The following is a 72,089-nucleotide window of genomic DNA, read 5'->3' as shown; positions in this document are numbered from 1 at the left end:
AGCGCAAAAGGATGTGCACAAGTGACAAACCTGCGTGCGCGCGTTGTCAACGAGCACACGGCAGAGGAAAACGTGCGCGCGCGGCAGCCTCTCTGCGCGCGCGGCAGCCTCTCTGCGCGCTCGGTTTCTGACTCCTGCTCGCTCGGCTGTAAGGGCTTTTGGCACTCTGGAGGCGTGGCCTGTGGCAGATCTTGTCTGTCCTCTGATTGGTTAGTTCACCCCGCACTTTACCCTCTATCTATATAAAAAAGTCTGAAGTAGTAGTTGCTGGCATAGCTCAGCTGGGAGAGCGGGTGACTCTTGCCCCAGAGGATCCAGGTTCGAGTCCGGGCAAGGAAAATGTAGTAGACGTCATGTTAATTTTTCTTAATTTCAGGTATTTTACAGTTGTGACCGTTCAACTGTCACTAAACGTCCGAATGTTTGCTGGGCAGTGTTTTAAAAAGTGCACATACGCTAGATGGTTTTAACCATATAAAATTACATTTTTTGTGATACTGGAAAAATACATACTGAAATAAAACTACTGATTGAAAACTTTATGACTGTGGTTGTACAATATATGACTCACTAATACACTGCAAACTCCCTTAGAGTGGGGCTTCCAGAGAGAAAGAGAGAGAGAGAGAGAGAGAGAGAGAGAGAGAGAGAGAGAGAGAGAGAAGTTCTTGCCTCATTAATGAATTGTTTATTTTTTTCAGTATTTAATTGACAAATTATCCTTTCAAATAATTAATTGATGAGTTACATAATTGTCCATTTAGAATTGTTGAATGGACTGAGTCAAGTTTGGTGCACTTTATATATTTCAAAACATGTTTTTTTTATTTTAATGATGCATATAAATAATTTAAATGTTAATTTAATGAAATATTTCTATTTTTTCATTACCTCACCCTTGTTTTGACAAAAACGGGACCTTGCTGGATAATATCATGGAGAAACTATTTGTTCACAGTACATGGCTCAGTGAGGATCTGTGTAAAGGAGGAGATACTCAGAAATCTGTCTGCAGATTGTTACAACCCAGACTGGAAGTGGTGGGCTGTAATAAGAAAGGAGACCAAACAGAGGAGTGGGGGTTCAACAACTGATTTATTTAACAAAAGTAAGGATTTACTAAAGCAAGTTAGTGAACAGAAAATGGCCATCTCAAGGTTTTACTCGGATGTCCCTCAGCAGGGTGCAGCACTGTTGAAGGTCATCTGAATGAAAGCTTGATATGCAGTTTCTTTATGAAATGGACAATTATGTAACTCATCAATTAATTATTTGAAAGGATAATTTGTCAATTAAATACTGAAAAAAATAAACAATTCATTAATGAGGCAAGAACTTTTCTCTCTCTCTCTCTCTCTGGAAGCCCCACTCTAAGGGAGTTTGCAGTGTATTAGTGAGTCATATATTGTACAACCACAGTCATAAAGTTTTCAATCAGTAGTTTTATTTCAGTATGTATTTTTCCAGTATCACAAAAAATGTAATTTTGTATGGTTAAAACCATCTAGCTTATGTGCACTTTTTAAAACACTGCCCAGCAAACATTCGGACGTTTAATGACAGTTGAACGGTCACAACTGTAAAATACCTGAAATTAAGAAAAATTAACATGACGTCTACTACATTTTCCTTGCCCAGACTCGAACCTGGATCCTCCAGGGCGAGAGTCACCCGCTCTCCCAGCTGAGCTATGCCAGCAACTACTGAACATCAGACTTTTTTATATAGATAGAGGGTAAAGTGCGGGGTGAACTAACCAATCAGAGGACAGACAAGATCTGCCACAGGCCACGCCTCCAGAGTGCCAAAAGCCCTTACAGCCGAGCGAGCAGGAGTCAGAAACCGAGCGCGCAGAGAGGCTGCCGAGCGCGCACAGAGGCTGCCGCGCGCGCCCGTTTTCCTCTGCCGTGTGCTCGTTGACAACGCGCGCACGCAGGTTTGTCACTTGTGCACATCCTTGTGCACTCACAGACACAGTTTGCTCCCTCTCTGTGCACAAATGACCTCTCGCCATGTATATTTTCGCTCGCGAGTCCCGTTCACACGCGCGCGAGTCCCGTTCACACGCGCGCTGTGGACCCAATGCGCGTGCACGGGTTGTGACACGGGTATGACGCGATACACCTGTAGCCCATTTCCTGCACACGCCTGTACACAGTGGCTCTGGATATTTCTACTCCAGACTCAGTCCACTGCATCCGCAGATCCCCCAAGGTCTGGAATCGGTCCTTCGCCACAATCTTCCTCAGGGTCCGGTCACCTCTTCTCGTTGTGCAGCATTTTCTGCCACACTTTTTCCTTCCCACAGACTTTCCACTGAGGTGCCTTGATACAGCACTCTGGGAACAGCCTATCCATTCAGAAATTTCTTTCTGTGTCTTACTCTCTTGCTTGAGGGTGTCAATGATGGCCTTCTGGACAGCAGTCAGGTCGGCAGTCTTACCCATGATTGCGGTGTTGAGTAATGAACCAGGCAGGGAGTTTTTAAAAGCCTCAGGAATCTTTTGCAGGTGTTTAGAGTTAATTAGTTGATTCAGATGATTAGCTTAATAGCTCGTTTAGAGAACCTTTTCATGACATGCTAATTTTTTTAGATAGGAATTTTGGGTTTTCATGAGCTGCATGCCAAAATCATCAATATTAGAAACAATTAAAGGCTTGAACTACTTCAGTTGTGTGTAATGAATCTAATATATATGAAAGTCTAATGTTTATCAGTACATTTCAGAAAATAATAAATTTTTTGAGAAGAACCTGTATATGACATCACCACATAATCTCCTCTCCCCAAAGTAGCTGCTACTTACCAAATGACCAGATTTATGGTGGTTCTTTTCTCCAGTGGGAAGTTTGCAGAATGTACAGCCCTTTTCCCTCAGTTTTCTCCGTGTCTGGCTTGATGACGTCACTTTTGTGAAGCGCATTTGTAGTCCTGGACTTATTTTCACACAAAACCTAAAATACCATTTGAAAATAAAGTGCGTTCTTGGTATCAAAATGTGTCTTTAAAATTCACAGATGTCTTATGTGAAATCCACGGCACAAAACAAATGGAATTAGAAAATAGCATTTTTAGCCCCATTGACCTGCATTAATTTTTTCCTTCTTCTGGGGACCCGTGGTCCGGAAATAGACTTAGGCTCCCTATTCTGCACCCTCCTAGATCTATCATTCCTCGCTCTGGCCAAGCTTAAAGTAAACTAAAATACAAAAACAAATGTTGGTTTTAAAAATGTTTTGTGACTTTGAGATGCTTCTATAGGCGCCCTTAGAGAAGATCCTCTATTTTAGCAACCCTGTTAAACATAAAGGTGAAAATTTTGTTTATTTATTTAATCCATTCAGAAGAAAAGGATAAAATAAAAAACATAATTATCAGCCCCCTTTTATTAAATTAAATCATCATATTTTACATTCGTCTTCAGACTTTCCAACATGATCACTAATGAGTTTTTTAATTCATCACCATCCATACATTCATCTTAGTTTACACTTTCATTCTTCCTTTAAACATTTTTTTAATACTTGATTTGAACTCAAGTGACTCTTTTATTTCCTTAAGGTTGTCCATGTCACCCTATCCAGTGTCCGTTCCATGTCCGGTCTCCCTAGTCCATTCCATGTGTTCTCCCTCCTTCAGGTTTCCTGTTCCTTAGATTCATTCATTCATTCATTCATTCCCAGCCTCAGTCAGCTTTAGCCACTTATCTATCCCAGTCCTGTTAGATTTTTTATTTAGTTGTGTATTTTCTTCAGTCACTCCCTGTTAACGGTTTTGATTATTCTTTCACCTATCTAGTTTAGTTGTAGTTTTTAGTTCTAGTGTCTTATGTTTCTGTATCTTACATGTGTAACCCATGTAGAAAGTCAGGATATAAAACTAATCCACGTAGTCTAACATGTTATGCGCTTACTCACATGACGTCACTTCCTGTCTAGAAGAGCCGAGTGCCAGCAGCACCAGACATGCAGAGAGACAGACACATGGCAGACAGCTACAATGACAGACAAACAACGAACTGTAGTGGATAAAACAATGACCTGACAATTTTAGATGAGAGACGTGATGAATATTACCAGAGTGTGAGACCAGGATGATTTACCTTTTCTTTTAACTGCCTGAAATAATTTTTTTCTCTGTTCCGGATGATCTGAACTGTAGGTGATTTGGAAGATTGAATGGCGAGCCCAGACCTGTGAGCCTGAAGGCAGTTGGCGATGCGGTGTGGCCAGCCGCACGTCCTGCCCGGAAATCCTTGGATTGTTGCAACACTCCACTTATCACAGATAAGACATTCACGTTAGCAACCTTCCCCGGTAGTAGGAGTAGTAATACTGGAGGACAACGTGAACAGCACACACACACACACACACACACGCATACATTTCGGAATCCGAATTATTAACCGGTTGAGCTCAATCGAATGGACTGATTTGTTTTGGTTTTGTTTTTTTACTGCTTCTTGTGGTGCCTTAATCTTTCATTGAGAGTTACAGCAGAGCTGTCAATTTATTTTGTTGTGTAGCAAGAAATGTTAATTGTTGAACCTAGCACCTGCTCCCTTTTTGAGTGTTACTCCCATAGTTGAGTATCTCAAATAAAGTTAGGGTAGAGGTGCTACACAGTTTTATCTGGTTCAGTCCTCTTATATTTTTGCATTGCCTCCCATCCTCTGCTTATCAGTCACACCTGTCGGTCAGCCTCATCAGTAATCAGTGCACCTGCTCCCTTTGTCTTCACTCACCTCCTCAGCAGTATTTAAACCCAGTCATAGTTGTAGTTCCTGGTCGGTTCCTTGTGTTTTTGTTTGCTCTGCATGGTTTTGTCTTCCTGTTCCTGTTCCTTTTCTTTAAATAGTAAACCTTTATTGCTATCAATATTTATATATTTTTTCTTTTAGCAAATGAAGCTTTTAGCAACTGGTAATCAGAAAATAAGATTTAGCTGCTTTGTCTAAAACTGGTTTTATTTCATTATGTATTGCCTGTTATTTGTTTGTCTGAATTTGAATAAAGTGAAATGATTTAACTTGTGCAAAACTGTGGTGTCAAATCAGCATTCCTAGGTTAGGGTCGAGGGCTTGAGATGACCTCCAGGAATGTAATGTTGATAAATAATTGTAGAAATGCACATGAATTACTACAAAGGTTAAAACAATAGTCTTGCATGGATGTGGGTCAGAAAAGAATGACGACTTTTGGTTTCTGTAATTTGTTTATTTTAGGTTTTTAGCAGTGACCAGTAAAGTCTTGTGGGTTTTTCCGTGGCTTGATTTCAGGTTTCTGTCTGAACTGAATTCAGCTTTGCACCAGACTCCCATGTGGAGTTCCTCTCTGATGGAGTCGGAGGATGTGGTTCTTCCCTCAGTCTGCTCACAGGTTTCCTGTCGTCTCCCTGGTCCAGAATTCCTGCTGCCACTGCAAGGACACACCACAATTTCGCTCTCCTCTCACTTCCTGTTACTGATCACATGGATGTCTACAGCCTGAATCATTGTGCTCTAACGCAACATGTCAACCGTGTCCTCTCCTCCCTACATGTCCTTGTCCACTCTCACCTCCTCCCGTCTCCATCTGTGGGTGCACAGAAACATTAATCCTTGCTTTAGGTTCATTCCTGGACAGAAGAGGCCATCAAATTTCCTCATCAACACAACATTCATCTGGAAAGTGTCCAGACGGGGAGACGGCGCCAGCAGATTTATGTCACTCTCACCTACAGCTTCTGGCTTTTGAGCAATCATTTATTACACATTCATTAAATGCATTAATCAGCCTATTAATATTAACGCCATGAATTTAGAAGGGGTGTGTGTTGATGCAGCCATGGCCACAGGCTGTAAAAAAGTAAAGAAACTGAAGTTATCTATATGTCTGAATATTCCATATTTATTTTTATGAGATGATGGTTCATAGATCCTGTTCCAGACCACATCACTACAGTTTTCCACAGATGCTGAGGGAGAAGCTGTATTTCAAGGGATTTGAGGATGACATGATAAACTTTAGAGCCTCAGTGTGTGTGTGTGTGTGTGTGTTTGTTTCAGCCGTGACGTCTGAAACATCTGAAGGTCTGAATTCTCTAGCCACAATCTGTTTGGTTCCTATCCATCTCGTTTACATGAAGGGGTGTGATAAAGAATGTTCTACCACCAAGACAAGTTGGACTCGGGTTATGTTAAACAAAGTGCACATTTTTGTTCCAAGCTAGGGTAGTTCACTGACCATCTCTCTTTAGTCATAGTTTTGTTGTCCCATCAACCCAGGTGGGTGTTAACAGGACCAGCTACAGCCTGATGCAGTTTTCCAGTGGTCCCTAAGATAGACCAAATTCCAGACCTGGGATAAACAAAGTAAAATATTACTTTGTCAACAAAATAAATGAGAATGCTGATCTTTTCGTTGGTTTTTATTTGTTCATTTTTTTTGTAAGTTTATCATGTTTCTTGGGACCTTGGGTTTTGAATAGAGCCCATATTAATTGCATTATTTGGACATGAAAGACGTTTTTATGTTACCAGTTTATGTGTTTTACCATTGAATCTGGTAAACAAATTCTAACTTTAACAATTTTTACTTCAGTGTAAATTGCTGTCAAATTAAAGTGACAAGTACTTTGCTTGTTTTAGTGAAAATCCTTTTATAATGTAGCGTTTCCTGTCTCAGCTGCTTCCTCCCTGCAGCTCTGCAGAACTATTGCAAACAGCTGTTGCATCATCATGCCCTGCTCCTCCACAGCTAGGGAGTTTTGAGTCCAGATCTTCCCTCCTTTTGACTGTAAACACGAACACCCAGTCTCTATGTGTACCTAGCAGGCAGAACAATCTCCACAGTTGTGAAAAAGTGATTTGTTTCTTATCTTGTTTCCACTTTAAATAATGCCTAGAACCCAAAAAAATGATTTTTGTCAGCAAGAGCTAAAGGATCTCTGTCCAGTCTTCCTGAAGAAGAGTTTACTTTGCAGAAATAGTTGGATTTTATTTTCAGGAGCTCCCTGCTAGTACTGTGCTATAGAAATAAAGTTTGATACCGGGGAGAGTTTTCAAACGGATTAGTTCTTCAAACCAGCGCCATTCCGATGTTAAAACCATCCGATGGATAGGCCAGAAAAACCAAATACTAACCATTCACACTAGCTGAATGGTTATTGTTTGGGGGGGGGGGGGGGGGGGGGGGTCCAGGTCTGGACAGGCCGGGAATCAGCCACCTGTTCTCCGTTTGCATCAGGATTATGTGAAGTTTTTGTAAATTATCTTGTGAGCTGGGAATTATTTTATTTGCAAAAGTGCAATTGATTGGATTGTCAGTTTTGAAGGCATTTGAAGTGAGATTTGGAGGGTTTAATTATGACCAATAAGAACACCCCTCGGAAACCACACCTTCCAGATACAAGATGTTCTCGTTCTGTGGATAAAGAATCTTTAAACCTATGTGATATGTGACCTTAACTTAATTTGCATCTAATGAACATTGTGTATGAGTGTAGATAATGATTCACTTGTTAAATCAAACATCACAGATCATAACATATAATGGATCAATGTGAGCAACAATATTCATTTCAACTTCACTGAATTAGGCACATATTATCCAAACATTATTATTATTACTCCGATAACATCTGATTCATTCGACCATATGATTATTTATGATTATTTAACTTATGAGTTGTAAAAGTTCACTTTTCATTCAGAGTGTGGAATCCTGCAGTCTTATCAGAAGAAAGCTTTGTTTGGGGACATAGGCTGACAATCTTGTCTTCATGAAATGTCAACAAGCCCTGCAGAGCAGCATGTTACTGCAGCAGCACATCATAGCTGCTAATAGGAACCGCTGTGGTCAAAAGAACCTTTTCCGTTTTCCTTCCGGTTGCTTTACTTTAAAAAAACGTTATCACCTAGCTAGCGGTCTCCTTTGTTTTTCAATAATGGACGACGAAAAGTTGATTACTGACTGCTTTTTGTTGTGTTTACTGATGAAGTCACATGTGATTTTGCTAATGTCGCATGACTTCGTGCTCTGTCAGTGACAGCTGCTCCCCTGCTGCTTTGCGTCTCGTGGGAAGGGCCAAGCAGCAGCAGCATACGCGAGCAAGACGTGTTGCTGCAGTAACTTGCTGCTGACGGCTCCGGTGGAAAGAAGGGGTAAAAAGATACAGTAGCAGCTCCACTCAGATAGTGGAAATGTGTCTGTAGCTGACCGGTCACTATGTGGTCAATATATAGGTGAAAATTTACCCTTTCTGGACGTTGCATATTTTTTTCAAAAGTGACTGGTTGGCAAATGCATAAATAGCACCAGAATTTATTTCTGTTTGATCAACAAATGAACCGGTTCTGAAACTGCCTCCAAGCATGTTTGTTATGGATCCCAATGAGCCTCCAAGAAGCAAACCACCTCGCTCAAGTTCCTCCCACCAGACACCTAGCCAAAGGGCAACGTTTAGCTTCACAGCTTTAAATTTAGTCATGCAGGTTTGTTGGATATCCTGACTCATGTTGCAGAATATTTAAATAATCCTTAAAGGTTTGGAATACTCATTTAATCAATACATTTCAATGGTCTCTAGCAGGGATGCTCTGCACAGGTTTTTTGCTGCCAATGACCGATACCGATTTTCCAAGAGCACCACTCACCGATACCGGTCACATGAATTGGCCATAAATTTTCTATCAAGCTATGGGTGCTACTGACAAGATCTGGGAATAAAGGAACAAAAACACCTAAAATGTTCTGTATTAATTTAGACAAAAACGTTTTTATTTTTTGAAGAGAGAAAAAAAAGACTTGCAGCACAATCAGTGTGTTTGCTTCTGACCACATTTTCTAAGGATGCTGGCAGTTTTGGGGTCACAAAGAAGGGCTGCCTATTGAGTACCGCTGCTCTAAAGTTACAGGAGAGCAAAAAAATAAAAATACCTCGCAACTTTGTCTGTTTCCAGATTTATTATCATTAACTTTATCATCCATCCATCCATTCTCTTCAATCAATCAATCAATCAATCAAAGCTTTATTTATAAAGCGCCTTCCCTGTCGGGAAGCCCAAGTTGCCTAAACTCTTTTGCTTACCCAGAGTCAAGTCGCGGGGCAAAAGCCTAGGTCAAGAGGCCCAGACTTCCTTCTCCCCAGCCACTTGGGTCAGCTCTTCCAGGGGAATTCCAAAGCATTCTCTGGCCTGGGGAGAGACATAGTCCCTCTAGTGTCCTGGGTCTTCCTTTAGGTCTCCTCCCAGTTGGACGTGCCCGACAAACCTCACCAGGGAGGCATCCTAATCATTTGCCTGAGCCACCTCAGCTGGCGCCTCTCGATGTGGTGAAGCAGCAGGTCTACTCCGAGCTCCTCCCAGATGACCAAGCTTCTTACGCTGTCTTTAAGGGAGAGGGCAGCCACTCTGTGGGGAAAACTAATTTCTTGTATCCACGATCTCATTCTTTCGGTCACTACCCAAAGCTCGTGACCATAGGCGAGGGTAGGAACGTAGATCGACAGATAAATAGAGAGATTCACTTTCTGGCTGAGATCACTACAACGCCCACTTCACTGCACACTCCGCACCAATCCGCCTATCGACCTCGCCCTCCAGCTTTCCCACACTCGTGAACAAGACCCCAAGGTACTTAAATTCCTTCACTTTAGGCAGGACCTCGCTCCTGACCCTGAGAAGGCATGCTACCCTTTTCCAATTTAAGACCATGGTCTCAGATTTTGAGGTGCTGATTCTCATCCCAGCTGCTTCACACTCAGCTGTGAACTGCACTAATGAAAGCCAGAGATCACGTTCTGATTAAGCAAACAGGACCACATCATCTGCAAAAAGCAGAGACCTGATCCCCAGGCCACCAAATCAGATCTCCTCAACACCTTGGCTGAGCCTAGAAATCCTGTCCCAAAAAGTTATAAACAGAATCGTTAATAAAGGGCAGCCTGGCGGAGTCCAAATCTCACCGAGAACGAGCCCAACTACTGCCGGCAATGTGAACCAAGCTCTGATTTATTTTCATTAACATTATTATTGTTGTTTTTGTTCTTTTTACTGTAACAGTGTAAAGAGATAATGATATGAGAGTAATGATGTGTTACAGTTTTGAAGGGCAGTTCAGCGAGCGGAAAACGTTTCTGGTTCCAGTCAGCGACTGATATTCTAAAGAAAGCAGGGCTGTCACACGCTGAGATTTTTTCTTTCTGACCATTCTTCTTCTTCTGTAAAGATGGCAGGCTATACGCTCACAAAACACATTGCTGCCTCAGCAACATTGGCACAAAGCTCAAGACCAATCACAGCCTCCCATACACACCAGTCTTGGGGGAGAAAAACCAAAAGAGCCTCCATCTCATGCCGATCATCCACCCCAAACAAGCTCTGCAGACTAAATACAGTCTCACCAACATCCCCTGCGACCATTCTCTGTTAACTGTTGTAACATCCAGAAAGGGTCAGTTTTGAACTATTTATTGACCATAGTGACCAGTCATCTACATACAAAATTCCACTATCTAGATGGATTTTCTATTCTATCTTCTAACACCCAGAAGAGTCTGCAGTGCCTTTTGACATTCCATGAAGACAAGATTGTCAAACTTATCTCAGACTGCTGGATTCCACACTCTGAATGAAAAGTGAACTTTTACAACTCATAAGTTAAATAATCATTTATAATCATGACTGAACCAGATGTTATATGAAATGTTTGAATAATCTGTGCCCAATTCAGTGAAGTTTAAATGAAAATTATTATTACAATGATCCATTTATATATTATGATCAGTACTGTTTGATTTAACAAGTTAATCATTATCTACACTCATACACAATGTTTATTAGATCCAAATTAAGGTTAAGGTCACATATCACATAAAGTTTAAAGATTCTTTATCCACAGAACTAGAACAGGGTGTATCTGGAAGGTGTGGTTTTCTGGGGGATGTTTGGTAAAGCCTACAAACATGTCAAATTCTGATTTGCAGAAATCATAAACTCTAGATTATTAAAACTAGAGTGACTTTGCGAGTTTTCAGTTTCGAGCTGAACTCCAAAGTGGCCAATTTGGAACCAGCCTCCTTGATACAACTTTCTGATTCTGGTTCTGATAAACATCTACTTCACACCATACCACCTCCAACACACATTCCATCACCCCATATACACCCCATCACATACCATCATTCATAACTTGTCATGTATTATAATTAGTATAGAAAAATAAATGTAATTTTTTTTACTATACACTTGGCTCTGCCTGAATTAATACAAAGTGTGTTTATGGTCCCTGAAAGGGCAAAGAATCCTAAACTCTTTAAACATTCAAAGATCAATCAGGTTGATGTTTTATATTTATATGGAATCATCACATCTTATTGGTCATAATCAAACAGTATTGGGCAAGTTACTTCAAAACTGTAATGCATTATTTATTACTTGTTACCCTCATTTTAAAGTAATTCATTACATTACAATATTACTGATTTTAAAATTTAAGGCATTACACTACTTTTACATTACTTAAAGGTACTTTCACCAAAACAACTTCAATATGAATCTGTTAATCTGACGCTCAGTGAGCTCATGACATATATGTGGAAAGTGATGTGGTGTCTGAGCTAGGATTGCTGTTAAAAACAGTCAGATATAATAACAGTGCTTTAAAATGATTGTTTATTAAATAAAAGCAACAACAATCTGTACTCTCAGCACGCTGCCATCTTATATTAACTGAGCAGGGAGTGAGGTGGTGGTGGCTCCAAGCCTATATTTGCCTTGGTCCCCAAATGCCTTGATACGGCCCTGGATGTGGGACTGACTTCTGAGGTGATCTGATTCTATCACATGTATAAATATTAAATGCTTATATATTATTGCTTTTCACTGGTAAAAATGTGTATTGGGGATAAATCTACCTATTTTTTTCTTGATTTAATTTGAAAAATTTCCTGCCCTTTCTCTCTCTAACCTTCCTGCATGCTGCATGTTTTCTCTGTCTTCCAGAAAAACTGTAAACTAGATTTCCTACTTTCTAACTAATCAGCCAAAGGGATCTACCGAACGCAAAAAAAAAAAAAAAAAAAAGTTTAATATGTGCTGCGCTCCAGCAGCAATGAGTTGAAATCACCGGGACACAGATTATAAACTCAACTGAAAAGTACATGAAGTACCAGAGAATATGGGCTGATAGAAACGATCGCAAACGAATGACTTTGTTTTGGTGGAGCGATTTTGTGAATATAACAGCGGCCGCGCGCAGGACGCAGCTGGAGTGTTTGAGCCATCACCGCTGCGTCCTCTCTGCTCATAGAATGCCCGCAAAGCTGAGTCCATAAATGACGTCATATATGTGGATACTGGATCTTTTTTCAGGCTTCCCGCAATTTGATTTTTAGGTAACCCACATCTTGATTCTGGGTTTAAAAATGCATTGTAATTACCGCGTTACTGACAACTGTACCGAGTAAATATTACCATTTTCTTTCCCTGCAATGCCTTACATTACCACATTACAGCAAAAAGCAATGCATTACAGTAATTAATTACTTTTGTACCGCGTTACTCCCAACACTGTAATTAAATATGCAGTCGTTACACCATACAGCCTGACGCTACACTGCAGAGAATGGTGTGGGTGAAAATCCCAGTGGTTCAGAACTCAATGTCATTTACATTCCCCTTTTTCTATTATAATGATGCTCAGTTTGAACTTTAAAACTAGATGTTTAAATACATTGGGTTTCTGTGATTAAAGTGGCTGATTTAAACAGATGTGCCTAATAAAGTGGCCAGTGATTAGAGTTTTTAGATGACATCACTGAGAAGAAATTTAAAAAGAAATCACGCAAGTGACAGAATGATTTTAGACACAGACTCCAATGTGTGAACTAATCTCCATGGTAACAGTTTTAACTGGTTTGAGCAGCAGTGAAGCTAAAATAAATCCAGAGACACAAAAGCAACGACAGCCAGTGTTGGTTTAGTCACTGCTTTATGTAAGATACATAGATGACAACCATCTGTGGAACAGCAGCAGAATCCCCCCGTGGCTGTCCGTCTGCAGACTCAAAACACATTTAGTCATTTTCTTTACTCTCAGTCACATCTCAGAGGGAGGAGACGGCAGATGTCCTGCCGTGTTAAAGCAGGAGGTGTGATGGAGATGCAGATGTGGAACTGCTGCGTTCGCTGCCATAGGAGGAATTATTCCGTTTTATCAGTCAGTCGGAGCACACCGTGAGTTTGTCATCGCCAATTACACTCGGCTCCGTGATGGGAACACACCACCAGGGAAATGCATGGCTGAAAGGCCTGCAGGAAGTGTGTGTCTATGACAGCATGCTGACAATAATGGAGCGAATGTTAACACTGGAGTGTAAGTCAGATGTGAGAATTGTTTTAAACTTTTATTATCATAGCTTCTCAGGCTGCAGCTTGAAAGTTTTTCATGTTATCTTTTTTTGTCTTGAAATGAGATCATCTATCCAACCTGAAAAAGAGAAGAAATCAGCTCAGAAACAGATTTAACTTTATTCTCCGTATGCCTGGCACAGACTAAAACGAAGACTGTCTTGTTTTGTTTGCACAGCCCTGTTCCTGCATTGATCTAAACACCAGGGCCTCTTGTTTCCACCTGCTTGTTTAAGATCAAACCAGCAGAGCAGCTGGATACTTGTGAGGGATTCTTTGGAACAAACCACCTGGTGCTCTGGGACCGGACCCCGTGTGTCCTTGGGTCAGAAAATAACAAAGTCGAGTGATTCAAAGACGAAATCATACGTGTTCTCTCTGCTAAAGGGCTGTGTGTAGATCAGAAACAAAAGCATTCAGCTCCAGCTGAACTCATTAAGAGTTTGGTATCTAAGGTAAAATGTGATGACCACAGATCCTAAATTTAGATAGAATTCTCAACATGAAAGTAAAAATTAATTGACAAGAAATTGGTTCCATAATATGTAGCTATTTGTCCATCCTTCAAAATTTTAACTGGTCAAAAGTGTGGACTCTAGTCACATGACTTGTCTGATTCTGATTACTTTAAATGTATGGTTCCCAAAAATGGGTAGTACTCAGAATAGAGTCAGTCAATCAGTTTCCTGTTTGTAATATTTAAGTAAAACCTTAAAAGCGCATGAAGTAACAATGACATCTTGTGGTCAAATGTTGGTACTGCAGTCCATGTGTTAAAACAAAAGAGTCCAGTCTGCATAACTGTTGCTAGTTATAGATCAGCGCCAGAAGGTTCTAGATGATGAGAGAAGATAATACACAGTAAGTTGATAAGTAAATACGTTTCACTGTAATATTGAGTTGTAGATAATTAAAGAAGTAAGTTGAGTTCCTTTTGAGATGACTACTCTTTCTAATAAAACGTTAGTATTGATGGCCTCTAACCATCTTTTCCCGACTAAAACAAAACAATGTTGCTGCTTTTTAGGCTTACAAGATATTACTTCTGGGCCATTTCTTTTACTGGTTAACAATTTCTCCACTATCCCACTGCTTTTTGCCAGCCTGTGTCAGGTTACAAATGCTGGTGCCCTGTTAGAATAGTTGTTTCCTGTTAGAATAGAAAAGTTAGAATGTGGAACATTTCAATAAAAAGTTATATTTAAAAAAATAATAGTACCTCCACAGGCGTTTTGAGGTGTGCAGAATGAATATTAGGGATGAGCCAGATACTTGTTTCAGACGAGTATCCGGTACGGATAAAGCATTTTTGACGAATACGAGCATGAAACGAGTAAAACTCGTAAATATCTGTAATTGTGCTGAAGGAAAATCCTCATTGGGTAACCGACTGTCTTCACGCTCTGTGATTGGCCAGTCACATAGAGTGCCCTCCCCTCCCTACACACAAAACTCTGCAGTCGGGAGCAGAGCTATAGAGAGAGAGAGTTACGACACTCCAATAGACTTTGATGGAAAGAAAGAACGTGAAGTCACCTGGTTTATGTAGCTTCGAATCGACCCTTTGCACCAACATCACCTAATCACGTGGGTCCATCATGCTGGACGGCAAAAGCATGTAAACAGTGAGTGATATGAGTACTAAAATAAGGGAAAAGTAGAGCCTGAAATTGTTTTTGCGATCAAAACAAAAACAAAACTCATCCAGTATTCCTTAAACTAGTTCATGCTCAGTTCAGTTATCAGAAGTGGCGCATCTAGCTCATAGAGAGCGGAATGTCAACTAGCTTACCAACGTTAACTTACATTCTCTCTGCAGCTGTTCACCGATGTAAACATGTTGCTGACTTTGCCTAAATTCACCCCACTGGATTTATAACATTACATTATAAACAGCGTTTCACGTTACACCAAAGCTGATTTTTAAAAAGTCCAGATCCCTACCAGTTTCTGTTGCTGGTGGTGTTACCGGGTTCTGCTGCTGCTCTCACACCTGAAGATCTCTGAACGGTAGGGCTGTAGCGAAGCCTCGATGATGTTGACAGCTCGATTCTAAAAATTTGTCGACGTCAGATCCGGTAGTCGACGCACCACAAACACTTGTTACATCCCCAGGAGTTTATAAATAGATGTGGAATCTGCCTGTTTTTCCTCTAGTTTGCCCTCTTCTCCGCCTTCACTAACATCTCCGCCAAATACCGAAGACCCGGAACGCGCTTTAATGCTACCAAATCCATCTGATGCGAGCAACAGGCATTCCCAGCAGAATAACCTGTAGCGGTTCTCTGAAGCTGTTTGCCATGGGTACCGTTCATAGTTGCTTGCCTGAAAATGACAAACAAACCCTTTCCCCTGCTGGGACAAGCCAGCTAGCATTGGAGTCAGACGACCTGTTCACACAAGATCCATTTTTTCTTGAAAGGTCCGTCTGGAAAATGGTGTGGCAAGTAAATCTGCAACCAAGTCTGTCTCTTCTCCTCTTTCAGCCATCATGCGTTGAAAAATACACCAATAGCTGCCTATTGATCCAAATCTCCGTATTTAGTTTTGATATTTTGCTTAATGCCGCTAGAAAAGTTCTAACTACTGCTTATCCAATCACAGAATGCATTCATGTCAACTTTTGCGTGAGGCCAGCTAGCTGGCCTGGGCCACGCTGACTCGTGAGCTGATTGGCTATCGCAACTATTGTCTCTGTTCACTTACAGCGGACAGTGGGCTTCTTGATTGATTCTGAAGGCCTAGGGCAGACTTAATCTGCCTGAAAACACAAGCTAGCTTAAATCTGATTGGATAACACCCAACCTTGGTATTTTAACACTGGAAGCAGTGCAGCCAAGTGGGTATAATAGGATATAAAGAAAATAGACCAGTAAACATTATTTTTATTTAAAAATATTTACCAAAGGAAATAAAATACATTTACGCTTTTGAGTACGTTTAGGCCAGCAGAGAAGGCTTTGCTGGCCCTGACTGCCCACCACTGGCTTTAATATTGTTAATAATTATCTCGCTTTACACTACAGTGGATGGTACGCATCCTTCGTGGTGAAATACCCATCCATCAGGATTCAGAGAGGTTGAGGACCAACGGAACTTTAAGACAGAGAGGAAATTATCTCTGTCTGGCCCCAAAACAATTTCTTATCTGAATCTGGTGCCCTTGAGCCTGTGAGGCTGAAACGAATGATCTTTTATCATGGTCTACAGCTGCCCTTGCTGCTTGAGGGTACAGACTCTCCGTTATTTTTCTAGAGTTGCATGACACCTGCATTGATTCAGGAGGGTGTAATGAGTAATATCAGTGTACAGTGTATGCAGTGTAGCATTGTCTGTAATATCGAAACTCTCTCTATATATAGATCTATATATTGGTGTGTGGGCTTATTTTAGATTTTAAAAAAATCGTAAATATATATATATATATATATATATATATATATATATATATATATATATATATATATATATATAGGCTATATATATATATATATATATATATATATATATATATATATATATATATATATAGCCTATGTATATTTTTTTAAAGATAATTGCAATGGAAGGTAAATGTACCATATTGGTGCAGATCTCAAACTTTAATATCTGTCAGACATTTCAGTTTACTTTAGTCAGCAACTCTCATCTTTTTTCATTTTTATCGTTCCAGACAACAGACTCTTCTACACTGGCCCCAGTATGCAGAGCATGCGCCTGGTAGTCATGTCAGAGGAGGAGAAGAAGTCTGTTTTGATGGAATGCCACAATAACCCTGGTACCGGGAACCACAATGGTGTCAGAAGTACCCGAAACAGGGTTGTTGCTGGCTGTTACTGGCCAACATTGAACCAGGACATTCGTGAATGGGTAATGGCCTTATTTGAGTGATGAAGCTAAATCAGGTCATCATATTTTTTTCTAAAACATCTGTAGGCTATATAATTCTATAATTAACTGAATGTGTTTACTTGCATACTTACATTTCAACATTAGTTTCTGTCTTTTTATTTTATTATCAGTTTACATCAACTGGTTTAGGGTTTCCTAGACATATTGTTTGGAATACGCTTTTCAGGTCAGATGTTGTCATTGCTGCCAGATGAATGACCCAAGCAAGAACGTGGCACCAACATTACATCCCATCAAGGTACATCTTAAAGCTGTTTACATTTAATTTTCAAGTTAATAAGCTTGTCTGCTGCAGGTTAGCTTTAAAATTTCACTTGATAAGTTCTGTGACCTGCAGGTAAAAGAACCTTGGGATGTGCTGGGCATGGATTTAATTGGACCATTCCCAGAAACACGTCTAGGGAACTGATATGTCCTGACCATAACCGATCTGTATACTAAGTGAGTGATTGCAGAACCTCTTAAGTCCAAGACTGCTGCTGAGGTCTCTGCAGTCATGACGTCTAAGTTATACATGTTTGGCATGGTCAGGAAAATCATCACTGACCAAGGAAAGGAGTTTGTGAACCAGATAAAATTTGTGAAAGTGTTAGTCGTACCTTGACATATAAGATGATGTATTTAGACCAAGTCTGCTCATGCCAATGCAGCTCAGCGACAGCATTTTCAGCATGCTGAATATTAAACATGCAGTCTCCAGTGCGTACCACCCTCAGACCAATGGGTAGGTTAGCATTTGGATATCTAACCTTTCAGAGTAGCTCATGTGAAATCAGTCATGCTTATTCATCTATTATGCAATACAACTCAAAGGATGAGAGGGCCAACCAGAACATTAAGCGCGCTCTCAGAAAGTACGTGAACCAGAACCATGATGACTGGGGCGTTCACCTTGCTTCTGTGGTGTATGGCATCAACACTGCAAAGCAGGTATTCCTATTTTGACATTTTGTATTACTTTTACGCTGCTTCACAGTGTAGCATCGTCTTAAGAATGTGTTTTTAAACTTAAGCTTATAAAAAAAGAAGTTATTGACAAGTGCAAGAGAAAATGAATTAATGGAGAGATTTTGTGTGATAAGCACTCCACCCGCCACTGTCCCTATTTCCTGCTCTTCCACTGACATCCACGTCTTCCTGCTGTGATGAACACCTGTTCCATGGACGATGACTTTGAGGTTAAAGACCCAGAAGAGGACATCGACACAAGAGTTAAGGAGATGACGGTTCAGAATGAAATGGTCTGCACATTTGAAGAGGGCTGACTGACAGGGAAAGGAGATTTGTTGGGGAAAAAAGGGGAAATGTGGTTAATACAATTCAGAGGATCTTTCATGGATTTACAATCAAAGAGTCGGAGTACCCGGCCCGGAGGGTTACCGGGGTCCCACCCTGGAGCCAGGCCTGGGGTTGGGGCCCGTGAGCCAGCACCTGGTGGCCGGGCTTTTGCCCATGGGGCCCAGCTGGGCCCAGCCCGATCCGGATACATGGGCTCATCCAACTGTGGACCCACCACCCGCAGGAGGAACATGAAGGGTACGGTGCAATGTGGATCGGGTGGCAGACCAAGGCGGGAACCTTGGCGGTCCGATCCCTGGACAAGGAAACTGGTTTTTAGGACATGGAGTGTCACCTCTCTGGCGGGGAAGGAGCAGGAGCTTGTGGCAGAGGTTGAGCGGTACGGTACCGGCTAGATACAGTCGGACTCACCTCAACACATAGCATTGGCTCTGGAACCCAAGCCCTTGAGAGGGGTTGGACACTCTCCTTTGCTGAAGTTGCTCCGGGTGAGAGGCGGAGGGATAGGGTTGGCTTTTTGTTAGCCCCAAGACTCTCTGCCTGTGTGTTGGGGTTTACCCCGTGGGACGAGAGGGTAGCTTCCCTGCGCCTTCGGGTCGGGGAACGGGTCCTGACTGTTGTTTGTGCTTATGGGCCAAATATCAGATCAGAGTACCCACCCTTTTTGGATTCCCTGGGACGAGTGCTAAATAGTACTCCATTAGGGGACTCCATTGTCCTGCTGGGGGACTTCAATGCTCACGTGGGCAATGCTAGCATGACCTGGAGGGGTGTGATTGGGAGGAACGGCCCACCTGATCTGAACTTGAGTGGTGCTTCGTTATTGGACTTCTGTGCAAGCCGCAGTTTGGCCATAACGATCACCATGTTCGAACATAAGAATGCCCATCGGTACACATGGTACCAGGGCAGCCTAGGTCGCAGGTCGATGATAGACTTTGTAGTCGTATCATCTGACCTGCGGCCGTATGTTTTGGACACCCAAGTGAAGAGAGGAGCGGAGCTGTCAACTGATCACCACCTGGTGGTGAGTTGGATCAGATGGCAGGGGAAGATGCCGTGTAGATCTGGCAGACCAAAACGCATAGTGAGGGTCTGCTGGGAACGCCTGGCAGAAGAACCTGTCAAGACGGTCTTCACCTCCCAGCTCCGGCAGAGCTTTGACCGCATCCTGAGAGCAGTGGGGGACATTGACTCCGAGAGGGCCTTGTTTCACTCTGCGATTGTTGAGGCGGCTGTTGCTAGCTGTGGTCCCAAGGTGGCATGTGCCAGTCGTGGTGGTAACCCCCGTACCCGCTGGTGGACACCAGAGGTTCGGGGAGCTGTTAGGCTGAGGAAGGAGGCCTACAGGGCGTGGCTGGTCTGTGGGTCTCCGGAGGCAGCAGACAGATACCGGATAGCCAAGCGGGGTGCAGCAGTGGCAGTTGCCGAGGCAAAATCTCGGGCGTGGGAGGAGTTTGGTGAGGCCATGGAGAAAGATTATCGATCGGCTCCAAAGAGGTTCTGGCAAACTGTCCGGCGCCTCAGGAGAGGAAGGCAGCAACTCGCTCACACTGTTTACAGTGGGCATGGGGAGCTGCTGATGTCAACTGGGGCTATAGTGGGATGGTAGAAGGAATATTTTGAGGAGCTCCTCAATCCCACCTACGCGCATTCCAAGGAGGAACCAGAGCCGGGAGACCTGGGGATGGACTGTCCAATCTCAGGGGCAGAAGTTGCTGAGGCAGTCAAACAACTACACAGCGGCGGAGCCCCGGAGCGGATGAGATTCATCCTGGGTATCTCAAGGCTATGGATGTTGTAGGGCTGTCATGGTTGACACGTCTCTGCAACATTGCGTGACCATCGGGGGCAGTTCCTGTGGAGTGGCAGACCGGGGTGGTGGTCCCCATCTTTAAGAAGGGTGGCCTGAGGGTGTGTTCCAACTATAGGGGGATCACACTCCTCAGCCTCCCTGGAAAGGTCTACTCCAAGGTACTGGAGAGGAGGGTCCGATCGATAGTTGAATCTAAGATCGAGGAGGAGCAATGTGGTTTTCGTCCTGGCCGTGTTACAGTGGACCAGCTCTATACCCTTGCAAGGGTGATGGAGGGGGTATGGGAGTTTGCCCAACCAATCCACGTGTTTTGTGGATTTGGAGAAGGCTTATGACCGTGTCCCCAGGGGCACCCTGTGGGAGACGCTCCAGGAGTATGGGGTGGGTGGCTTTCTGTTAAGGGCCATTCAGTCCCTTTACCAGAGGAGCGTGAGTTTGGTCCGCATAGCCGGTAGTAAGTCGGACCTGTTCCCGGTGAGGGTTGGACTCCGCCAGGACTGCTCTTTGTCACCGGTTCTGTTCATAACCTTTATGGACAGAATTTCTAGGCGCAGCCGTGGTGTGGAGTGTGTCAAGTTTGACCCGGACCCGGAGAAGTTTGACCCGGACCCGGAGAAGTGGAGGAAGACAAAGACAATGACAACTCTCATTTTTTATTGTGTATTCAACATTTTTTCTGCTTTAGTAGCTAACTTTTCTGTATTTCTATATTTCCAGATTGAGGACCATTGGCGACCTGGTGAATACTTCTCTCTCTGCTTTTCATGTAATTTTTTTTTGTTTATGTTTATGTTTATGTTTATGTGCTTAGCAGACGCTTTTACCCAAAGCGACTTACAATTTTTTTTAACCTATAGGGCATGTTGTGATCTGTGGGGGAAACCAGAGCACCCGGAGAAAACCCACGCATGAATGGGGAGAACACGCAACTCCACACAGAAAGGCCGCAGCCGTGTTTCGAGCCTGCGACCTTCGTGTTGCGAGGCAACAGTGCTAACCACTGCGCCACCATGCAGTTGTAGGTTCTTCGCAAAATGGTAAATGGTAAATGGCCTGTATTTTGATATAGCGCCTTCTAGAGTCCTAGAACCCCCCAAGGCGCTTTACAACACAATCAGTCATTCACCCATTCACACACACATTCACACGCTGGTGGGGATGAGCTACGATGTAGCCACAGCTGCCCTGGGGCGCACTGACAGAGGCGAGGCTGCCGAGCACTGGCGCCACCGGTCCCTCCGACCACCACCAGCAGGCAACGTGGGTTAAGTGTCTTGCCCAAGGACACAACAACAGCGACAGACTGAGCGGGACTCGAACCAGCAACCTTCCGATTACGGGGCGAGCACTTAACTCCTGTGCCACTGTCGCCCCAGAGGGCACAGGACACCCATAGGAAGACCTTTGGAACACGGAAAAGGAAGCTAGTAAGACAGTGTGTTGCTCAAGCAGGCAATGACGTTCTTTTGTCAGGAGATCCAAAAAGGACACGCACACGAGATGCATTCTCTAGCCATCACCAAGGACTGTACACTGTGGCCAGCATCACACCAAAGGGGTTGGTCTCTATTGTGAAGGGAGCAACTTGCCAGAAGGTAAACGTGTCCAGGCTGAGGAACTACCAAAGATCAAAAAGTAAGCATATGAGAAGTAATAAGAAATCACAGTTCAATATTGATTTAATGTTAAAAATGGATTTAAGTTGGTATGTCATGACACATATTTGTATATTATCAGATCCACCAACTGATGGAAAGTTTCTCCTAGACCACTTATATGGGACTCCTGAATGGCAGATTGATCATCAGTATGCCAGTCCAGGAGCAAAGTGGCAGAAAGACTTGGACCCTCTTCAGTCCAGTCTGGTACGGCACATTTCTATGCAGTCACGTTAAACCTCAACATGTCAAAGTCGATGATAGTTTTAGAATTGCTGAAGCATGAGAAACAATGCCAGCCTTATTTTGTAGTTGCCCTTTTAATCTTTCTTTATTATTTTCTATATTGTATTGAAGCAAAATCACATGAAATGCTCTTCATTTAGGTGGAATATGTCTTGGACCAAAACCGACCTCCAGGAGAACTCCTAGTGAAGGAAGACAAAATCTGTCTAACTCGGGAAGACTTTTGGAGCCTGGGTTTGGAACAGTCCATGGAATCTACTGTATGTATATCATGTAACTTAGTCTAATGCAATGCAAAGAAAAGATAATGTAATGCAAGATTTTAAGAATAGTGAATGAAACTGCATTCTATTGCTTTTTGCTATTTCTTTCAAATTGGGAATGCTTGTCTGAAGATTGTGGGGGAAGCTGCACAAAGACATGTAATCTGTCATACTGGTACACCTTTTCTTTGGTTATAGCCATGAATGTGTGTTTCCTTTAGGGAAAAGATGTTCACATTGCTGACCTCTATGTTGTGACCACCTGGAAGGATCCACAAGTCAACCTGCTGCGTTGCTTGCCGGTATGTTTTTTGTTGGTTTTACACCTGCATGTGCATGTTTTTTCTTCCTGGCACTCGCGGAGTACAGACACTTCTCTTTTTGCTCCCTTATCTGTTTTTCCCAAGGCTCTTTGTCCTGTCTGCCCACAGAGCGCTTCTCTGCATTTCTTCTGAAAAACACTATTTTTAACCAAGGATTTGATAAATTGGTCATTCAACGCAATTGATAAGATTTTTTCAACACAGAGAACGGAGCAGGGGGCTCCCACATGCCCACAGGGGACACACCCGGCGGGGTATATGCTGGATTCCTGGAAGGAATGGAAGATCATATGCCTCTCCCAGCTGTCCACTGAGGATGTCGAAGACATGTGGATATTCGGCCGATGATCACTGGATTTCCCCTGATTTGAATGGTGAGGATTTCTGGTTTTCTGGAAATTTGGGAAGACGGGAGCGGTTGTAGGGCGACCCGCACCCACGGAAAGCACCGTCCGTGTGGAGACTTCACAGACTTGGATGTTACTCGAGGTGAATCGTAAGCTGGACAATGTTCTAGCTGCGATACCGGTATTGGTGCGCAAAATGGATGTCATCTCGGAGAGGGTCACCGGATGGTATGGACAAGCTTAAAAACCCAAATTGGCTTCACTGAAGGACTGGAATGATCAGCTTAAAGACTGAAGACATAGAGGAAAATTATCTCAGCCTGACCCAAAGTCTCGTTATCCGAAACTGACGCCCTGGTAGCCTTGAGCGGCTACAAACCCCCTCGAAGGAAGGACTGCAGACAGATGCTGTGAACCCCCCCCCCCCCCCCCCCCCCCTCTTAGAAGTGCAGGTAATGCATTCTGGTGCCTATAAATGAAAAATGAATGAAAATTAAATTGGGAGTTTTTACTTCATATTTTAGAAATAAAAATGACGGGGGGAAAAATTTATGACGTCTTTTTAAACGAAATTTTCTAGCGCGACCTGCCTGCTTCACTTAAGTCACTGCTTATTAAGGTCCGTCCAAAATTACCGTGGCCCACACAAAAATGAAAACCTGGCACCACGCCTGTTATAACCCTCTGCAAATTGTTGTTCTTCACTTAATCAAACTCAGAGTTTGTACAGCTAATGTCAAGATGTAAAATTATCAATTCAGTGGAGCTCTTCCCTCTGTAACAGAATGAAATGCCTGGTTTTTTTTCCTCCTCTGCACAAGACTAGTCTGCATGAGATATGGTCTCAAGGTCTCATGCATTCCTTCTAACCTGCTTATTTTCAGCTCAACAGAAGAATGAAGAATGAACTCTTTTCTTTTAATTAATCAAAGAACTCTATCTTAATAAAGCTAATAATCAAAGTGTTAGTCAATAAATAAGATGTGACCGATCTGTGAAATCAAAATATTAATTACTTTATTATAATCCTATAGAATATAAAGGTACGGTGACTTTAAATCTTCCAACAGGACTAATTTCACATAGCATTAAAAGACATAACACATCACTGAGCCAATCAGAATCTTACAGATATGACGGAGGCGTGGTTTTGATGGTGTTTGGTAATTTTTCATTCGACAATAAACCATAACATCCGAAGTATAAAACTATGCCACGTCATCTCTAACGTCAGTTCAAAGTGTTCCAGAGAAAGTGACGGAGTGGCCAATCCTGAACTATACTCTTCAACCAAAAGAACCAACGACAAGCTGAAAAATTTGTTGCTATTCCAACTGTGGCAACAGTTCCTTTCAGAATAAAAGCTGAACCATCAAGACCCAGGCTTGGGTCTCACCAGACGCCAACAAATTGTCTCTACCCGGAAGTATCCCACAGACTGGACTGATCGGCAACCGTTGCTTTTCCTACCAGTTCGGTTCCAGAGAAGGTCAAGCTGGACCTCGATATTCCTGATCTAAAGGGGACTTCCTGAAGAGTAGGTAGACCGGCAAATGGTGTCTCATGTGCTTATGAACATCCTAACCAAAGCTTAACGCGAAGACATCACCTTCAGTTCCCGTCAGAACTAATCGCTTCTTCGGATTTGCTGGTTCTGATCAACATCACACGTCATCCATTCACCCTCTCATCCACCTTAGTTACACCATACATTTAGTTTTAAAGTCAGTCTAGTTTAATTTGTTAGTAATAAAATTCTTAACCTTTAAACGTGACTCTCTTCTGTTGTCTCTGAGTGAATACGAAGCGGTTACCTAATCCCTGCAATAAAAAGTTCCAATCTTCTGGTTTAAATAACCTCACAGATCCGTAAGGTGGATTTCATATTTCCTATGGAATCCTACGCCTTATGGCTCATTAAACAACCTGTAATTTAAATCATTACACCTCCCTCCCTCTCCTGTTTCTCCTTGAAACCTGACAGCCGACGTCAGGTTTAAGGAGAAACAGGAGAGGGAGGGGAAGAAGGAAATGAGGCAAACAGAGTGAGTGCGATGTAGAGAAACCAGACTGGTGTGGCGGTGAGCAAAACGCCTGGAAAAGTGTGGGTGTTGAATTCCCCCACATCCCCCACGAGTGTGGCGCCCATGCCCTTGATCTTCCTTACTCTGTTTTTTCATCTTATAGAACAGGGGTGTCAAACTCAAACTCACACGGGGCCGAAATGAAACTCTGGGACGAAGTTGAGGGCCAAACTTAATATTTTTTGAAAAAGTGACGGCAAATTTGCACATTTTCTTTATCAACATATATGCAGTTTTGAACCTTTAAATTTGGAAACAAACTTATTTCTGCATTAACACTGAATGCGGAATAAATTACACACGAGCAAGTCAGTTTTAAATAAAAGGCATCAGTGGTATTCATTACTTGTGGTATAATCAGCATTTTTAAAATCTATTCAGGATTTGTTTTCTTGTTTATTCATTTTTCTTATTTTTATTCCTTTTTTTCTCCTGTAATAAGTGTCATCGTTGCTGTGACATCTAGCTTTCCCCACTGAGGAACAATAAAGGGATTTTCTATTCTATTCATCTATCTGCAGCCTTTCCACTTCCTGTTTACTGTAGGTTAAATCTTTTCTCACGGGCCAACAACAAAATAAAAATATAATTTTATCTTAAATGAAAATGCAACATCTCACCTGTTAACTTTCATGTTTTGGAGCAGAAAAAGAGCATAAAACCAACATATTTAAAGCTCAGTTTGCTCCACTGGTTTACTGTGATGCTCACCTGTTCCAGCCAGATACCTGCATCGTGGGGCTGATCTGAGCTGAGGAGGAGACTCCTGTTATTTTGTTCATCTTCATCATAATAATGACAACATTAGATGACAACAGGTGCTCACATAGGTTTGTGCTGCTGAACATGTCTGAGCAACTTGACCACGTTGTTGTGTGTCGGGGAGGAAACACAACGACAGAAACCACAGAGTCATGCTGGTTTGAGAGTGTTGCTGCTCGCTGGAGTTATATCAGCTCTGTCTGGAAGTTAGTTGGAAAACTTTCTCTTTCAGTCGTAAACACATTACTGAGCGGCTAGAATCTCCGTTTCTGGGCTTCAACGTCAGAAAGCAGCTGAGTGAACTCGGCGCTGAGTGAGAGGAATGAGGTTTGTCCGAGACAGCGGAACTGCAGACACCCGGCAGCAGACGCTGGAAAAAAACACAAAGGAGGGGGCACGTCAGCTCCGCGCTGACGCCGCAAAGCATTATGGGAGTTGAAGTCTTTGCAGTAAAATCGGCCAGCGGGCCAGTTTTAATATATTTTTGATATTTATCTCGCGGGCCACATAAAAATGCTCCGTGGGCCGCATCTGGCCCGCGGGCCTTGACTCTGACATATGTGTTATAGAAAATAACAGACGTTGACATGTCGTGTTTTCATGGATGATGCTAACATGTCTATTTCAGGCTATATTGGTAGCTGAGAGACAGATATTCTTTCTGGACTCACTTCGCCCTGATGGTTTTGGAGATGATCTCCACCGAACCACATTTAGGTTGACACTAAAATGAAAATTTGTTCTGGCCTTGTTCAATGGCCTATTGTGTTCTTTGGAAAGATCGTCTAAAAGCAGCCTCGTTCTTAGGCGTAAATGTTTGGGAGGGAGTCTCGTTCTAAGGCTACTTCATGATAGGGATGCACCAATACTGATATCCAGGCCAATACTGTTCTAATTAACTTGTATCTGTATAGTTTAGTTAACTGATACCATGAACCGATACTTTAAATGTGGAAACTGCAAAACTTTCACAGAAAATGTTTATTTTTCACTTGAACTTTGAATTTTGTGGTCATTTTAATTAATATTTTTTTATCTAATTCACCATTATTTGTAACAAGCACTGAAGAAAATAAAAACTGCCTTCCGATTCATTCCATTCCATTGTGTGGTAGAATTATTAGCATTGGTACTTGGTATCAACAAGTACTCAGATCCAATTATCTGTATCATATCGGTTTGAAAAAAGTATTGTTGCATCCCTACAACATGATATATTTTTTTAATTTTTATGGCAAACATTTGATTTGTGTGTTATTACATTGTCTACAATGCCAGGAGAGTAGCAGCCTTTATTGACTCTGGATTCTGGATTGAGAAAACAGGAAAAGACCTTGAGGTATGTTTTCAGTGCAAAAGTTTGAAAGCTCATCGGGTACATAATAATGCAGTTAAAAACTAGCAGGGGCATACCAGCTCTCTTCATTTAATGAAACATTTTTCTTTTGACAGTTATTTCCCCAGCTGTTCATGGGAAATTGCGGCAGCATCTTTATGCTGATGGTGAGAGTTTTCTTGCCATTACTTGAATATAACATTTTAACATGTTAAAGATTTATTTTTTACTTTACAGTATGCTCTCTGCATCTGCACCTCATCCCCACCATCTTTCACAGAGGTAAGCTTTTTCAGACAGTACCACCAAAGTATCTTGAAAAACATTATATTATATTTGTCTTCAGGAGGAAATGCCAGCAATTCGCCTGTGGTGGTGTATTCAGCTGATGGAGAGATTTGGTATTGAGGGGTATGGCAGGCACTTTAGACAAACTGGCACCATCATATTTGCAGCTTTGGTTCAGGCAAGACATCAGGTCAAACTAATGTTTGTGAAAGTGGCTTACTGTTGTAACGTGATGAAGGAGCTATTCCACCGAAGGTTATTTACCCTCTCTCCTCAGATGTCTCTGACACGGAACTAATCTGCATGAGACTGCCTCAAGGTCATGCATTTGCTTCTAAAACTGCTCCCTTTCCAGCTCAAGAGAAGAATGAAGACAAACTCTTTCTATTTTTAATAAAGCTAATCAAACAAAGTGTTAGTTCAATAATTAGATGTGAACCAATCTGTGAAATGACAATGTTATGATTAGTAAGTTTTACTAAGTAATATGACTTTAATCTAGCTGCACTAGACATCTTGATTCACGTAATGTAAGCCACATGACACATTGCTTTTACTCATCCAATCGGAACCTTCCTTTCTGAAACGTGGCATAGTCTCTGTGGTGTTTATAAATTTGTCCAACTTTGATTCGACCGTAAATCTAAACATCCAGATTAATAAAACCAGTCCCCACGCCATCTTAGTTCAGTTCACCGCATTCTAAGAGAAGTATCGGACCAGCCATCCGGACTTCCTTTTTAAGCAAAGAACAAGCTGGATAAAATCTGTTGCGCATTACCAAACAAGCAACAGTTCCTTTCAGAATAAAAGCTGAACTCACTGACCCTCAGGGTCCATCTGACGCTGTCAACCAACTGTCACTTTTTACCTAGAGGCAATCCAAAGACTAGTCTGTCATACTGCTGACGCTGTTTCATCGGCTCCGGTACCGAAAGGGGGGTCCGAGGACCTGGCACTCTGGATCTGTACAGAGGTCTCATCCTAAGGGTATGTGTGGAGCGACAAAATGGTGTCTCATGTGTTTATGAAACTCCGATCATATCTTAAGAGCAAAACATCACTTCCCACTCAGACTTGCTTCTCCGGATATGAGAGTTCTGATGACATCACTCACACATAACACCATTCATCTCACGTCTCATTCACACCAAGATCCATTCATCACTTAGAGTTTAGAGTTAGTCTTGTTTAAAATTGTTTAGAAATAAATCTTCTTAAATGTTTTAAAGGTGACTCTCTCTTCTCTTGTCTCTCAGTTAATACGAAGTGTTGCATAATCCCTGCAATAGAAAGTTCCAATCTTCTGGTTAAAAGTGCCCAAAAATCCATGAGATTGATTTCATATTTCCTATGGCATCTTATGTCTTATAGTTCATTAAATAGATGTAAATTAAACCCTTACACTGTAAACCCTGTGACTGAACATACTGAAGAAAGCAGCGGTACATAACCAGAGTCCATTCAGACTGGCTTTGTTTTCTAAAGGCATGGACAAAGATTTTCCTTCTGGACAGAAGAAGCATCCCTTCTCCTTCATGGAACTCTCCAGCCTGTCATCAGGTTACCAAAGGCAACCTCCTCCAAGCCTTCACCAAGTCTAATCAGACTGGTGAGAGAGGTCAACAATCAGATAACTATTTGTAGAATAGAACCACACAATGTTGAGACTATTCATCACAATGCAGGTTTACATACATGGTGGTAATCGTCATTTCAGTCTAATGCGATAATCATGTTTTCTGTTAAAGGCTGAGGCTGACAGGTGCCTTATACTGGAGGTAATTATTTATTTTCCTGTTTCTTTAATTTGCTGATATAACCGAAGAATTAGTAGTTATAGTCACAGGCAGCTCCTTCAGAGGCATTAATCAGTAGTGGAATGAAGTAATAGTTATGAGAACACTACTCAGTGTAATGTGTTTTCAGTCACCATATTTCTGAAACTTTATGGACAAATTTTGTATTTTCATTATTGTCACCTGACATAAATTTGACAGTCACCAGAACATGTCCTCATCGACACATTGGAAGAGGTTGTTCTTCACGAAGGGGATACAGCGATCTTCAAACTGGCTCTGGTGTGCTCCTTGTTCAGAGACCTTGTGTCTACTGAATATTTCAGAAGACGAGCACACTTCAAGTGGCTTCACAGTGAGGACTTCAGTAAATAGTGAAATTATATATACAGTTATTGTTGCTGTTGTCACACGTTTTTCACTGACAGTATGTAAATGTAATCTTGTTTTTATACTTCTGCTTTCCACAGGTGTTTGCACATGGAGCAGGTTCTCAGAAAAATACAGAGAACAGTACTTTAACATGTACTCTATTGAGATCTGCCTTCAATGTGGAGATCAATACAAACACGGCCCCGGAGGTATGCAACACTGTATAATCTTATATTGTTGTCATTACATACAATAAAAATCTCAATGATGCAGTAATGAAAACCATACCACTTGGGGCCTATTCTTCTCTGTTTGATTTTATTAACTTATATTTTATTACAGGAAATGTTGGCAGAGGAAAAAGAGGAGAACTAGGGGCACTTTACTCAGAGGAGATGCTCCCAGGCTACTGCAGCCACTTTTGCAGCCAAATGAACAATTAATGTGTCTGCTCTGTCACCACCCCCATCTCCACACACACACACACACACACACACACACACACACACACACACACACACACACACACACACACACACACACACACACGTCTATCTTTCTATAATAGTGAGGACCCTCCATTGATTTCCATTCATTTTTGTGATTTCACCATGCCTAACCCATACCCCAACCCTAAACATAACCAACGTTGATCTTTTCCTAACCCTAACCTTAACTTAAACTTAATTCGCACCATACTCTGGTATGCTTCTAAAAAAAAGTGAGGACCAAAAAAATGTCCTCACTTTGAAGGGAAAATGGTCAAAATGGTTCTCAGTATATAGTATGAACAAGAACACACACACACACACCACCCTGGTTGTAGTGACAAGGTTCCCCATCAGTGGTTCTCCCACATCTTGGTTTGTATTTTGATGCCTGTTTTTCTTTGTGAGAGTTTTTGATAATTCTTCTTGGAGTACTATAGCAAAAACTGTAATGCTCTGTTTCAGAAAGTTAATCTGTTGGGCTTGTACCTGGTACTCAGAGTACCACACTGCCAGAAAGAACACGCTGAAAATAAAAAGCTTTTTTATTTCCATCAATATGTGTCTCATTCAAATAATCTGGGTTGTAACACATCCTCTCAATCCTTTTTCTGTTGTTCATGCTCGTGTAATCTGTTGTTTGTGTTCCACATTATTACAGTAAACCTGTGAAAATCATAAAGCGGTCCTGTGTTATTTTAAATGGATATAAACATGAGTGTAGTTAAATCTGTATTTAACAAATTGTTTACACCTTGAGAAACTATTTTCAAACATTAATTTGGCAACATTGTGAAAATGAACACTATGGTGTTACAAAGAATTAAAAGTAATTTCAAGACAAAGTGGCAAACTAAGAAAATTAACACAAAAGTAGAAGGTAAACTAATTTTAGGTTAGTAGCCAAATTGGCTTTTGTGCAAGAATATATTACATTTCATATTGGAAAACATTCATAGGATATGTAGTGCAAATTAAGAATATCTGCTGTATCACAATGACACATTTTGAGCTTTTAAATGAAAATATAACCTATTGTGTGGGAAAAAAACAAACATGTTGTCACGCTGAGCTGGGACCCAAAAACGCAGAACACCAGATCACTCGAGACAGGAGCGGATGTAAAGAAACAAATCCTTTATTTAAAGGTGGATGCGCCAAAGTCCCAAGGCACAAGAGATCAGGCTTAATCCAGTGGTCAAAAAACAAACAGAAGCTCACACATGAGCACAGACTCGGGCAAAACTAGGGAGGGAACAGAACAACACAGACACCTACAATGGACCGACAAACACTGAGAGACAAGACAGGCTTTATACACAGAGGGAAGCAATTAGGGAAACAGGTAGTAGGTGTGTGGGGCATGTAAGCTTAAGGGATCAGGAGAGACTAACTAACTAAATGGGGAAGGAACACATTGTATTAAAGGAAGAAACTGACTGGATAATCTAACTATACAGAGAACTTAAGATAAGAGAACTAATAAACCTGAAACTATACACCAGAACACTAAAGCTGTGGGGATACTGAACAAAATGGGATGGGATAACAAAGTATAAAGTGACCAGGGGGAAACAGGAGGAAAACCAGGAGGGAGCTGGGGACTACAAGTAGGGTTAGGCATTGTTTGATTTTGAACATTCCGATTCCGATTCCGATTCCTCGTTTCGATTCCGGTTCCTATCGATTCCCGATTCCGATTCTTTCAAGACATGACATGTTTTACATGAGCCAGCTAACCACAGGTCCTACTTGATGAAATAATCTTAACTTCAACATGAATTTTAATTCTATGAACAATAGCATCACCTTCATTTAGACAAAAACATTATTGGGAGAAAAAAAAAGAAAAAGACTTGCAGCACAACCAGTGTGTTTGTTTCTGACCACAACCAAAGTCTGGAAGAAGCCTCTGGGATGAGAGGCTAAATGTCTCCAACATATCCAGAAACGTCCAGCTGTTTTCAGCTGAAACTCTCAGGATGATCATGTCCAGGATGACTGAGAACTACACCTCCATGCTGCAGCAGCGTTCAGTCAGAACAGAAAGTGAAACTTAAATGTAGCTGCTGTCAGTAACAATCTAACAGATTTTAAACATTAAAACTCTCAACAGAAATAGCTCAGAAAGGAAATTAAAATGTTCACAGCTTTGTGTGTGAATTATTATTATTATTATTATTATTATTATTATTATTATTATTATTTATTGTGAAAGAAACTGGTGTGGTCCACCACAGAGACGCTGCTCTAGCATGATAACTGTAATTATTCTGCAGGTTATTGCTCAGCCTTCTGATGCTCACACACACACATACACACACACACACACACACACACACGAGAGTTGGTGAGCAGCTGCGTCTGACTGCTGATGCTCCGTGTGTGTTTTTATTTCTGCAGTGAGACAAACTCACCTCACACCGTCCAGAGTTTGTTCTTTAAAGCTTCTATTAAATCCACCGTGTTGACGTATTTAACAAGTTTCCTCTACGCTAAAATGTTCATTAAAATGTTAAAATCATCATTAAAATGTTTAAATGTTCATTAAAACGTTAAAATCTTCATTAAAACGTTTAAAAGTCCATTAAAACATGTTCATTTTTAAAAACGTTTAAATGTTCATTTTTAAAAACGTTAAAATGTTCATTAAAACGTTAAAATGTTCATTAAAACATTAAAATGTTCATTAAAACATTTGAATGTTCATTAAAACATTAAAATGCTCATTAAAACGTTAAAATCATCATTAAAATGTTTAAATGCTCATTAAAACGTTAAATTCTTCATTAAAACGGTTAAATGTTCATTTTTTTAAAAACGTTAAAATGTTCATTAAAACATTAAAATGTTCATTACAATGTTAAAATGTTCATTGAAACGTTAAAATCTTCATTAAAATGTTTAAATGTTCATTTTTAAAAACGTTAAAATGTTCATTAAAATGCTTAAATGTTCATTAAAACGTTAAATTTTTCATTACAACGTTTAAATGTTCATTTTTTTAAAACTTTTAAAGGGTCATTAAAAAGTTAAAACGTTCATTTTTTGAAACAAGCAGTCTCATTCTGATATCATGTAGAAACAAGCAGTCTCTTTCTGACATCATAAAGAAACAAGCAGTCTCCTTCTGACATCATAAAGAAACAAGCAGTCTCCTTCTGATATCATGTGGAAAAAAGCAGTCTCTTTCTGATATCATGTAGAAACAAGCAGTCTCCTTCTGATATCATGTAGAAACAAGCAGTCTCCTTCTGACATCATAAAGAAACAAGCAGTCTCCTTCTGACTTCATAAAGAAACAAGCAGTATCTTTCTGACATCATAAAGAAACAAGCAGTCTCCTTCTGATATCATGTAGAAACAAGATATATATGTCTGATATATATATATGCTTGTTGAATATAAATCTTCATTAAAACGTTTAAATGTTCGTTTTTAAAAACATTAAAATCATCATTAAAACATTTAAATCTTCATTAAAACGTTTAAATGTTCGTTTTTAAAAACGTTAAAATCATCATTAAAACGTTAAAATCTTCATTAAAACATGTTCATTTTTAAAAACGTTTAAAGGTTCAATAAAACGTTAAAATCTTCATTTTTAAAAATGTTAAAATGTTCATTACAATGTTAAAATGTTCATTGAAACATTAAAACGTTAAAATGTTCATGAAAATGTTTAAATGATCATTAAAATGTTAAATTTTTCATTACAACATTTAAATGTTCATTTTTAAAAACATTAAAATGTTCATTAAAAAGTTAAAACGTTCATTAAAACAATAAATTCTTCATTGAAACGTTTAAATGTTCATTTTTAAAAACGTTAAAATGTTCATTAAAATGTTAAAATGTTCGTTAAAACATTAAAATGTTCGTTTTTAAAAACGTTAAAATCTACATTTTTAAAACGTTTAAAGGTTCATTAAAACATTGAAATGTTCATTAAAATGTTAAAATCTTCATTAAAACATTAAAATGATCATTAAAATGTTTAATTGTTCATTAAAACGTTAAATTCTTCATTAAAATGTTAAAATGATCATTAAAATGTTAAAATGTTCATTAAAACGTTTAAAGTTTCATTAAAACGTTGAAATGTTCATTGAAACATTTAAATGTTCATTAAAACTTTAAAATGTTCATTAAAACGTTAAAATCTTCATTTTTAAAAACGTTAAAATGTTCATGAAAACGTTAAAATCTACATTTTTAAAATGTTAAAATGTTCATTAAAACGTTAAAATCTTCATTAAAACGTTAAAATGTTCATGAAAACGTTTAAATCTTCATTAAAACGTTAAAATCTACATTTTTAAAATGTTAAAATGTTCATTAAAACGTTAAAATCTTCATTAAAACGTTGAAATGTTCATTAAAATGTTAAAATCTTCATTAAAACATTTTAATGTTTAAAGGTTTAACGTTTTTAAAAATGAACATTTTAACATTTTAATGAACATTTTAACGTTTTAATGAAGAATTTAACATTTTAATGAAGAATATAACGTTTTAATGGACATTTAAACGTTTTAATGAAGATTTTAACGTTTTAATGAACATTTTAACGTTTGAAAAATGAAGATTTTAACATTGTAATGAACATTTAAACGTTTTAATGAAGAATTTAACGTTTTAATGGACATTTAAAAGTTTTCATGAACATTTTAATGTTTTAAAAATGAAGATTTTAACGTTTTAATGAACATTTAAACGTTTTAATGAAAATTTAAACATTTTAATGAACCTTTTAACGTTTTTAAAAATGAACATTTAAACGTTTTAATGAAGAATTTAACGTTTTTATGGACATTTAAACATTTTCATGAACATTTTAACGTTTTTAAAAATGAAAATTTAAACGTTTTAATGAAGATTTAAACGTTTTAATGATGATTTTAACGTTTTTAAAAATTAAAATTTAAACCTTTTATTGAAGATTTATATTCAACAAGCATATATATATTCTGATATATATCAGACATATATATCTTGTTACATGATATCAGAAGGAGACTGCTCGTTTCTTTATGATGTCAGCAGGATACTGCTTGTTTCTTTATGATGTCAGGAGACTGCTTGTTTCTTTATGATGTCAGAGGCAGACTGCTTGTTTCTTTATGATGTCAGAAGCAGACTGCTTGTTTCTTTATATCAGAAGGAGACTGCTTGTTTCTTTATGATGTCAGAGGCAGACTGCTTGTTTCTTTATGATGTCAGAAGGATACTGCTTGTTTCTACATGATATAAGAAAGAGACTGCTTGTTTCTTTATTATGTCAGAAGGAGACTGATTGTTTCTTTATGATGTCAGAAGGATACTGCTTGTTTCTACATGATATCAGAAGGAGACTGCTTGTTTCTTTATGATGTCAGAAGGAGACTGATTGTTTCTTTATGATGTCAGAAAGAGACTGATTGTTTCTTTATGATGTCAGAAGGAGACTGATTGTTTCTTTATGATGTCAGAAGGAGACTGATTGTTTCTTTATGATGTCAGAAGGATACTGCTTGTTTCTACATGATATCAGAAGGAGACTGCTTGTTTCTTTATGATGTCAGAAGGACACTGATTGTTTCTTTATGATGTTAGAAGGAGACTGCTTGTTTCTACATGATATCTGAAAGATACTGCTTGTTTCTACATGATATCAGAAGGAGACTGCTTGTTTCTTTATATCAGAAGGAGACTGCATGTTTCAAAAAATGAACATTTTAACGTTTTAATGAACCTTTAAACGTTTTTAAAAATGAACATTTAAACGTTTTAATGACAAATTTAATGTTTTAATGAACATTTAAACATTTTAATGAACATTTTAACGTTTTTAAAAATGAACATTTAAACGTTTTAATGAAGAATTTAACATTCAAATGAACATTTAAACATTTTAATGTACATTTTAGCGTTTTAAAAAATGAACATTTAACCGTTTTAATGAAGAATTTAACGTTTTAATGAACATTTAAGCATTTCAATGATGATTTTAACATTTTAATGAACATTTCAACGTTTTCAAAAATGAAGGTTTTAACGTTTTTATGAAGATTTTAATGTTTTAATGAACATTTAAACATTTTAATGAACATTTTAACGTTTTAATGAACATTTAAACGTTTTAATGAACATTTTAACATTTTTAAAAATGAAGATTTTAACGTTTTAATGAACATTTTAATGTTTTAATGAACATTTTAATGTTTTAATGAAGATCTTAACCAGGGGCGGCGTTAGGCCCGGCTACTTGGGCTGAAGCCCTGGATTTTTCATAGGAAGCCCCGGATTTAAATCGCGGAAGTAACATGCAGTACGTCTGTTTCTTTCAAAGCTCATTAGACTAACATGCAGTACCAAAGTCCAACAGAGAGGGAGCAGCTGGCAGTAGTTTGCATACAGCCTGCCTGAGCCTCCACCACTGAAGAAGAAGCCCCTCAGCAGCCGGTTTCTTCTACACTCTCTGCCTGAAACGCATGAGTGAAGATGGACATAAGGACGTTTTTTAGACCAAAAGTACCACGACAGAACCCCAGCTTTGATGAGACTGGTGCTGACTCAGGTTTGTGAGTCTTATTTGAAAATATTTGTTGTGCTGCTGGTTTGCCTAAAGTTAGCTTACTATCAGGTAAAGTTGTTGGAGAAGGAACGGGAATATTTACTATCATCTCACACTAAACACTAACAGGAACAATACTCTGCCCTGAAAATGCTTAATATGTAGCTTCAGATTAAAAATTATGTGGTACAAGACAAATATATATGATGTTGACTAGTGAGTGTCACGTGTGCATGTGCGTGTGCGCGCGCGCGTGTGCGCGCGTGTGTTAAGCCCCGGATGTTCTTCAGTCCTTAATCCGCCCCTGATTTTAACGTTTTTAAAAAATGAACATTTAACCGTTTTAATGAAGAATTTAACGTTCTAATGAACATTTAAACATTTTAGTGATGATTTTAACGTTTTAATGAAGATTTTAACGTTTTAATGATGATTTTAACGTTTTTAAAAACGAACATTTAAACGTTTTAATGAAGATTTATATTCAACAAGCATATGTATATATATATATATATATATATATATCTTGTTTCTACATGATATCAGACGGAGACTGCTTGTTTCTTTATGATGTCAGAAAGGTACTGCTTGTTTCTACATGATATCAGAAGGAGACGGCTTGTTTCCTTCGAAGGACCCAGCCCACCCAGCCGACGTGGGCTGTGTCCTCCGTCGGCCGGGTAGACCGGATGTTAACGGCTGTGAATTTGGACAGGCCTAGCCTTCACGAACTCCCTCGCGAACGTTCCGTTGCCTAGCAACTGTGGAACCGCTGGGCAGAAGGGAGAAGGAACTTTAAACGATGGAGCTCGACGTTTTATTTAGCTTTGTAACCCCAGAAACCCAAAATTAGAAAACAACTGCAAAATCTTTTTTTAACCTTTCACATGTTGTTCTAGGAGGCCAGATAAACGGGCCTATTTACACATTTTAACAGCCAATAGTGTTGCAGAACTGAACAATAGGACCTATTAGCAATGTAAATGTGGTTTTAAAAAGAAAAAAAAATGGGGAAGGTTTATTTTTGTAAACTTAAATCTGATGTTGTCATATTACAACCGTGGGTCTCTGGGGGTTAATCATTTTCTTGACTGTTGGAGAGCTAATTCAGAGAAAATACTTTAGACAAGCTGAGCCTGAGCAAAGATGCGATAATAGTTTTTAATACTTTCTAAGGGTCTTAATTTGACCAAAACCGATTTATCACCTTTTAAGACTTTTCAAGACCCAGCGGGATACCCTCTAGTAAACAATTCTCATTTGTAAACAAAAATAAAATTCAAGAGTTTGATGCAGAACTGATTTTATTTAGATATTTCTTTTATATGTACATGTTTAATCCTCCTTAACCATTTTTTCTAGCAAAGTAAAAAGCTGTCAAAGTTCTCCCTTCTCTCCTGTGCCCTCTGCTGCTCTGCCTCCCTCTGCAGCCTCATGTCCTCCCTGATCAGCTCCAGAAGCTGGTCATCGCTGGCACCTTCCCCTGGATGCCCATTTTCTCCAGAATAGTCTTAACAAACATGTAAGAAAAACAACAGGAAAAGAAAAGAGGACAACGGGTTATCCTTTCATGTTTTCGCAGAAAAAAATAAACTCAAACGAGTTTTTTAAAATATGAGATGTTATTGTACCTCCATGCCACAGCCGCCGAATACTTTGCTCCGGTGATCATGTGGTCCATCTCCGCCCTAAGCTTAATAAATTCCCTGGTTTTCTCTTTTGTTCCTAAAATACAAACTTCTATTAAAATCAGGGGGAAACGTAGTGGGAGAAGCACGACACCGAGCGCGGCCGAACATACGAGCCGAGACCGCAATACAAGCACTTTTACTGTAACATTTCTAACTAAAATAACGTTCATGTATCACAAAAAGTCCTTAACCTAACAATTTACAAGTTGATACTGACATTTATGTGAGCAATCCTCTCTGACAGCTCCCGCTTCACTGTCCGCCATTGTCTTTAAGTTTTTCTGCCGGCCAGCCCGCAAGGCATCTTGGGAAATGCTACCTATTGAAGGATACACTGGACCCATCCTTCATTCAGGCGAAAAGAAGGCCGCATTCGTCGACCGCATTTGAAGGAGTCTTCGAATTGGGACAGGCCTAGTCGCGGCGCTGTGACGTAACCGGCCGACGAATCCGGCCGACGTAGGACGCAGACCCTGAATTGAGACACAGCCTACATATCAGAAGGAGACTGCTTGTTTCTACATATCAGAAGGAGACTGCTTGTTTCTTTATGATGTCAGAGGCAGACTGCTTGTTTCTTTATGATATCAGAAGGAGACTGCTTGTTTCTACATGATATCAGAAGGAGACTGCTTGTTTCTTTATGATGTCAGAGGCAGACTGCTTGTTTCTTTATGATATCAGAAAGATACTGCTTGTTTCTACATGATATCAGAAGGAGACTGCTTGTTTCTTTATGATGTCAGAGGCAGACTGCTTGTTTCTTTATGATGTCAGAAGGAGACTGCTTGTTTCTACATGATATCAGAAGGAGACAGCTTGTTTAAAAAAATGAACATTTTAACTTTTTAATGAACCTTTAAACGTTTTTAAAAATGAACATTTAAATGTTTTAATGAAGAATTTAACGTTTTAATGAACATTTAAGCATTTTAATGAACATTTTAACGTTTTTAAAAATGAACATTTAAACATTTTAATGAAGATTTTAACGTTTCAATGAACATTTTAACGTTTTAATGAACATTTTAATGTTTTAATGAACATTTAACCATTTTAATGAAGAATTTAACGTTTTAATGAACATTTAAACATTTTAATGAAGATTTTAACGTTTCAATGAACATTTTAACATTGTAATGAACATTTTAACGTTTTAATGAACATTTAAACATTTTAATGATGATTTTAACGTTTTAATGAACATTTTAATGTTTTAATGAACATTTAAACGTTTTAATGAACATTTTAACGTTTTAATGAACATTTTAACGTTTTAATGAAGATTTTAACGTTTTAATGAACATTTTAACGTTTGTAACAATGAACATTTAAACATTCTAATGAAGATTTTAACATTGTAATGAACATTTGAATGTTTTAATGAACATTTTAACGTTTTAAAAAAATGAACATTTAACAGTTTTAATGAAGAATTTAACGTTTTAATGAACATTTTAATGTTTTAATGAACATTTAAACGTTTTAATGAACATTTTAACGTTTTAATGAACATTTTAACTTTTTTAAAAATGAACATTTTTTTTTATCTTTTATTTTCATTTATTGACATTAAAATAAAAATACAGTCAGAACTAAATTGCTCCAAGCCAAAATGAAAAAGGGGACAGAAAGAAGAAAAACTTATGTTGTCTGCCTCTTTTAACTAAAATAGCATTAATACAAATGAAATAATCATATGATTCTTAAAGAAATTGAACAATATAGTTCCTGGACCTGTTGGCCAACAAAATCTCAACCCATGAATTTGAGAAAAAAAAAAATAGAAAAAGAAAACAATTTACACAGAAAGAAGCATTAGTTATAGATCTATATACATACATATATAAACATACGAATACGCACTAGGTTATTTTTTTTCCTTTCATCCCCCCCACCCCCTCCCCTCACACATTTATGTAACAGATCTATATAAGTTAATCGTTTTATTCTTTATCTCTTTTTTGAAAGTCAATATTGGTTTTGCATTCTTGAGTTCAGTATTCAATTTATTCCACAATTTAACTCCATATATGGAGACACAGTGTTCCTTTACGAGTATCCGATGTCTAGGTATGTTAAATAATTCATGTCCCTTTAAATCATATTTGCTATGCTTTTTGTAAATCGTTTAATTAATCCTGCAGGTACGTTCCTTTTGTTTGCATTATACATAAATTTTAAAATATTGTAGTCCACCAGATCATAGAATTTTTGTGTTTTTAATTTAATAAATAATAGATTGGATGGATCTCTGTAGTTGCTCCTTGTGATTATTCTTATTGCTTTTTTCTGTAAGATGTAAATGGAATTTGTGTAAGTTTTATATGTTGTTCCCCAGATTTCAATGCAGTAGTTCAGGTATGGTATGATCAGTGAGTTATATAACAAATATAATGAATTATTATCAAGCAACCCTTTTGCTCTATGTAACAGTGCAATAGTTTTAGATATTTTAGTTTTGACACTGTTTATATGCAGTTTCCAAGACATTTTTTCATCAATGATGACTCCCAGATACTTGACTTCTTTAACTCTTTTAATATTAATCTCATCTATATTTAATAAAATTTCATCATTTGAATTTGTATTACTAAATATCATAAAACAGGAATTATCACTGTTTAATGATAGTTTGTTCCCATCAAACCATAGTTTAATTTTTTTCATCTCTGTTTGTATCACTTCTATCATCTGCTCAACATTATCTCCTGAATAGTAAAAAGTTTTATCATCTGCAAATAAGGTGCATTTTAATATTTTGGATGCCTCAACAATGTCATTTATATAAATGATAAATAGTTTAGTGCCCAATACCGACCCTTGTGGTACACCACAAGTAATGTTATTTATATGTGATTTTGTGTTGTTTATTTGAACGTACTGCTGCCTATCGGTAAGATAACTTGTTATCCATTTTAGGGCCATCCCTGTGATGCCATATTTACAAAGTTTTTTAATAAGAATTTTTTGATCCACTGTAACGAATGCTTTTTTTAAATCAATAAAGATACTTATGAGATGATTTTTTTTGTCAAGGGCTTCCGATATTTCTTCTGTTAATTCCATTAGTGCCATGGATGTTGAATGATTTGTTCTAAAACCATACTGACTGTCATTTAATATCTCTTCTTTGATCAGGAATCGGTCCAGCCTAGCAACATATAATTTTTCTAATATTTTTGAGAATTGTGACAATAAGATATTGGTCTGTAATTGGAAAAGATATGTTTGTCTCCACTTTTATGAAGTGGTATGACTTTTGCAATTTTCATCCTGTTAGGAAATGTCCCTGTTGCAAAAGATAAATGACATATGTAAGTCAATGGATGAATAATACTTTCTATTATATTTTTTATTAATGTTATGTCTAAACCGTCACAGTCAGTACTTCTTTTGTTGATGCATTTATTGATCTCGTCGTCTCGTCTTCCTCCGCTTATCCGGGTCCGGGTCGCGGGGGCAGCATCCCAACTAGGGAGCTCCAGGCCGTCCTCTCCCCGGCCTTGTCCACCAGCTCCTCCGGCAGGACCCCAAGGCGTTCCCGGACCAGATTGGAGATGTAACTTCTCCAACGTGTCCTGGGTCGACCCGGGGGCCTTCTGCCGGCAGGACATGCCCGAAACACCTCCCCAGGGAGGCGTCCAGGAGGCATCCTGACCAGATGCCCAAACCACCTCAACTGGCTCCTTTCGATCCGGAGGAGCAGCGGTTCTACTCCGAGTCCCTCCCGAATGTCCGAGCTCCTCACCCTATCTCTAAGGCTGAGCCCGGCCACCCTACGGAGGAAACTCATTTCGGCCGCTTGTATCCGCGATCTCGTTCTTTCGGTCATTACCCAAAGCTCATGACCATAGGTGAGGATTGGGACGTAGATCGACCGGTAAATCGAGAGCCTGGCTTTCTGGCTCAGCTCCCTCTTCCCCACGACAGATCGGCTCAGCGTCCGCATCACTGCAGACGCCGAACCAATCCGCCTGTCGATCTCCCGATCCCTCCTACCCTCACTCGTGAACAAGACCCCGAGATACTTAAACTCCTCCACTTGAGGTAGGACCTCTCCCCCGACCCGGAGGTGGCAAGCCACCCTTTTCCGGTCGAGAACCATGGTCTCAGATTTGGAGGTGCTGATCCTCATCCCAGCCGCTTCACATTCGGCCGCGAACCTACCCAGCAAGAGCTGAAGGTCAGAGCTGGATGAAGCTAGGAGGACCACATCATCCGCAAAAAGCAGAGACGAGATTCTCCTGCCACCAAACTCGACACACTCCACACCACGGCTGCGTCTAGAAATTCTGTCCATAAATGTGATGAACAGAACCGGTGACAAAGGGCAGCCCTGGCGGAGTCCAACCCTCACTGGGAACAGGTCCGACTTACTACCGGCTATGCGGACCAAACTCACGCTCCTCTGGTAAAGGGACTGAATGGCCCTTAACAGAAAGCCACCCACCCCATACTCCTGGAGCGTCCCCCACAGGGTGCCCCTGGGGACACGGTCATAAGCCTTCTCCAAATCCACAAAGCACATGTGGATTGGTTGGGCAAACTCCCATGCCCCCTCCATCACCCTTGCAAGGGTATAGAGCTGGTCCACAGTTCCACGGCCAGGACGAAAACCACATTGCTCCTCCTCTATCTGAGATTCAACTATCGATCGGACCCTCCTCTCCAGTACCTTGGAGTAGACCTTTCCAGGGAGGCTGAGGAGTGTGATCCCCCTATAGTTGGAACACACCCTCAGGTCACCCTTCTTAAAGATGGGGACCACCACCCCGGTCTGCCACTCCCTAGGAACTGCCCCCGATGACCACGCAATGTTGTAGAGACGTGTCAACCATGACAGCCCTACAACATCCATAGCCTTGAGATACCCAGGACGAACCTCATCCGCCCCCGGGGCTCCGCCGCTGTGTAGTTGTTTGACTACCTCAGCAACTTCTGCCCCCGAGATCGGACAGTCCATCCCCAGGCCTCCAAGCTCTGGTTCCTCCTCGGAATGCGCATTGGTGGGATTGAGGAGCTCCTCAAAGTATTCCTTCCACCGTCCGACTATAGCCTCAGTTGACGTCAGCAGCTCCCCATCCCCACTGTAAACAGTGTGAGCGAGTTGCTGCCTTCCTCTCCTGAGGCGCCGGACAGTTTGCCAGAACCTCTTTGGAGCCGATCGATAGTCTTTCTCCATGGCCTCACCAAACTCCTCCCACGCCCGAGATTTTGCCTCGGCAACTGCCACTGCTGCACCCCGCTTGGCTATCCGGTACCTGTCTGCTGCCTCCGGAGACCCACAGACCAGCCACGCCCTGTAGGCCTCCTTCTTCAGCCTGACGGCTCCCCGAACCTCTGGTGTCCACCAGCGGGTACGGGGGTTGCCACCACGACTGGCACCGGCCACCTTACGACCACAGCTAGCAACAGCCGCCTCGACAATCGCAGAGTGGAACAAGGCCCACTCGGACTCAATGTCCCCCACTGCTCTCGGGACGTGGTCAAAGCTCTGCCGGAGGTGGGAGTTGAAGACCGTCTTGACAGGTTCTTCTGCCAGGCGTTCCCAGCAGACCCTCACTATGCGTTTGGGTCTGCCAGGTCTACGCGGCATGTTCCCTTGCCATCTGATCCAACTCACCACCAGGTGGTGATCAGTTGACAGCTCCGCCCCTCTCTTCACTCGGGTGTCCAAAACATACGGTCGCAGGTCAGATGATACGACTACAAAATCTATCATCGACCTGTGACCTAGGCTGCCCTGGTACCAAGTGTACCGGTGGGCATCCTTATGTTCGAACATGGTGTTCGTTATGGCCAAACTGCGGCTTGCACAGAAGTCCAATAACAAAACACCGCTCGAGTTCTGATCAGGTGGGCCGTTCCTCCCAATCACACCCCTCCAGGTCAAGCTGTCATTGCCCACGTGAGCATTGAAGTCCCCCAGCAGGACAATGGAGTCCCCTGATGGAGCACTATCTAGCACTCGTCCCAGGGACTCCAAAAAGGGTGGGTACTCTGAACTGATATTTGGCCCATACGCACAAACAACAGTCAGGACCCGTTCCCCGACCCGAAGGCGCAAGGAAGCTACCCTCTTGTCCCCCGGGGTAAACCCCAACACACAGGCAGAGAGTCTCGGGGCTAACAAAAAGCCAACCCCAGCCCTCCGCCTCTCACCCGGAGCAACTCCAGCAAAGTAGAGTGTCCAACCCCTCTCCAGGTCTCGGGTTCCAGAGCCAATGCAATGTGTCGAGGTGAGTCCGACTATATCTAGCCGGTACCGCTCAACCTCTGCCACAAGCTCCGGCTCCTTCCCCGCCAGTGAGGTGACGTTCCATGTCCCAAAAACTAGTTTCCTTGTCCGGGGATTGGACCGCCAAGGCTCCCGCCTTGGTCTGCCACCCGATTCACATTGCACCGGACCCTTCATGTTCCTCCTGCGGGTGGTGGGTCCACAGTTGGACGAGCCCATGTATCCGGTTCGGGCTGGGCCCGGCCGGGCCCCATGGGCGAAAGCCCGGCCACCAGGCGCTCGCTCACGGGCCCCAACCCCAGGCCTGGCTCCAGGGTGGGACCCCGGTAACCCTCCGGGCCGGGTACTCCGACTCTTCGTTTTCACCGCCATGAAAGATCCTTCGAACCGTTCTTTGTCTCACCCTTCACCTAAGACCAATTTGTCATGGGAGACCCTACCAGGGGCACTAACTGCCCCAGGCAACATAGCTCCTAGGATCATTAGGGCACTCAAACTCCTCCACCACGATAAGGTGACGGTTCAAGGAGGAGCATTTATTGATAATATTTCTTATTTCATCACTAGTTACTGGACTTAAATATATACTGTTTTTATTGCTTTTGATATTCTCACCTATACTATAATTAGTTCTTTTTGGAATGTTTTTTGCCAAGTCAGGTCCCACATTAGTAAAAAAAAAAAACTGTTAAATTCATTTACTATTTTACTGGTTTCACAAATTTCAGACTGTCCGTTTTCAAAATAATTTGGAACAGTTGAAGCTATTTGATTTCTTTTTATGACATTATTTATTATTCCCCAAGTTGCTCTAATATTATTTTTGTTTTCTTCTAATAAATTGCTATAATATTCCTTTTTTTGTCTTTTGATTATAGAAACAAATTTATTCTTATATTTTTTGTATTTCCTTTCTGCTTCACTTGTTCTCATTGGCGGTTTTAAACAGGGGCCCACAGGGGCCTGGGCCCCTATAGAACCGGCACTGGCCCCTGTTATGGCCCCTGTGCTGAAGAGATCGGATTTTTTTTCCCCGCGCTGCCTCGGAGACGGGAACCAATGCGCTGCAGCGTTTCACACAGAGCCTTTAGAGCGCAGCACACTCTGTGGACAGAACTGTTTACCCGGTGGATTTTTGAATAAAAGATTAAAAATAGTTTAAATGGGACCCAAAGAAATTCTTGAGGACGACTAACGGAAAAGACGCTAAGAGACGAAGGTAAGCAATACGGTTTATTTTCCTGACATCAGTGTTTTGATCGTAGTCGCGCATTTCTGTCATTTACTTAAGTTCCTAACTGAGTCTATCCACAGTTAATACTGATTTGTTTTTCCTTTGTAACATTAACTGTAAAATAAAAATGAAGTTGCTGCATTTTAAGCATAGGAGGAAGATGTAGGCTGTGAGGGAGAGAGTGAGGAGCAAAAAGAGGGACATCTTCTGTCATGTGCACCGTGTACACTACCATCAGGTTTGTGGGTGTTGAACAAACCCCTCTGTGATTGCAGCTCATATTCAGTGTAAAATGCTTTTGAGGCATGCTGACTCTGGACCAAAATTTCTGTTGTTTATATTTAATAAATAGATAAAATAAGACTCTGAATTAACTAATTATGACTTTTATCCTCATGCTAACATTTATTTTCTTTCAGATATCAGCAAGTGTAAGGATGACCCACCTACTCAGCCTTGTTTGAGGACATTTCCAGTGACATTAGTAAGAGACAGAAGACACAGCTTTCAGCCAAGCTGGTATGAAAGTCATCCTTGGGTTGAATATTCTGTTACTATGGACTCTACTTATTGTCATGGTGTAACCACGCTGGGTTCGGCGCTGCCGGGCCAGGCGGATGGGACCACGTCAGGCCAGGTGCCACTGGGTCGGGCCGGTAGAACCACGTCAGGCTCGGTACCGCTGGGCTGGGCCGGCGTTACCACACCGGGTACTGCGCTGCCGGGCCCGGTACCACCAGGTCGGGCTGCTGAGTCAGTGGCTGAAGCACCTGTTCAACAGCTACTCAGGCTCTCCAAGTTCTCCTCTGGAATGATAGGTTGCTGTGCAGAAAAGTAACAACTTGCTGCTCTAGTAAATATGAAAAAAATTCAATTTTAATTTTAATGAACATTTAACGTTTTAATGAAAATTTTAACATTTTAATGAACATTTTAACGTTTTAATGAAAATTTTAACATTTTAATGAACCTTTTAACATTTTGAAAAATGAACATTTAAACGTTTTAATGAAGAATTTAATGTTTTAATGGACATTTAAACGTTTTCATGAACATTTTAATGTTTTAATGAACATTTCAATGTTTTAATGAATAATTTAACGTTTTAATGAACATTTTAACATTTTAAAAATGAAGATTTTAACGTTTTAATGAAGAATTTAACGTTTTAATGAACATTTTAACGTTTTAATGAAGATTTTAACATTTTAATGAACATTTTAACGTTTTAATGAAAATTTTAACATTTTAATGAACCTTTTAACGTTTTAAAAAATTAACATTTAAACGTTTTAATGAAGAATTTAACGTTTTAATGGACATTTAAACGTTTTCATGAACATTTTAACGTTTTTAAAAAATGAAAATTTAAACGTTTTAATGAAGATTTAAACGTTTTAATGATGATTTTAATGTTTTTAAAAATGAAAATTTAAACGTTTTAATGAAGATTTATATTCAACAAGCATATATACATATATATATATATATATATTCGGATATATATCAGACATATATATCTTGTTTCTACATGATATCAGAAGGAGACTGCTTGTTTCTACATGATATCAGAAGGAGACTGCTTGTTTCTTTATGATGTCTTTCTTTATAACGTTTTAATGAAACTTTAAACGTTTTAACGAACATTTTAACATTTTAATGAAGATTTTAACGTTTTAATGAAGATTTTAACGTTTTAATGAACATTTTAACATTTTAATGAAGATTTTAACGTTTTAAAAATGAAGATTTTAACGTTTTAATGAAGAATTTAACGTTTTAATGAACATTTTAACGTTTTAATGAAGATTTTAACATTTTAATGAACATTTTAACGTTTTAATGAAAATTTTAACATTTTAATGAACCTTTTAACGTTTTAAAAAATTAACATTTAAACGTTTTAATGAAGAATTTAACGTTTTAATGGACATTTAAACGTTTTCATGAACATTTTAACGTTTTTAAAAAATGAAAATTTAAACGTTTTAATGAAGATTTAAACGTTTTAATGATGATTTTAATGTTTTTAAAAATGAAAATTTAAACGTTTTAATGAAGATTTATATTCAACAAGCATATATACATATATATATATATTCGGATATATATCAGACATATATATCTTGTTTCTACATGATATCAGAAGGAGACTGCTTGTTTCTGTATGATATCAGAAGGAGACTGCTTGTTTCTACATGATATCAGAAGGAGACTGCTTGTTTCTTTATGATGTCTTTCTTTATAACGTTTTAATGAAACTTTAAACGTTTTAACGAACATTTTAACGTTTTTAAAAAAGAAGATTTTAACGTTTTAATGAACATTTTAACAAACTAATGAAGAATTTAACATTTTAATGAAAATGTTATTGTTTTAATGACAATTTTAATGTTTTAATGAACATTTAAACGTTTTAATGAACATTTTAACATTTTAAAAATGAAGATTTAAACGTTTTAATGAAGATTTTAACGTTTTAATGAACATTGTAACGTTTTAATGAAAATTTTAACATTTTAATGAACCTTTTAACGTTTTTAAAAATGAACATTTAACCGTTTTAATAAAGATTTTAACGTTTTAATGAAGTATTTAACGTTTTAATGAACATTTTAACATTTTTAAAAATGAACATTTTAACATTTTAATGAAGATTTTAACGTTTTAATGAACCTTTTAACGTTTTTAAAAATGAACATTTAAACGTTTTAATGAAGAATTTATTGTTTTAATGAACATTTTAACATTTTAATGAACATTTAAACATTTTAATGAACATTTTAACGTTTTTAAAAATGAAGATTTTAACGTTTTATTGAACCTTTAAACGTTTTTAAAAATGAACATTTAAACGTTTTATTGAAGAATTTAATGTTTTAATGGACATTTAAACGTTTTAATGAAGAATTTAATGTTTTAATGAACATTTTAACGTTTTTAAAAAATGAACATTTAAACGTTTTAATGACGATTTAAATGTTTTAATGATGATTTAAACATTTTAATGAAGATTTATATTCAACAAGCATATATATATTCTGATATATATCAGACATATATCTTGTTTCTACATGATATCAGAAGGAGACTGCTTGTTTCGTTATGATATCAGAAGGAGACTGCTTGTTTCGTTATGATGTCAGAAGGAGACTGCTTGTTTCTACATGATATCAGAAGGAGACTGCTTGTTTCGTTATGATATCAGAAGGAGACTGCTTGTTTCGTTATGATGTCAGAAGGAGACTGCTTGTTTCTTTATGATGTCAGGGGCAGACTGCTTGTTTCTTTATTATGTCAGAAGGAGACTGCTTGTTTATTTATGATATCATCAAGATACTGCTTGTTTCAAAAAAGAACATTTTAACTTTTTAATGAACCTTTAAACGTTTTTAAAAATGAACATTTAAACATTGTAATGAACAATTTAACGTTTTAATGAACCTTTAAACGTTTTTTAAAATGAAAATTTAAACGTTTTAATGAATAATTTAACGTTTTAATGAACATTTAAACATTTTAATTAACATTTTAACGTTTTTAAAAATGAACATTTAAATGTTTTAATGAAGAATTTATTGTTTTAATGAACATTTTAACGTTTTAATGAACATTTTAACGTTTTAAAAAATGAAGATTTTAACGTTTTATTGAACCTTTAAATGTTTTTAAAACTGAACATTTAAACATTTTAATGAATAATTTAATGTTTTAACGAACATTTAAACGTTTCAATGAACATTTTAACATTTTAATGAACATTTTAACGTTTTTTAAAACTGAAAATTTAAACATTTTAATGAAGATTTTAATGTTTTAATGAACACTAACATTTTGATGAAGATTTTAATGTTTTAATGAAGATTTTAACGTTTTTAAAAAATGAACATTTAACCATTTTAATGAAGAATTTAACGTTTTAATGAACATTTAAACATTTTAATGATGATTTTAACGTTTTAATGAAGTTTTTAACGTTTTAATGACGATTTTAACGTTTTTAAAAACGAACATTTAAACGTTTTAATGAAGATTTTAACGTTTTAATGAGGAATTTAACGTTTAAATGAACCTTTTAACGTTTTTAAAACTGAACATTTAAACGTTTTAATGAAGAATTTAACGTTTTAATGGCCATTTAAACGTTTTCATGAACATTTTAACGTTTTTAAAAATGAAGATTTTTAACGTTTTAATGAAGATTTTAACGTTTTAATGAACATTTCAACGTTTTAATGAATAATTTAACGTTTTAATGAACATTTTAACGTTTTAATGAAGATTTTAACGTTTTAATGAAGATTTTAACGTTTTAAAAATGAAGATTTTAATGTTTTAATAAAGAATTTAACGTTTTAATGAACATTTTAATGTTTTAATGAAGATTTTAACATTTTAATGAGCATTTTAACGTTTTAATGAAAATTTTAACATTTTAATTAACCTTTTAACGTTTTAAAAAATGAACATTTAAACGTTTTCATGAAGAATTTAACGTTTTTAAAAAATGAAAATTTAAACGTTTTAATGAAGATTTTAAACGTTTTAATGATTTTAATGTTTTTAAAAATGAAAATTTAAACGTTTTAATGAAGATTTATATTCAACAAGCATATATATATATATATATATATATATATATATATATATATATATTCGGATATATATCAGACATATATATCTTGTTTCTACATGATATCAGAAGGAGACTGCTTGTTTCTGTATGATATCAGAAGGAGACTGCTTGTTTCTTTATGATGTCAGATGCAGACTGCTTGTTTCTTGATATCAGCAAGATACTGCTTGTTTCTTTATGATGTCAGAAGGAGACTGCTTGTTTATTTATGATGTCAGAAGGAGACTGCTTGTTTCTTTATGATGTCAGAAAGATACTGCTTGTTTCTACATGATATCAGAAGGAGACTGCTTGTTTCTTTATGATGTCAGAAGGAGACTGCTTGTTTCTACATGACATCAGAAGGAGACTGCTTGTTTCTTTATGATGTCGTTCTTTATAACGTTTTAATGAAACTTTAAATGTTTTAACGACCATTTTAACGTTTTTAAAATAGAACATTTTAACGTTTTAATGAACATTTTAACGAATTAATGAAGAATTTAACATTTTAATGAAAATTTTAATGTTTTAATGAACATTTTAATGTTTTCATGAACATTTAAACGTTTTAATGAACATTTTAACATTTTAATGAAGATTTTAACATTTTAATGAACATTTTAACGTTTTAATGAAGATTTTAACATTTTAATGAACATTTTAACGTTTTAATGAAAATTTTAACATTTTAATGAAGATTTTAACATTTTAATGAACATTTTAACGTTTTAATGAAGAATTTAACGTTTTAATCAACATTTTAACGTTTTAATGAAGATTTAAACATTTTAATGAACATTTTAACGTTTTAATGAAAATTTTAACATTTTAATGAACCTTTTAACGTTTTAAAAAATGAACATTTAAACGTTTTAATGAAGAATTTAACGTTTTAATGGACATTTAAACGTTTTCATGAACATTTTAACGTTTTAAAAAAATGAAAATTTAAACGTTTTAATGAAGATTTAAACGTTTTAATGATGATTTTAATGTTTTTAAAAATGAAAATTTAAACGTTTTAATGAAGATTTATATTCAACAAGCATATATATATATATATTCGGATATATATCAGACATATATATCTTGTTTCTACATGATATCAGAAGGAAACAGCTCGTTTCTTAATGATGTCAGGAAGATACTGCTTGTTTCTACATGATATCAGAAAGATACTGCTTGTTTCTACATGATATCAGAAGGAGACTGCTTGTTTCTACATCATATCAGAAGGAGACTGCTTGTTTCTACATGATATCAGAAGGAGACTGCTTGTTTCTACATCATATCAGAAGGAGACTGCTTGTTTCTACATGATATCAGAAAGAGACTGCTTGTTTCTGTATGATATCTGAAGGAGACTGCTTGTTTCTTTATGATGTCAGATGCATATGGCAAGCCAAATGAGCATTTATTCTGATATCAGGATATTTGCCAGAATTGTCATGAACATGTAAGCCATTTCTGTCCACTAGTTAACTAGTTAGCCATGTTTGTGTCAACTAGTTAAATAGTGACAGCCTAAATGTCAACTAGTTAACTAGTAAGGCCTAAATTCTCTCTAGTTAACTAGTTAAAATGTTTCATATCTTACTAGTTAACTAGTATTGCTCAGTGTGTTCACTAGTTAACTAGTGGACAGATCAATGTCCACTAGTTAACTAGTTAAAACACATTTAGTTTTTACTAGTCAACTAGTAAGGTACAAAAACTCGTACTAGCTGACTACTGAATGTAAAAATCCCACTTGTTAACTTTGCCCAATTTGGCCAGCCGCTTCACCATTAATTCTGATATCTTGTCAACAGTTCAACTAGTTAACTAGTGAGGGTAAAACTGTACACGCTAGTTAACTAGTGAACACATTTTGACCTTCACTAGTTAACTAGTTTACATAAAAATGGCTCATTAGTTAACTAGTAAAGGCCAAAATGCATACCAGTCAGCTAGTTGAAGGTATTTGTGTCTCACTAGTTAACTAGTCAGGGTCAAAATGAGCCCACCAGTTAACTAGTGGGAGACGGAAATGTTCACTAGTTAACTAGTGAACACATTTTGGCTTCACTAGTTAACTAGGTGACACAAAATGGCTCACTAGTTAACTAGTAAAGGCCAAAATGCATACCAGTCAGCTAGTTGAAGGTTTTTGTGTCTCACTAGTTAACTAGTGATGGCCAAAATGTGCACACCAGTTAACTAGTGACAGAAGAAATGCCCACTAGTTGACTAGTGAACACATTTTGGCTTCCTAGTTAACTAGGTGACACAAAAATGGCTCACTAGTTAACTAGTAAGGGCTAAAATGTATACCAGTCAGCTAGTTGAAGGTTTTTGTGTCTCACTAGTTAACTAGTGACAGTTCAAAGTGTCCACATGTTCACTAGTGAAGGCAAAACTCCTAACTAGTTAAGTAGTTGGAGTAGGGCAGTGCCACTAGTTAACTAGTGAACCATTAATGACTCACTAGCTAGCTAGTTGATTGTAGCAGGCTCACTAGTTACCTAGTTGATGCATCCATTGTCCAAACTAGTTAACTAGTGAGGACATAAATGTATACTAGTAAACTAGTTCAAGCCTACATTCACACTAGCTAGCTAGTTGCACAGAATTCTAATTAAGAGGCAGAGAATTTCTCAAATTGAGGCTTTCTATTGGCTCACTATGTTAAAATAAAATATGACAACCAATCACAGTGCGGAATTTTGCAAAATCCCACCCCAAACATTTGCATGCGGCACACAAGTTAACATGCTGGCCAGAGGAACCTCAGCTAGTAAACTAGTAGTGGCTTCAGTGTGACACTTACATGTAAACTTGTGAAGGCGGAACTGCTCATTAGTTAACTAGAGAGGGTACAAATGTCCACTAGTTAACTAGTGAGGTGCAGATTTGCTCACTAGTTAACTAGTGAGGTGCGGATTTGCTCACTAGTTAACTAGTGAGGTGCGGATTTGCTCACTAGTTAACTAGTGAGGTGCAGATATGCTCACTAGTTAACTAGTGAGCATATCTGCACCTCACTAGTACCTCACTAGTTAACTAGTGAGCATATCTGCACCTCACTAGTTAACTAGTGAGGTGCGGATTTGCTCACTAGTTAACTAGTGAGGTGCAGATTTGCTCACTAGTTAACTAGTGCACCCTTAAGCACCCACTAGTTAACTAGTAAGGTGCAAAAAAGCATCACTAGTTAACTAGTAAGGTGCAGATATGCTCACTAGTTAACTAGTGGGCCCCAAAACGCCAACTAGTTAACTAGTAGGGTGCGGATTTGCTCACTAGTTAACTAGTGAGGCGCAGATATGCTCACTAGTTAACTAGTGACGTGCGGATTTGCTTACTAGTTAACTAGTGAGGCGCAGATATGCTCACTAGTTAACTAGTGAGGTGCGGATTTGCTCACTAGTTAACTAGTGAGGTGCGGATTTGCTCACTAGTTAACTAGTGAGGTGCAGATTTGCTCACTAGTTAACTAGTGAGGTGCGGATTTGCTCACTAGTTAACTAGTGAGGTGCGGATTTGCTCACTAGTTAACTAGTGAGGTGCAGATATGCTCACTAGTTAACTAGTGAGCATATCTGCACCTCACTAGTACCTCACTAGTTAACTAGTGAGCATATCTGCACCTCACTAGTTAACTAGTGAGGTGTGGATTTGCTCACTAGTTAACTAGTTACATCTAAAAACACATACAAGCTGACCATTTTTGTCCACTAGTTAACTAGTGGAACAATTGAAATTTCACCAGTTTACATGTGTGGCAGTGCAGCAGCTCACTAGTTAACTAGTGCCTGAAACACAAATTATGCATATTCTAATGAGAAGGCGGGCAGAAGACTCCTGTTGGGTATAAGAATCCCACCCAGTCTAAAACGTATGTGCTGTGGCCTCACAATCACATACTGATGGGTGTCCCTGAGCGCCAAGGCTTGCACTCATTAGTCATGGTTTGACACCTACTGGTTGGTCGTTGCGGCGGGTTCGAATCCCGCAGATGGCATTCCGCAATTGCTGTAACATTATTTATTTTCTCTTTGTGTTGTAATGTTCAAAGTTTTATTGTTTTACTGCTTTTATTCCCCCCTCCCAAATCAAGTAAAGCACCTCGTTTGGTGTCGTGTAAGGGAGATCAGTTGGCGAGTTCAAGTCCCATTGAGGAGAATTGGAATTTAGTGTGCCAGTAATTTTATTGTAGTTCATTTTTGTTTGGTATTGAAAGTTTGGTATTGAAAAAGGCTATATTAAAAATAATTATTGATATATATATATATATATATCCATCCATCCATCCATCCATCTTCCCAAGAAATAGATCACATGACACTGAGGGAAAAAACTGTGGTTATTTTGGAGAGAGTGCTGGCTGCAAAACCACAAAGGCTGAGCTGCACCCCGCCCATTCACGCAAACTCAGCCTAGCCCACTGACTTCCGTTTTTGTTTTCAACTTTATCGCAAACTGACCTGACCCACATGAATTACGGCTGTTACTAGTTTACAGTCGTTAATGCTATGTTCTATACTCCAATTAAACAAAATAAATATAACTTGCTACATGACAAAGACTGAATATATCTCGAAATGAAAAGGTTTCTTTTAGCGAATATCTGCCTACAGCTGGTCTAATAAAAGTGGTGTACAACAGCACTTCAGTTTATTGAATGGCCTCTGGTAGTCTAGTGGTAAAATCGTCAGAGTTGGTTTTTGCTTTCCCCTCAGCTGATGCTGGTTCGATTCTCGGTGGGGTCATCAGCAGTCTATTTAGCCACATTCAATTTGTTTATATTTTAGTTGTAATGTTTCTTTTCAGCAAAATATTTATGTCGCTAAAAGTTCTTTGAATTTGGTCGTTCCTAAACAGCATTTTAGTTGAAACTCTGCTCACAAATGGACTCACACTGGCTAAATAAACGAATAAATAAATAAATAAACACATTATATGTTAAACGGTATACCAGTAAATTGTTGTAAACATAGTACTGGCAAGTGTAGCTAGAAATGAAGAAAAGAGGTTGTAAACTACCTAAAACTTACACTACTGGGAGACGAAACAGCATGTCAACCTGACTCCATAACCACTACACCACCACATCTGTTATAAATCAAGTGGCGTTACATGTAATTGTGCTGCCCAGTGTGTCTCTGAGATGGGATGTATGGTTTATTGGCGGTGTCTCAGTAGAAGTCATTTCAGAAATAATTTGTCAGAAAATTCACAGAATATCCAGATTTGAGAACCAAGACCAGACCCGCTTCGGGGGAGGAGACCAAATTGAAGCTGAGATGGGAGGAAAATGCATGAATGAGGCTAAAAATGGCTTTGGCGTGTTTCTTATGAGGAAATGACAATATAACATGATTAAAAGTTCCAAAAGTTAGATTTTTAATTATATGGAACCTTTACAAAAACTGTTCAATTAACTTCTCAACTCCGTCCTCAATCTCGCATTTTTTAGCTACAACACCCTCTTTGGTTCCAGAATGCTATCAAGTCTGACAACTGCAAGGAATTGGACTGACTCTAATGGAATGGGCGGGGCTGATTCTGGAATGGGCGGGGCTGACTCTGGTGCAGCTCCACCTTCTGGTGCAGCTCCGCCTTTGTGGTTCTGCAGCAAGCACCACTTGTTATTTTGAGCTAGTACCAGAAGACAGTGTAACCTTTTTTAGTTCTCTCCAGTCAAAACAAAACTTTAGACTTTTTTCTTTTTTAAATTTAACAGGGAACAGCAATCAATTGAACAGGGAACTGCAACCAGTAGTCACACAACAAAATAAAATCACACAAACAAAATAAAGTTACTCTCCTCTTTTCTTGGTGTCTGAAAAGGGCAGGGAAAACCATCAGACTCCAGTCACCCATCGAATGGACTCTTCACCCTCCTGCCCTCTGGGAAGCACTACAGGAGCCTATGGACTAAGACTACCAGGTCCCGAAACAGTTTCTTCCCCACAGCTGTCAGACTCCTAAACTCTGCCTGCTGACATAACACCCCAAACCAGCAGCACCCTACATAAACTCTGTAGAAACAAGAAAGCCCTGCAAATCGATGCAGAGCGTCGCGGGATATGCCTGACTGGTCATATATATTACCTCTCATGACACTGACCTCTGACCCTATGAACTTGTGTATGTGATGAGTTTATTTACCTTTGATAGGGAGTTATGACCTCTGATTTTGTCAAAATCCTTCAACCCGTTCAGGAGATATTGCACACAAAAGCCAAATTTTCATATATACGGCCTCACACAACCTTGACCTTTGACCCTATGAGGTTTTGTACCTCATGAGTTTATTTACCTTAGATAGGGAGTTCTCACCTGCGATTTGGTCAAAGTATTTCAACCTGTTCAGAAGATATTGCACACAAAAAACAATTTTTCATATATACGGCCTCACACGACCTTTACCTTTGACCCTATGAGGTTGTGACCTGATCAGTTTATCTACCTTTGATAGGGAGCTATCACCTCTGATTTGGTCAAAATCATTCAACCCGTTCAGGCAATTTTTGATATATATATGACCTCACACAACCTTGACCTTTGACCCTATGACATTGTGTTCCTAATCAGTTCATGTACCCTTCATAGTAATAAAATACACAGGCGAGGGTCCGACTCTCTGGAGGACGCCATGTTGGATTCTAAGTTTATTTAGCTGTATTTATGGTTTTGCTGGTGGTTTTTGACTCCTTTGAAAACTGTGCAACAACACTCTTCTTCTTCCTTTTCTCGTGTGTTATTTGGCGGATGGCACTCAACATAAAAAGATGCATTTCTCAAACAATTAATGTATTGGAGCGTGAACCAGAGTCATTAATCTCATATCCTAATTTGAGAGTTACAGCTAGAGTCCAGAGGGTTTTGTTGGCTTTATGAGCATTAGTTAGTAAGGTCCTCACTTGAACAAAAAATACAGCTTGTTTGCAGTGACTTTGGTATTTACTACCCCCTATTGCCAGAAATCTACACACTTTCCCTTTAAGCGCGTTGTCTCTTTAAGACTGGTCCTGGGTGACATTGGAGTTTACAGCGAGGCCGTAGAAATTCTCTGTCTGGATATTTATTGTGGAGATTAATGGACTAAAATGGGTTGCTGCACCGTGACTGTCTTCTCCTTTTTTTGGAGAGTAAAAACTATATTTTGGTTTTTAAATGCTGCCGCTGCACCGTGTTAAGAAATCATATTACTGGTTGGTTCGAAATGGGTTGAAATGTTCACATTTCTTCTTTGCTTTACATGCTGATCACTAAAGCGTGCTTTAATTAATATTGCGTTTTCGTAAAACGTAAGAGCAAACAAGGGGGATTTTAATTGACAAAAATAATAAAATCAGCACATTTCCAAGCCAACTGCGGTTAACATTGGCACGTCGGCTTGAAAAATATCTCCTTTTTGCCGTAAATAACACACATTTCATAGCTGTTGTGGGTTATGTATGTGTTCATCAGTGCTTGAGAACTGTAACTTTGGGGAGCGGGTCGTAATTGTGGGCTTTTAATGCGGTGCTGTCTGTGGCGAGGTGTTGGTAGGGTCTGATCGGAGCTGCAGCCAGAGCGTTTCTCCCGACCAGCGGCTGCTGGGAGCTGGTCCACGGTGAAGCAGCCCACGCAGCCGAACGAGGGCTTCCCGGCTAAGAGCTGACCGCAGCGGCCCCGACAACCGCGGGCCAGCGACCCGAGAAATAACATGGGGAGTCCTGCTGCTGCCTGCTGTTGTTTGTTTTCCGTAGTAAATACCTGAATATGCAGAGACTCAACAGGTCATTCAGTTGTGTGGTATCATTCAGATGATCAAATGAAATGTTGCAACATTAATATCAGTTTACCTGATCTTGATCAATAATCACATTGATGAATTGGTGCATGAATAACTACAGACCCTGCTTCCTGCAGCAGCTTTTTCTGCTCTAGATTTATGATCTGCTATTTGTATATTTCAACGAAAAAGACGGAAATGGCATTAATTATTTAGATTTATTTGTGGATTTTTTTGTCGATGTTAACCCTGTTGTGTCTCAGTTCATGAAGCTGTTTTCAATGTTTCCCGCGATGCGAGCAGCTGATTGTGCAGCAGATGGCCGCGGACATGATCAATTTCGAAGTGCTAGTTCTGGATCAAGAGAAAGCCTGCTGTGCTGTGCCGATGATTTTATTTTGCGAGGATGGATTGAGGAAGGGGGACACACATGCTTAAATATCGACTGTCGGCAATAATCAGATTCATACTCATAAAATACTTGTTTACATGTTTTGTGTGTGTGTGTGTGTGTGTGTGTGTGTGTGTGTGTGTGTGTGTGTGTGTGTGTGTGACTCTGCCCACTAATCCGTTACGTATTTTGTTTCTTGTTGACATAAATACAAAAATTATGCAAAAGAAAAGAAGTGAAATAATGTACAAAACTAAACTGTATGATCCAGTATCGAACCCACGACCTTCACCATTGCAGGCGAACGCGTTAGTCACTAGACCACCAACACGAGGTGGTACATCTCGCAAATTCATACCTTTAAAACACTATGAGTGCTGGCAGGCTTTACAGCAACGTATGTAAAATAGAGCCTTTTTTATTATTATAAACTTGTCGCTTCCGTACAAATGTGAAACAATATATCTGACGGAGATTTCTGCGGAGTTTCTGCACTTTCCTGTCAACAGAAAGAGACATGCTGTCTGCCGCTGCCTTCCGCCTCCAGGCTTTTTCAGACTAATAACTGAAAACTAAAGACTGCACACGTTAACTGAACAAAGATTACAGCAATACACCACAACTTTCTCGCTACAAATATCGTCAAAACATATTTATGTGCTCAAACGATCTTAGTTTATCAAATTTTCTCTTAGAACAGCCTGAACAGAGTCCGCCATACTTTCTCTGTTTCTCAGTCCTACATGGACCAATCACATTGCTGTTCTGCATTTCTTCATTTGCATGTAAAGGCCGGATTTGCTCACTAGCTAACTAGTGAGCAGTACAGCGGTCGAACTAGTTAACATGTTACACAGAATGCCAGCCAAGTGTGTATTTATTCAAATTCCACAAATTTACTAGTTTTAGGGGCATTTTTCTGCAGCTAGTTAACTAGTGACAGTGTTTTGTGTTCACTACTTAACATGTAAGACTCAGTTTGCCCTCTATAAGCTAGTGAGAAAAAATTATAATGCAGATATGCTCACTAGTTAACTAGTGAGTGCTTCCTGTCCCATTACAAGTGAACTAGAAAGGCCAAATATGTCAACTAGTTAACTAGTGAAGGTAAATTTGTCACTAGTTAACTAGTAAGAACACATTTTTACATAACAAGTAAACTAAATTGCTCCAAAAACAGCAACTAGTGTGCGTCTTGTGCGCACTAGTTAACTAGTGAGCATATCTGCACCTCACTAGTTAACTAGTGAGCATATCTGCACCTCACTAGTTAACTAGTGAGCAAATACGCACTTCACTAGTTAACTAGTGAGCAAATCCGCGCCTCACTAGTTAGCTAGTAAGCAAATCCGCACTTCACTAGTTAACTAGTGAGCATATCTGTGCCTCACTAGTTAACTAGTGAGCAAATCCGCACCCTACTAGTTAACTAGTTGGCGTTTTGGGGCCCACTAGTTAACTAGTGAGCATATCTGCACTTTACAAGTTAACTAGTGATGCTTTTTTGCACCTTACTAGTTAACTAGTGGGTGCTTTAGGGCACACTAGTTAACTAGTGAGCAAATCTGCACCTCACTAGTTAACTAGTGAGCAAATCCGCACATCACTAGTTAACTAGTGAGCATATCTGTGCCTCACTAGTTAACTAGTGAGCAAATCCGCACCCTACTAGTTAACTTGTTGACATTTTGGGGCCCACTAGTTAACTAGTGAGCATATCTGCACTTTACAAGTTAACTAGTGATGCTTTTTTGCACCTTACTAGTTAACTAGTGGGCGCTTTAGGGCGCACTAGTTAACTAGTGAGCAAATCTGCACCTCACTAGTTAACTAGTGAGCATATCCGCACCTTACTAGTTAACTTGTGGGCGATTTGGGGCCCACTAGTGAGCTAGTGACACTTATTTTGCACCTCACTAGTTAACTAGTGGACATTTGTACCCTCTCTAGTTAACTAGTGAGCAGTTCTGCCTTCACAAGTTTACATGTAAGTGTCACACTGAAGCCACTACTAGTTCACTAGCTGAGGTTCCTCTGGCCAGCATGTTAACTTGTGTGCCGCATGCAAATGTTTGGGGTGGGATTTTACGAAATTCCGCACTGTGATTGGTTGTCATATTTTATTTTGACACAGGGAGCCAATAGAGAGTCTTAATTTGAGAAATTCTCCGCCTCCTGATTAGAATTCTGTGCAACTAGCTAGCTAGTGTGAATGTAGACTTGAACTAGTTTACTAGTATACATTTATGTCCTCACTAGTTAACTAGTTTGGACAATGGATGCATCAACTAGGTAACTAGTGAGCCTGCTGCCATCAACTAGCTAGCTAGTGAGCCATTAATGGTTCACTAGTTAACTAGTGGCACTGACCTACTCCAACTAGTTAACTAGTTAGGAGTTAAGCCTTCACTAGTTAACTAGTGGGCACATTTTGGCCATCAATAGTTAACTAGTGAGACACAAAAAACCTACAACTAGCTGACTGGTATGCACTTTGGCCTTTACTAGTTAACTAGTGAGCCATTTATGTGACAACTAGTTAACTAGTGAAGCCAAAATGTGTTCACTAGTTAACTAGTGCACATTTATGTCTACCACAAGTTAACTAGTGTGCACATTTTGGCCATCACTAGTTAACTAGTGAGACACAAAAACCTTCAACTAGCTGACTGGTATGCATTTTGGTCTTTACTAGTTAACTAGTGAGCCATTTATGTGTCAACTAGTTAACTAGTGAAGCCAAAATATGTTCACTAGTTAACTAGTGCGCATTTATGTCTACCACAAGTTAACTAGTGTGCACATTTTGACCCTCACTAGTTAACTAGTGAGACAAATACCTTCAAGTAGCTGACTGCTATGCATTTCTGCTTTTACTAGTTAACTAGTGAGCAGTTTTTGTGTCAACTAGTTAACTACAGAAGCCTAAATGTGTTCACTAGTTAACTAGTGCGCATTTCTGCTGTCACTAGTTAACTAGTGGGCACATTTTCACCCTCGATATTTAACTAGTTGACACAAACATGTCTAACTAGTTAACTAGTGGACAGAAATGGCTTACATGTTCATGACAATTCTGGCTGATATCCTGATATCAGAATAAATGCTCGTTTGGCTTGCCATAGATGCAGACTGCTTGTTTCTTTATGATGTCAGAAAGATACTGCATGTTTCTTTATGATGTCAGAAGGAGACTGCTTGTTTCTTTATAATGTCAGAAGGAGACTGCTTGTTTCTTTATGATGTCAGAAAGATACTGCTTGTTTCTACATGATATCAGGAGACTGCTTGTTTCTTTATGATGTCAGAAAGATACTGCTTGTTTATTTATGATGTCAGAAAGATACTGCTTGTTTCTACATGATATCAGGAGACTGCTTGTTTCTTTATGATGTCAGAAAGAGACTGCTTGTTTATTTATGATGTCAGAAGGAGACTGCTTGTTTCTTTATGATGTCGGAAAGATACTGCCTGTTTCTACATGATATCAGAAAGATACTGCTTGTTTCTACATGATATCAGAAGGAGACTGCTTGTTTCTTTATGATGTCTTTCTTTATAACGTTTTAATGAAACTTTAAACGTTTTAACGAACATTTTAACGTTTTTAAAAAAGAAGATTTTAACATTTTAATGAACATTTTAACGTTTTTAAAAATGATTATTTAAACGTTTTATTGAAGAATTTAATGTTTTTATGGACATTTAAACGTTTTAATGAAGAGTTTAATGTTTTAATGAACATTTTAACGTTTTTAAAAATGAACATTTAAACGTTTTAATGAAGATTTAAATGTTTTAATGATGATGTAAACGTTTTAATGAAGATTTATATTCAACAAGCATATATATATTCTGATATATATCAGACATTTATATCTTGTTTCTACATGATATCAGGAGACTGCTTGTTTCTTTATGATGTCAGAAAGATACTGCCTTTTTCTTTATGATGTCAGAGGGAGACTGCTTGTTTCTTTATGATGTCAGAAGGAGACTGCTTGTTTCTTTATGATGTCAGAAGGAGACTGCTTGTTTCTTTATGATGTCAGAAGGAGACTGCTTGTTTATTTATGATATCATCAAGATACTGCTTGTTTCAAAAAAGAACATTTTAACTTTTTAATGAACCTTTAAACGTTTTTAAAAATGAAAATTTAATCATTGTAATGAACAATTTAACGTTTTAATGAACCTTTAAACGTTTTTAAAAATGAAAATTTAAATGTTTTAATGAATAATTTAACGTTTTAATGAACATTTAAACATTTTAATTAACATTTTAACGTTTTTAAAAATGAACGTTTAAACGTTTTAATTAACCTTTTAACGTTTTTAAAAATGAACATTTAAATGTTTTAATGAAGGATTTATTGTTTTACTGAACATTTAAACGTTTTAATGAACATTTTAACGTTTTAAAAAATGAAGATTTTAACGTTTTATTGAACCTTTCAATGTTTTTAAAACTGAACATTTAAACGTTTTAATGAATAATTTAATGTTTTAACGAACATTTAAATGTTTCAATGAACATTTTAACATTTTAATGAACATTTTAATGTTTTTAAAACTGAACATTTAAACATTTTAATGAAGATTTTAACGTTTTGATGAACATTTTAACATTTTAATGAAGATTTTAATGTTTTAATGAAGATTTTAACGTTTTTAAAAAATGAACATTTAACCATTTTAATGAAGAATTTAACATTTTAATGAACATTTAAACATTTTAATGATGATTTTAACGTTTTAATGAAGATTTTAACGTTTTAATGAAGATTTTAACGTTTTAATGAAGGATTTAACGTTTAAATGAACATTTAAACGTTTTAATGAAGAATTTAACGTTTTAATGGACATTTAAACGTTTTCATGAACATTTTAACGTTTTTAAAAATGAAGATTTTAACGTTTTAATGAAGATTTTAACGTTTTAATGAAGATTTAAACGTATTAATGAAACTTTAAACGTTTTAATGAACATTTTAACGTTTTTAAAAATGAACATTTTAACATTTTAATGAACATTTTAACGTTTTAATGAAGACTTTAATGTTTTAATGAACATTTTAACGTTTTAATGAACATTTAAACGTTTTAATGAACATTTAAACGTTTTAATGAACATTACATTAAGTTGTGTCTGGTTGTAGCATTTCATATTTCCTAGTTCCTACTGCATGATTTCAGATGTATTAATCCATGCACTTAAATATTAATGTTCTGATTTTATTGAAACACTTGTTCTGAAATAGTTCCTTTACCATTGTGATCAAAAATATTTAATCTCAGTTCTGAGGCTGCTCTGTAAATAGTTTTCAAATAAACAATACACATATCAACTTCTGATCATTCCATATTAATTTCAGACTTAAAATAATGTATTGATGTAAACCACACCCACTTTTAGTTAAACCACACCCACTTCCGGGTTATGCCACTCCCATTCCGAGTACAGATACAGATGCAGATAATTTACTTGGTTGAACAGATACAGATACAGATAGCGGTGTACTCGCTCATCCCTATAGTTTATTGCCAGACTTAAAGTCCATTTTAAAAGAAACATACAGATAAAAGAAAAAGATACAAGAAAAGAAAGAATACCAATTAACATTAATACCAATAAAAGCCTATATAAAGTCACAGGATATAACTGCAGTGGAGGTAAGGGACAACAAAACTAACTAGTTGAGATAAATCCACCCAAACATTTTAACCAGTGCATTCCCAGCCTAGACATATAACGAGAGCAACTATAATACTATTGGAAGATTCTTCCAGCCGTCTCATAAACTTGAACAGTAAATGTCTTAGAAGTGCCTTAAATGTACACACTCTCACAGAAACACACGTTTGACTAGCACTGCCTCCCCTGGGAATTTTGAGGAGGATTCTCATTGCATCATTGCATGCTGCTTGTAACCTGTGCAAGCTAGACTTTTTATAGAATGACCACAGATGTGCAGTATATAGTGACGTGCAGTATGCTTTAAACAATGCCACTTTAACAGGTGTGGAACAACAGCTGAATTTCTGTGCAATGGTGTCTGCTTGCACATATAGCTTGCAGCACTGCCTGTAAATATCATCATCGTCACTCATATTGGCTGTGATAAAGTGTCCAAGATATTTTATCTTTTCACAGACTGCAAGATTGTTGCTGGACAACTTAAACACAGGAAAATTAAGCCTTTTATCCTGGGTGGTTCTGTAGAATAGAACAACACTTTTGCTCGAGTTATATTTTAAATCATATTCCATTCCATACCCAATACTAGCATCTAGGAGCTGCTGCTGCTCATGCAGACACTAAAGGTGGTTTCCCAGGAGCACTACTCAGCCTAAAACAGCTCTGTACAGCGTGGTTTGAGTCAGCCCATCTGAAAGCAGTTTTGTTCCCACGCCAGCTCCATGAAGCCCCCAGCCAATCAGCAGCCAGAATCACGATACCGGCCCAACTCAGCCTTGCCAGGTACCTCAATGGAGCAGGGACTAAAAATAGGGGAGAAAATAGAGGGAAAATACCAAACCGTGCCCTTGGAAACCGTGGTCGGGCTGAACTGCATCGGTCCGAGTTGCCCTGAGTAGTGTTCCTGGAAAAGCACCTTACCCCTTCTTTCCACCGGAGCCGTCAGCAGCACGTTACTGCAGCAGCACGTCATAGCTGCTGATAGGAACCGCCGTGGTCAACAGAACCTTTTCCACCCGAGCAGTCAGCAGCGCGAGTCGGCCGCGTCTCAGGAGCAGCATGTCGCGGCCCTTACGCTCCGGTTCTAATTTCTACACGTTACGCCTCTGAAATGGGTCAAGTTCGACATTTTTGGGGAAGGAAAGACAGGAAATCGGACGCGGAAATGGAGCGAAGCTTCCCGAGATTTTCAGAATAAAGAAACGTACTGCCTTCCGGTTGCTTTACTTTGAAAAAGTTACTAACTGTGCGTCCCCGTGAGAAGTTATCACCTGGCTTGCAGCCTCCTTTGTTTTTCAGGTCCGTATTAGCGATTATAAAATGGACAGAACATAAAACACAAACCTTTTGGAGCCATAATGTAGTTTTCTCCTGCTTGTTGTTGTGTTTACTGACGAAGTCACTCGTGTGACTTTGTGCTCTGTCGGTGACAGCTGCTTCCAAGCTGCTACGCGTCTCGTGGAAAGGGCCGAGCAGCAGCATAAGCGAGCAAGACGTGCTGCTGCAGTAAAGTGCTGCTGACGGCTCCGGTGGAAAGAAGGGGTTAAGGCTGCAGAACCAGGCATATCAGCTCTACTAAGTCCAACAGACCTGACCGGCAATCTGAAGTTGCAAGTGTGGTATTCTGGCCACAGAGCGGTGAGGGTCTGAGTGACGTTTCATTCACCATGTAAAGGGTCATTTTGGCACATACTGGCTCAAGAAAATGAGTTCAAAATATGAAAAAGTTGTAAAGTATCACTTTAAGTTATCTTGGTGTCATGGTTTGAGGTGAGTCCTCCTTTCTCTGCTAAACCTTCTCTGAGCTTCTCCTGCAGGTGGGCGTGTCAAGGAGTGGACCAGCTGCAGTCCATCTGCTCATCAGTTGGCCAGGGACATAGAAGCTGCTGGGAGATATCTTTATTCACTGGCCAGATTGCTAGTTCCTGTGTGTTTTTCCAAGCTTGCCTGATTTTTGTAAGCTGCCTCTTCTCCAGATTTCCACCACCACCTTTCACACCGTCCTGCAACCTACCGGACCAGTCCCGCTGTCTCCCAGCCGGTCCCTGGCTCTCCACTCCATACTGACCCTACCTTACCGGATCCTGCTCCCTATTCCGTGCTCAGCTCCTCCAGTCCTCCAGCAACCTGGAAACCCAGGCCTAGTCCACACGTAGCCGGGGTTTTTTAAAAACAAATATCCGCCCCTCCAAAAACTTGCATCCACACCACCGGGTTTAAAAAAAAAACTCTGTCCACACGTACCCGGATAAATGCGTTGTTAAGGACATGCCAGACCTGTAGGCGGCAGTACTTTCCCCGTTCTTAACCTCGTCCTTCGTCTGTGGTCTTCCGCAAGGAGCAGTAATTCAGCTTGCAAAAACAAACAAGCAAAAAGCGCTTGGACAATTGATGGATCGGGTAGTGACAGAGCGCAGCTCTGAGGGCTTCCATGATGCCGGCTAGTGTAAACACAGGTCGCACAAGTGATGTCAGCATTTTTTTTGTCGCGGAAAGTGACATTGCAGACCTTAAAACTCCGGTTTTGTCCGTCCACACGCAGACACCCAAAACGGAGAAAATGCAGATCTTCACTTTGGCCGGAGTTTTCAGAAAGATCCATTTTCGTGTGAAAAAACTCCATTTTCGTGTGGATGACAGGCCAAAACGTAGAAAAATATATACGTTTTGGCAGATCCACGGCTACGTGTGGACAGGGCCCCAGTCCCCTGTGAACCAGCAAGTGTGTGTCTCTGACTCCCACTCCTCAAGATCCTTAAGATTCAGTTTTTGGGTAAAATTCACTATTTTTACACACACACACACACACACACACACACACACACACACACACAGTTATAATCTAAAAGATGATCTCTATATTTCAACATTAGAACCTCCATGACATCCTGGATTAGTGCAAACAACGAGATGAGCTAAGGAGCTACTCCAGCATCAGGAAGATTTATTCTGGTAAATTGTCGGTTAAATATTTTCCAGAGTTATATCAATAAATACACACAGCAGTAAAACTGTAGATTACTGAACTATATTGGGACACATGATGGAGCTAAAACCAGCTGAGAACTCGTCAGCTTAGAGCTCCCAGTGGAGCACAGAAATGAAATATTTAAGAAAAGTAAACAAACCGTATCAATTTTGGTTCTGAAGATGAACAGAATCCTCCTCTATGTCCAAATCGGGTCGCAGGTCTTCTGAGTCAAACGGTCTCAAACATGTCTGCACCTCTGGTAGTGATATCCAGCTGGCGGGGTCGGAACTCGGATGAACTTCTCCAGTAATCTAATATCCGTTCTCGTCGCCGTTTCCCAGAGAAAAAACAAATCTGATGGACTAGTAGAGGCTTCAGAAGCTACATCTGATTGATGACACATTGTTCTCTGCTATAACGCTAACGCAGAAACACCAGAGTCAGGCGTTGTGTACTACAGCTGTTTCAGCAGAGCTCCATGTGAAACGTCACCAGCTGCCCAGGGCTTAGACCGGAAGTTAGTTTCTGTTTTTCCCGCGCCGGTCACAAACATCAGATTTTCTTACATTTCTTCGTCTTGGTCTTCGTCTTCCTCCGCTTATCCGGGTCCGGGTCGTGGGGGCAGCATCCCAATTAGGGAGCTCCAGGCCGTCCTCTCCCCGGCCTTGTCCACCAGCTCCTCCGGCAGGACCCCAAGGCGTTCCCGGACCAGATTGGAGATGTAACCTCTCCAACGTGTCCTGGGTCGACCCGGGGGCCTTCTGCCGGCAGGACATGCCCGAAACACCTCCCCGGGGAGGCGTCCAGGAGGCATCCTGACCAGATGCCCAAACCACCTCAACTGGCTCCTTTCGATCCGGAGGAGCAGCGGTTCTACTCCGAGTCCCTCCCGAATGTCCGAGCTCCTCACCCTATCTCTAAGGCTGAGCCCGGCCACCCTACGGAGGAAACTCATTTCGGCCGCTTGTATCCGCGATCTCGTTCTTTCGGTCATTACCCAAAGCTCATGACCATAGGTGAGGATTGGGACGTAGATCGACCGGTAAATCGAGAGCCTGGCTTTCTGGCTCAGCTCCCTCTTCCCCACGACAGATCGGCTCAGCGTCCGCATCACTGCAGACGCCGAACCAATCCGCCTGTCGATCTCCCGATCCCTCCTACCCTCACTCGTGAACAAGACCCCGAGATACTTAAACTCCTCCACTTGAGGTAGGACCTCTCCCCCGACCCGGAGGTGGCAAGCCACCCTTTTCCGGTCGAGAACCATGGTCTCAGATTTGGAGGTGCTGATCCTCATCCCAGCCGCTTCACATTCGGCCGCGAACCTACCCAGCAAGAGCTGAAGGTCAGAGCTGGATGAAGCTAGGAGGACCACATCATCCGCAAAAAGCAGAGACGAGATTCTCCTGCCACCAAACTCGACACACTCCACACCACGGCTGCATCTAGAAATTCTGTCCATAAAAGTGATGAACAGAACCGGTGACAAAGGGCAGCCCTGGCGGAGTCCAACCCTCACTGGGAACAGGTCCGACTTACTACCGGCTATGCGGACCAAACTCACGCTCCTCTGGTAAAGGGACTGAATGGCCCTTAACAGAAAGCCACCCACCCCATACTCCTGGAGCGTCCCCCACACGGTGCCCCTGGGGACACGGTCATAAGCCTTCTCCAAATCCACAAAGCACATGTGGATTGGTTGGGCAAACTCCCATGCCCCCTCCATCACCCTTGCAAGGGTATAGAGCTGGTCCACAGTTCCACGGCCAGGACGAAAACCACAATGCTCCTCCTCTATCTGAGATTCAACTATCGATCGGACCCTCCTCTCCAGTACCTTGGCGTAGACCTTTCCAGGGAGGCTGAGGAGTGTGATCCCCCTATAGTTGGAACACACCCTCAGGTCACCCTTCTTAAAGATGGGGACCACCACCCCGGTCTGCCACTCCCTAGGAACTGCCCCCGATGACCACGCAATGTTGTAGAGACGTGTCAACCATGACAGCCCTACAACATCCATAGCCTTGAGATACCCAGGACGAACCTCATCCGCCCCCGGGGCTCCGCCGCTGTGTAGTTGTTTGACTACCTCAGCAACTTCTGCCCCCGAGATCGGACAGTCCATCCCCAGGCCTCCCAGCTCTGGTTCCTCCTCGGAATGCGCATTGGTGGGATTGAGGAGCTCCTCAAAGTATTCCTTCCACCGTCCGACTATAGCCTCAGTTGACGTCAGCAGCTCCCCATGCCCACTGTAAACAGTGTGAGCGAGTTGCTGCCTTCCTCTCCTGAGGCGCCGGACAGTTTGCCAGAACCTCTTTGGAGCCGATCGATAGTCTTTCTCCATGGCCTCACCAAACTCCTCCCTCGCCCGAGATTTTGCCTCGGCAACTGCCACTGCTGCACCCCGCTTGGCTATCCGGTACCTGTCTGCTGCCTCCGGAGACCCACAGACCAGCCACGCCCTGTAGGCCTCCTTCTTCAGCCTGACGGCTCCCCGAACCTCTGGTGTCCACCAGCGGGTACGGGGGTTGCCACCACGACTGGCACCGGCCACCTTACGACCACAGCTAGCAACAGCCGCCTCGACAATCGCAGAGTGGAACAAGGCCCACTCGGACTCAATGTCCCCCACTGCTCTCGGGACGTGGTCAAAGCTCTGCCCGAGGTGGGAGTTGAAGACCGTCTTGACAGGTTCTTCTGCCAGGCGTTCCCAGCAGACCCTCACTATGCGTTTGGGTCTGCCAGGTCTACGCGGCATGTTCCCTTGCCATCTGATCCAACTCACCACCAGGTGGTGATCAGTTGACAGCTCCGCCCCTCTCTTCACTCGGGTGTCCAAAACACACGGCCGCAGGTCAGATGATACGACTACAAAATCTATCATCGACCTGTGACCTAGGCTGCCCTGGTACCAAGTGTACCGGTGGGCATCCTTATGTTCGAACATGGTGTTCGTTATGGCCAAACTGCGGCTTGCACAGAAGTCCAATAACAAAACACCGCTCGAGTTCAGATTAGGTGGGCCGTTCCTCCCAATCACACCCCTCCAGGTCAAGCTGTCATTGCCCACGTGAGCATTGAAGTCCCCCAGCAGGACAATGGAGTCCCCTGATGGAGCACTATCTAGCACTCGTCCCAGGGACTCCAAAAAGGGTGGGTACTCTGAACTGATATTTGGCCCATAAGCACAAACAACAGTCAGGACCCGTTCCCCGACCCGAAGGCGCAAGGAAGCTACCCTCTTGTCCCCCGGTGTAAACCCCAACACACAGGCAGAGAGTCTCGGGGCTAACAAAAAGCCAACCCCAGCCCTCCGCCTCTCACCCGGAGCAACTCCAGCAAAGTAGAGTGTCCAACCCCTCTCCAGGTCTCGGGTTCCAGAGCCAATGCAATGTGTCGAGGTGAGTCCGACTATATCTAGCCGGTACCGCTCAACCTCTGCCACAAGCTCCGGCTCCTTCCCCGCCAGCGAGGTGACGTTCCATGTCCCAAAAACTAGTTTTCTTGTCCGAGGATTGGACCGCCAAGGCTCCCGCCTTGGTCTGCCACCCGATTCGCATTGCACCGGACCCTTCATGTTCCTCATGCGGGTGGTGGGTCCACAGTTGGACGAGCCCATGTATCCGGTTCGGGCTGGGCCCGGCCGGGCCCCATGGGCGAAAGCCCGGCCACCAGGCGCTCGCTCACGGGCCCCAACCCCAGGCCTGGCTCCAGGGTGGGACCCCGGTAACCCTCCGGGCCGGGTACTCCGACTCTTCGTTTTAACCGCCATGAAAGATCCTTCGAACCGTTCTTTGTCTCACCCTTCACCTAAGACCAATTTGTCATGGGAGACCCTACCAGGGGCACTAAGTGCCCCAGACAACATAGCTCCTAGGATCATTAGGGCACTCAAACTCCTCCACCACGATAAGGTGACGGTTCAAGGAGGAGTTCTTACATTTCCAGCCGTTAAAATCCAAAAAATCTTTTTCATCTAAGGTTTTAATACACATTTACACATGCTGTTAAAACGAATTTTGCCTCTGTCTGATATCTTTAAATGAGTGAGTGAACCCACTACCAAGGATGAACTCTGCTAACTTTAAAAATCAGCTGCTCTAAATAAGCATGAAGGTCAGAGAGGAGCTCTAGGATGGACATGAATAAAGGAACTGTAATGTAGAGGTAAAGTTGGAAGAAGAAGAAGAAGAAGAAGTATCATTTATATATATATAATATCATTTATATAGCGCCTCTCAAGATAAAAATCACGAGGCGCTTCACAAAAACAAAAACAAAAAATATAAAAATTGTAAAAATATAAAAAAGCATTTCGAAAATGTTTAAAAATATATTTAAAATGAGCAAAAATAAGCAATTGCGATTTAAAAGAAAAAATGTTAAGAAAGAGAGAGAGAGTGAATAGGAAAGAGGGAAACCAGTGGATCCTGAGGAAGGTGGAATAGGTGGGGAGAGCAGAATAAAGAGAGAATAAAGTAGGGCAGGGCCAACGTTAGCAGCTGTCATACGGTCCATTTTGAAATGTTTGACTTTCATT

The sequence above is a fragment of the Nothobranchius furzeri genome, chromosome 9 (genome assembly GCF_043380555.1).
Source record: "Nothobranchius furzeri strain GRZ-AD chromosome 9, NfurGRZ-RIMD1, whole genome shotgun sequence".
In the NCBI taxonomy this organism is placed as follows: domain Eukaryota; kingdom Metazoa; phylum Chordata; class Actinopteri; order Cyprinodontiformes; family Nothobranchiidae; genus Nothobranchius; species Nothobranchius furzeri.
The sequence above is the reverse complement of the archived record's forward strand: the minus strand, read 5'-3'. Positions refer to the sequence as shown.